Source organism: Dendronephthya gigantea, unplaced genomic scaffold (assembly GCF_004324835.1).
Source record: "Dendronephthya gigantea isolate DGI-Jeju-01 unplaced genomic scaffold, DenGig_1.0 000108F, whole genome shotgun sequence".
Taxonomy (NCBI): Eukaryota; Metazoa; Cnidaria; class Anthozoa; order Malacalcyonacea; family Nephtheidae; genus Dendronephthya; species Dendronephthya gigantea.
Window position 1 is genome coordinate 241,606 of NW_021163118.1, and position 72,089 is coordinate 313,694.

Here is a 72,089-nt window from a genome sequence, read left to right on the forward strand (position 1 = left end):
ATGGTTCACGGGGTTTTCTGATAGTAGTTTTTTTTCCAGATTTTGGACTGGTGGACAATCGCTACTCAGATACTGGCTTTATAAAGCAGCTTTGATGATGTATGTCTTGCACAATGCTATGATCGCGTTGCTTGGTTCAACCATAGCGGCATACAAGGTCCTGAGCGTAGAGTCAGATGTGGAAACTCGAAATCCTGGATCGAAAGCAGTTGTGGGTTTGATGTTTCTTGTAACAAATAACGGATTCCGTTATTTTTTCGCAGATTTTTTCCTTTCTAAAATATTTGGTGACGAATTGGATATAAGGCGGCAATACGATAGAAAAGAGTATGGGTGCTTAGAATGAAGATGATCATGAACAAAATTCTCATATCATATGATATCTACTTCAACACCTGCTAAGTAATATTTAAAACACTCAAACTCGCGTTTTATCATATCTATCTTCTTTTGATTTGCTAGGGAACAGAACGATAATGGAAGGGGGGGGGGGGTGTTCATTCATATATTCAGTTCTGCCCGACAGATTTCTTTAGTAAGTGCAATAGCATTCTAATGGAGTCCGAAAAGTTTTTAATTTTGAATAAACATGCACTCCCCCCCCCCGATTATCGTTACAATTTCAGTCCGCCACCCAACTAAATCATGGTAGTTCTAAACCAGCGTCTCTAACCTCGTAACCCCAAGACCACGCATGACCATGTTTTCGCTAACTTTTCGCGTTTCAAAGATTTTACAGAAGTTCTGCCTCAATACTTTAAAATATTATAACCATATCACAAGCATATTTGAGTAATGAGGGATAGTTAATGAGTTATTGATCACTGGTGGAGTATCAAAGTACTTGATTATACTCAGAATAATTATACCCACATTGATTTTTAGCATTTCAGATTCTTAGCAATATTTATAATGATATAAATTTTGTAATAAACAAAACACAATTGTTCAGGCCTCATGCAGTTTACATTCGATGTGAGTATGACAAAGTACTTTTGATTATATGTCAGCTTGTCAAGTATTAAATCTGGTATTAAGATAAATCCAATATATCTATTCATTATAGCCTCCTCCCCAGGCATCTCTTATGTATTAAAAATGCATATTTGGCTTGGGCTTGCTGTGTGAGGGATGGCATATAGTAGGCTTACATAATGCACCCAGCGAAGCGTGGAGCGCGAGGGTGTTGATGGGAAGATTGCGGTAAGACGGGGAGCGCCTGGCATATCTTGTTCGATTTCTTGCAAAAGTCGATTTCCTGTAAGTGATCTAAATTCACCGTCTCAATCATGACGCAAGATCCCTTTTGTCATTTCGCCTCCTTTGCCACAATTTCAGGTAATAATATGGATAGTATGTACTGGTTAAGGGAAAGTATATAAAACAGCTATTTCTCCATGTTATACACTTACACCTGAAATAGAAAATCAAAAATAGAAAATCTTAAATAAAATAGAAAATAAAGAATCAATCAGCGGAAGTCAATTACTGATGATTTTTATTGAGATTGGTTATTGGCTGACCATGTTTCTATTGACCTGTTTCAGCTCGGATATCACTTTGGCTCATTCACTAGTGTCATTTTCATTATTTAACCAACAAAGCAAATACCATAACCAACACAGTTTTTTTGTTAGACAGGTTCTCTTCCCCAACTCTGTTTTAATAATGCAATCAATGAAAAAAATTCATGTACATAATTGGATTTGAGTGGTGACTGTAGCAGTATGCACGCCAAGTATAGTATACTGTTAGCTTATAATCATCGAAGGGAATCACAGACTTTGATAGTTTATGCATATGGTCTAATGTATTGGGGTACATGAAGGATTGCCATATTTTTCAATTTTATATGAATTTTGGATTTTGCAGAGCATTTATAAAACTAAAATAATATTGGACTGTTGGGAGCTGGCTTTTTTGCCTGAATAATTGAAATAATGTTTTTCAAAGCATGACAACAATCCTTGCTGAGGATCATCAGTGATGACTTATTCTGGCACTGCCAGTATGTGTTCAGGTCCTATTATAATGAACCACTCAGTAATCCTTAACTGAATCAAGTTGGCGCATCCTTATTCATACCTATATATACTGTATAAGAAGTCTGAATATTGCAATTATCGTTCTCCCAAACTCCCACGCGTGTTTCTATTTAACAATTAGACAACGAGTCCGAGTTGTCTATGAGCGAATAGTCAACGAAGGCGAAGCCTGAGTTGACTATCCGCTCATAGGCAACGAAGGCGAGTTGTCTAATTGTTTTAGTATACACCCTGTACCTAGATATATTAATTTCGAGAAAATAATCGATACACCGCAAAATTACACCGAAAAATAATTTAATTAATGCAATTTTATACGGTCGCGCGAGCGAATTTTTCCCAAACGTGCACTATCACGAATAGACGATGGTTGAGTAGCCAATCAGAATGTAGGATTTGTAATAGACAATAGTCGGGTGTATACTAAAACTGTATAGAAACACGGAAAATGTTTTCTATTTCTTAAATATTAGAGATTTTCCAGACCAAAGTCACCAAATGGTAAACCCGTCAGCAGGACGGCGATTATATCTCTACCATTAATAATATGACGAATAGCGTGTTTTTTTCCTTTTCCAAATGTTATGTTTGTGAAAAATTGATCTAAATCTTGGTTAGTGAAAAGTTTATAGCTTCTTGAATCAAGGTTTCATGAATACATGCATTTGCCGGCGCTCGCCATGTTTTCTTAAATTTTTGCCTCATTCTATTCTATGCGACCAAGCCTCTTCGACCAAGATGTGTTTCTGTAATCTGAACAGAAATCGCGACATGTAATATGCAGATTTACATAGCCATGCATTTTGGATCTTTGTTGAGATATTATTTGATTACAGCTTTATAAGTTGTTAGCGCTCTCTTTGCAACCTCGCTTGCAACGTTCCGTGTAACTTCAGGTAAATTGAAGTTATCAGGGTTATATTTTGCCGGTATAAGTATGTATGTCGGTTCTGCTACGAGTATGTTTTAATATATATCATATTGAATTTTGGCGGAAGTAGAATGCTAATTATCTCCAAATTTTTCGGCACGCTACTGCATGATTGTAAATATTACACTTAGACTTAGTTGTGAACTTCCTTTATTGATTACATCACTCTTCCAGATTTCCGCAAAACGTGAATTTTTTCAAGCCGAAAAAATACCGGCTGGATCGCAGTTGCTAATTGTTCTGCATATTTTACATCCATATTTTATAACTGTTGTAATAAACAAGACATTGGTTAGGATTGTATTTCAATTTCTCGGGAGTTGGCCGCAAGAATGACTGGCAGTGATTCAGAATTGGTGAGTTCGTGGGGATTTCGAGTTGCAATCTGTCCTAAACCATAATTCTTATTTCAAATTGTTGGATTTTTGGTTAAGTTGTAGGCAAAAGTAATTTATCTAAGGATAAACAGAGGCTAACAACTCAATCATTTGCAGCGTCAATCCAACGGTAATTGACGGGGACCATATTCGTATATTCTGCTATGCCTGGCTAATTTCCTTTGAAAACAACTTTACTTTCAATAGAAATAAGCCTGGCATAACAGAATACATGAATATGGTGTCCCCCAAACGAACGTTTGATTAACGGCAATATTAAAGCCAGACTTCGTCTACATATCAGTTATAAGTGAGTGTGTGCCGTGTGGCTCACAGTTTATCCGTCAATAACACACGGACGAACTGGGAGACAAACTATCTTTCGCTTGCCAAATTCGTCAGGTTAGTATAAGTCGGGCCAATGCGTATAGACATGGCATGGGACAAATCATTAAGGTGCTGTTCACATTTTCCCAGTTACCCGAGATTTAACGAAGCGTATATAAGATGATTTTGAGGTATCTTTTTGAAACAGAACAAGCACATTATATTGTTAGCACTACTTCGAAATCACAACTATACTTTAGGGTCATCTTATTTACTCATTTCAATACGTCAAGTCATCGTACGCTTCGTTTAACCTCAGTTAAGGGGGCAATGTAAACAGCCCTATGGCTAACTTAATCTCCATTGCTTGTATATCTATAACAACGTCAGAATATAGCTAGTCGAGACAAGCAACAAGTCATTGGAATAGGTTTTCTTGTGTTGTTTTTTTAATATTTGTCTGATGATCATGAGCAGTTAAACAAACAGGTATATCCATTTCTAGTTTGTAGGAGAGCAAAAACTCTAGTAGCCCTATGCAACGGAATGCGGAAACGTAATCCCGTTGACATGTACAATTCCGGCGTAGCATGTTGTCTATAAAAACATATCACTTTCAATTGTTCATTCACCGCTGGTAAAACTATTAGTCTACAATATTTTAATACATTTTGCAGATATATATGCATTTACATACAAATACCTAAAGATGGCCTTCAAAATACACATATACCTAAGTACAAAGATGAAACATATATAGCCTTATAGCTATATATTTCGTCGAGATCAAGCTATATAGCCACAGACTTGCAGCATGCACTGTTTGCCGACGGCCGACCTCTAAATGGATAGAACAGCTGTTTAGAAACATTTTTGTAATCAAATCTTTTATCTTGGGTATTTCTGCAGTCTGCCAAATTTAAGAATATATCGCTTCAAATTCTTGCGATATCCTCTCAACGGACCTTTTTCACAACGACTAAAAACGCTCACATTCATTCGAACATTTCGATTCGCATTGTAGATGAATTGACGTGTATAATCATACCAAAAAAAATTGTTAAAGCTATTATTGTCTTTCGTGTTTCTGATATAAATTTTCCTGTAGGATCCGGATTTTTTCTGCAGTCACTTTGAAAAAATATTATCAGTCTCATCAGGCAGTTAAACCATACAATTATTGACAACTATTAATCCAGAGGTCGGAAAACAGTGGGCAACATCCGGGGCAACGGCAATCTTAGGTGTAGTACTTTAGCTATATTTATTCTATAGTAAAGATTAAAGCCATTATTGCATGCTGAAATTTTAAGCAAACAAGACGCCTGTTCTGGCGTTAACTCCGGCGTGCCGCGCACGTGCCAGTCTTCAATATAAAGCTTCTGCATGAACATAAACAATATAGCCTGTGCACAGACGCAACGCTCCCTCTCAAAATCGGGGAGCGAGCGTCTGTGCACAGGCTAAAACAATACAGTTCATATTCATTTAGATGCCTTGCGAACATAAATGTTGTTCGATCGCGAAATTCAGAAGCACATCGTACTTTAAAAAGTATAGAACTCAGAAGTTCAATTGTTCAATTATGTAAATAAACCACATGATACGTTCATTTTGTCTTACACTTTGCCTTTGGAATTCGTGCTTATATAGTTATATTAAATTTTCAATCCTGTGCAAACTGCGACGTGTCAACGCGCCCATACACTGCCACATCTTGTTAAACGGCGAAATAGCAGCGATATTATTAAAATAGGACCAGAATCTACATTTATTAAATAATTATATTCTTACCCCAATTCAGTCTAAACTTAATCGAACAGCATCAAAAGAACGGTTTATTTGTTCCTCTTGGAGGAATTGCCGTATCATGCGAGCGAAATCGAATCGCGCATCGGAAAATTAGCCAAAGCTGTGCACCACAGCTCTTAGGAGACAGGACTGGGACGTAGATAAATCCCATCACATACACATTTCAAATACTAACGTATTTCGCGCCATTGCAGACTTGCGACGACGAAAAATAAAAAAAAAATAAAAATAAAAAAAACAAAAACAAAACCGATGCGAATTTTCAACCCCGTCGCTGACACCGGAGTAATTAGTTTATATATGCAATCACCATGTCTTAGACTTCTGGTATTGAGTTGTGCGGTGGGTTTATTCGACATTAGGGACCTTATAAGCATTTAGGACGGGAACACGACGACGGCAGGTATCATTACAATGCTTCATTGAAAAGAAATGAGTTATTAAATACCTATGGAGTTTTAGACGTGATCTACGTAACTACGTTCTGTTTACAACGGCAAAACGTCGTTTATTACGTCCTATGCATAACGTCAGCATTTCAGAACCCAGCGAGCGCTAGCTAGAATTAGGCTCTAAAGAATTGTCGGAAACGTAAACAATGTTTTTAACGTTTTATGTGTCCATTGTTGTTCTTGAAATATGTTACATGAGCCCGCAAAATGTGCCGGCTGTACCAGGGAGAGCGCATGCAAAAACAATACCTGTATATATATATTATTATATATTTATATATATATATATATATATATATATATATATATATGTATATATATATATATATATTATAATATTATATATATTATATATTATAATATATATATTATATATATAAATATATGTATATTATATATATTATATATATATATATATATATATATATATATATATTATACACCCATTTGCAAAAACGTTGGCCGCAGATAGATAGATAGATAGATACTCGAAATCTAATTAGAATTGCATATGATTACATTTGCATGGGATTTCAATCATATTACACAACATATGCAATTCTAATTAGATTTCGGGTATCTATCTATCTATCTATCTGCGGACAACGTTTTTGCAAACGGGTGTATATATATATATATATATATAATTATATATATTATATATATATATATATATATATATATATATATATATATATATATATATATATATATATATATATATATGTATATATATATATATATATATATATATATATATATATATATATATATATATATATAAATACCCGTTTTTTACTTTTTCTTATTCAACTGCAAATCCAAGTCCACTATCAACAACACACTTTCTTGCGTGCGTTAGCATGCTATCAAACAACCTTTGAATCATGTGGCCATCGAAATGCGACCGATGACCTAACAATATTCTCGCGAAGTTCTCCGAAAGTTTTGAGGTTGTTGGTCATGAGGAGCTTCCCAATTCTGCTGCTTTAAATAGCCCCAGAGGACATAAATGCCTATTGATGATATATTAAGCTTAACTTTCGAAACATGTGAATTACGGCGGATTATGCATGTCACATGAAAAAACAGCTTTGAGAACTTCTTTGCAAATTTTAAGTAATATCTCTATTATTTTCTTTTTAATTTTTTCCACAGTAAAGAAAATATTTAAACAATTATTATCATAGCAGAAGTAAAATGTCACTGAAAGCTACATAGTATCAGTCTTTGCCTCAAACTCCTTTAGACTACAATCATTTTTTGCACGGCGCGTCTAAAACCGGTTCTGGTTTCCTACATAAATTTTCAGTGTTCAGGCTTATTTTTAGTGTACCAATACAAAGTCCCAGCACACATGCACTCTATACTGCTCTCCTTTGGAAAGTCAGTTTCGTAAAGTACATATGTATGAGACAATATATCCATGAAGTGGTATTAAACACAAAAGTTTCGTAGTTTCCAAATTGACATATCTCTTAAAGGTTGAGTTGGATTATAAGTTGCTAGAAAGATTACGTCGTATAACACAGCCTTTATCCCTGTATTTTCGTAATCTGGGTGAGACTGTTCACCCTTGATAAAATTGTTCAAACCCATGGGTTTGCTTCAGGTGTAAACAGTGCTTTAATTGTGTATTCATTATCTTTTCACAGGAACCAGTGCTTGTTCGTCGAAAGCCGTCGCCATTCAGATTCCCTCGGCTGTCCGCGATCACTTGTCCTCCACATTTCAATTGGTTATTTTTCCTCGTTCTCATAACTGGGCAACTAATTGGAATTATCCTATTCACCATTTGGGCTGTTGATTGTTTCTTTCGCGAGTTTCGTACAACTGGATTTTGCAACAATTTCCATCTGTTCTCGGCACCTGAATCGTTTCAATTTCTCTGGCTATTGTTTAGTTCTGCGAATTCCTTCTTCCTGATATACCATACTATTTACCGTTCACCAGCGTTTGCTGGTACCCGAAAAGTTGTTGGTCATTTGTATAAGAAAAAATATTTCTATAAGATCAATCTTGTGCTAACGGTTGTTGTCGTGTATGACATCTACGTGATGTCAAATGAGCCACAAACATGGAAGACCATGTCGTATATATTATTCATCACGGAGAAAGTTTTTACTGTTGCGCTGATGCTTTTTCTCAACTTCTTACCCAGGTAATGACACACACCATTTATGGGGTGGGGCCTTAAGCTAGGCAGTTTTCTGTTAAGTAATATAGCTTTCGTTTGAACAGAATATGAATACTAAAGATAGACGGGTGCGTGATAACCAATTCGACAGAAGATTCTGATAACAATATTTCTGACGATTTAATATAAAACAATGATACTACAGATATAAGCTCAGTGGCTTACGAGACACGATAATTGGTACATATTCATATATTCATGTTAACAGACCTAACAATTGATGTGAAAAGAAAATAATTATTCTTGCACAAAATTAATATATGAATATGTGCCTTCTCCCCCCAATTATCGCGTCTCGTATGCCACTGCACGTATAGACTAGTAAAAAACACGTACTCGTCGCTGACAAGGGCGTCAATCCATCCCAAAAAGTGGGGGGGGGGGCGGACTCCAAATTAGGAAGGTCAAGAGGTATGCTACCCGAATAGATTTCTTGTAATTTCGGATTTTTTAGCAAATAATTTTGCTAGTTCATGTACATCGACGTTGTCTAACTGTTCCTGGTGTACATGGCAGATAGAAATATGGTTAAGTCTACGCTGGGTCGTGGTGGTTCGGAGCCACGTTTTCAGTCGTCGCAATGCAGAAAAGCTGCGTTCACACTCACATGACGAAACTGGACACACTAGTAGAAGTTTCAGTAGAACCAGCACTTGGGGAAACAATAAGGCACTGCATGTTCCATACTCCGATAAGTAACCTTTGCCTCATGCAACGAACAAAATTTCATTAAACATGATAAAAATTTGGGGGATTATTAGATATTCGTCCCTCCAACTCCAAAAACTGGGGGGGACGCGTCCCCCCCCCAGGATTGACGCCCTTGGTCGCTGGGATAACACAGTCGAACTAAAAACGACCGTCCGTACATAAATGCGATTGGAATCAGGCTGTAGATCGATTGAAAAGGGACTATAAAACGATTGAGAATTGACTGGCCGGATATTGGTTCGAAATGCAATATAACAATTAAACAACTGACTGTAGCCCCAGAATATAACACCGAAAGCCAATTAAGGTGGTCTTATACACAAAAATCACCATTTATCGCTGCCCTTCATTAGCTTCATATCTAAAAGATACCTTGTTATGACGAGCTCTGTTTTCTGTGTTCTAGATCTCGTACAAAAACAACTCAGACACAGAGTTGGAATAGTTTTGGCAATGTGCGTAATTGTCTAACGCACATGCCGATATATTAATTTTTAATTAACAACAAATTAATTATTAATCGACAGATAATAAATTCAATCACTAAGCAATTCGCCCAGAAAAGGTGGGGCTAATTTAAACGCCACAAGCCGCCTTGGGTAAAGGGACAAACCCCACCCCGTCATGACAAGGTATCCACAGACAGACTTGTAAATCAGCAAAACAAATAATATATAAAACATGCACATAAGAAACACACATATAAGAATCGCGGTAAGGAAAAGGTACTGATCTCCAACCAGTTGTGCCCCTGCATTGACCGGCCGAGTATCTGCAACCCGGAGTCGCCAATATGGAAATAGTGACATGAGATAGAGAAGCGCGAGCTTTACCCCTGTATCAGCATTGCGCACGATTACCAATGAGTCACATTGTAGTTATCGTAGTAGCAACTAATGTGGGATATAACGAAATTAATACGAAGTGTGCAGCCAAGGTCAACTAAGAAGTGTGCAGCCAAGGTCAACCCCAGCCAGGCACGGTAACAAATGACTCATGTCGACATAGGATGCGACATAGGTCGCGAAGATAAGTTCGGACTACGAATGTACTTGCGGAATGCGTCAGATTTCCACCTACCCATTATTCTGATTTGGGCGTCAGAAAAACCGCATTCCGCAGGGAAAGTAGCTGCACCAATTCGGAAAGCTGAACCACTTGAGATAATTGAGGCACCCCTGGAGACCGTGGGCAACTCGTTATTTCACCAACCCGCAATAAGGCAAAAAAGGCTGTCGTACACATTGCCCTAAATAAAGTGCGTGATATTCACTAGATGCAACGAGAGAAGTCTGTTGCAAAATTGTGCGGAGGATAGAAATAGTGATTGGAAGGCGTGCATCAACACCGGAGCCAAGCTTACCATATCCTTTCAACATTTCGAGAACCCAAAATACCTTCGTAGGGTCATGCACGCCCGCTAAACGGTTACAATAACAGCATAATGGCGCTGCATAGCTGCATAATGGCGCTGAAACATGAATGCCATAAATAAACCCAAGTCTGAAGGCGATATGGGCAGGTTGACTGAAGCAGATTGAAAAACTGTAGATGAAAACTGATTGTAGAGTTTCCATGCCCTGCGATAGGTAGGGATTGACGATGGCTGCAAACTAGATTGAATTAACCGCGAGGTAATAGCGACCAAATTTGTGTGGTTGAAGGTGAGGCGGTATGACTGTCGGTGTTGGCCGAACGCCCACCGGAGCTAGCCGTTTGAACTTCGAAACCTGCAAGTGAGATAAGGAGTCAGCCAAAACATTTGTGAAAGAGAATATTAAATTGCAAACAAGCCAGCACCAGGCGGCGAACAAACACCATAACAGTCACATCACGAGCAGTAGCCTTGTTATCAGTGAAAAAAGTTATACGCTAGTTACGCATCTGGTCTCCCCATAGAAGAACGCTTAATACGATTGCATGGGTAAAATTCCAAAATCGTTATGTTAAAAGTTTTCCAATTGTTGGGCCAGGTACCGTAACACCACTCAAAACCAAAAAGCGCGCCGTAGCCGAGGCTAGCCGCGGAATCGGTGTACAGGTTAAGTCTAGCAGAGTCTGTCATTCCACATGTCATGGAGAAAAAACGATCGGCCATTAAAATTGGCTAAAAACGACTGCCAAATTTCGAGATCAGCCTTTGCCGATTTAGTTAGGCGAATGAAATAATGAGCACACCGTACACCCTTAGTTAAATCAATAAGACGTCGGAGAAAGGCCCGCCCAGGGACAACGACTGAACAAGCAAAATTGAGTAAACCGGTTAAAGATTGTATCTCGCGTAATGTGACCCTTTTGCGACAAAGAAAAGCCGATATCAATTGCTTGCATTTGTCAGTTTTATCCAAAGGTAAGCGGGCTTCCATGCGCAAAGTATCTAATTCAATGAGTAAATTCGTTGTGTGGGCCGATCGTTTTTTCTGGAGCGATTGGCACGCCTACGTGTTCACAGAGAGACAAAAAGCGAACAAGATCAATGCGACATTGGTGATAAGTAGGTGCGGCCATTAGATAATCATCGAGAATGTGGATTAGATGTGCGATTGACAAGTGTGTCTTAGCAACCCATTCGATAGCAGTTCTAAACATCTCGAAAGTGCGACATGACGACGCACGCCCCATAGGCATAACTCGATCATAATAATATTTGCCTTGCCGAAAAATACCCAAGAGATCGTAATCGGCAGGGCGTATAATACGAAATGCGCTTTTGATATCTGTCTTCGCAAGAAAACAGCCGCGCCCAAGCTGCTTGATCATAGAAACTGCATCATCGACACGAGCATAGTTCACAGAGGTATGCTCGGGAGCAATCCCATCGTTAACAGAAGCACCGTTCGGAAATGACAAATGGTGAATCAAACGGTACTCCCCTGGAGTTTTCTTAGGAACAACGCCTAACGGAGAGACTCGAAAATTGGAAAAAGGGGGATTGTCAAAGGGCCCAGCAATGCGATTCGCCGCTAGTTCTTTCGAAAGTTTAGCATTAACTATTTCCGGGTTCTGTAGGGCCGAAACGAGATTTGTTGCAAAAAACGATATACGAATTCCTTTAAAATGAAGGGGAAAACCAAATTGAAAACCATTATATAACATAGATGTCAATCGCACATCATATCCATATAGTAGAGGGAAGAGTTTATTAATTTGTACTGGTGTTGGCAGAACGGGACTTGGGCGCTGCAGGGGTTGACTGCGAATTTGAGCGTGAGAGACGAAAATTACATCGGAAGGCGGAGTGAACTATGCCACATTTAAAGCATTGATGTTTAAAATTACAGCCCGGACAATCGCCGCCCCGATGGAACTTGCGACAAAATCCCCTGGGAACAAAGAGGGCAGGAACTGACGCTGGCGAATTAGACCATTGATGACGTGTAGGTGGCTGTATTTTAGTGAAGCGTGAATGATTGAAATTTTGCGCCCTTATCCACAGTTCCCAGTGAGTGTCGCCCCACGGTGCATCGGCTGAGTTAGTTTGACGCAAGAGCGTAGTAAGAGATATACAGAAAAACATATACACACATATATAATCAAATATATGCATAATATACACATGATAAATGAACTACAACAGTGCCAGAGCTTTCAAAATAGCCCCGCGATAGCTCCTATACAAACAATATTGCCCTTTTGTGTTACAATGAACGCCGTCCGTGAATAAAAGAACACGCGGGCGGGATTGAAAAATTCTCGATGTTCCCATAGAAAAATACCCTGCTCCTCTGCAAGGACCACGGACAAGTACTGGCGCAAAAGAGCGGCCTTGGTGTTTAAAACACTATCAGATTCCCGCGTTATGGCGATGTTGCAGTCAATCACCTGGCACACCCCAATGACGCGAACGTGAAATTCGTCGCGAAGTAGGCGAGCGAGCTCTTCAAGCCTCCATCCTACTACCTCAGGAGCGTGTGTAGTCAGATCATTTGTGCCCAACTCGAGAATTATAATGTCAGGTTTGGCAGATCGGACATAGGAAAGATCAAATTGAATCACTTTTTCAACTGTACGGCCACCTGTACCCAGCATAGTGACATAACCCAATTCGGGAATATGGAAATTTTGGGATGCGCGGGAATCGAAATTAGCCTTTAAATCATCCCGTAAGCGACGGACAAAAGAATGACCCAAAATTAGAATATTGGGAAAGCCAAAAGACATTCTAAATTATTTCTAATAAGAATAAATATAGAGATAGTTACCTGTTCACAGAAGTGTCAAAAAATTGAAATTCTATCTGTAATGACCTTGTCGAAGCGAGGAGCAGAATGAATTGGCAGCACATTTTGCTCTTTATCTATACTGACCCTCATCTCCGCTCTTCCACGCGTTACCTATATGTCATCAGAATTCCAGGGAAATTACCCGCGCGTCAAACTGAAGTATTTAATCTGCTTAAATCTCAAGTGCAGGAAGCAATAAGTTCTTTATTGGTATGCCAATAATTCCTTTATTCTGCAGAATCTGTTCTTGAAATTTCAAGGGTGTCAACTTAAATGTCTCCCTAATATATCCTGAATATTTTTTTCTAAAACATATATATATATATATATATATATATATATATATATATATATATATATATATTTATATATATATATATATATATAATATAATATATAATAGATATATATATAGATAATATATAGATATAATATATATTTAATATATATATATATATATATATATATAATATAGTATGTATATATATATATATATATATATATATATAATATATATATATATATATAATATAATATAATATAATAATTATATAATATTATATATATATATATATATAATAATAATATAATATATAATATAATATATAATATATATAATATATATATGTAAGGTGTATTGTTCTTCTGCACAAGTATAACCAACCGGGCAAGCAGAAAATTCTACTTCACCGCGGTGGGAATCGAACCCGCGACCTTCGCATTTCTAGAACGATGCTCTACCGTCTGAGCTACCAGGCCAAGTTGGGAACGACTGTGATTTTACTTAAGTTGTTATTGACAATGCGGAGTTTCGTCCTTTTACATATCGTTATGCAGTTACTTCTGCAAATGTTGATATTTTTGTACTTTTGCTCTCAATTGAGCCATGTGTTCACTTGTGGATATATATGTAAGGTGTATTTGTTCTTCTGCACAAGTATAACCAACCGGGCAAGCAGAAAATTCTACTTCACCGCGGTGGGAATCGAACCCGCGACCTTCGCATTTCTAGAACGATGCTCTACCGTCTGAGCTACAAGGCCAAGTTGGGAACGACTGTGATTTTACTTAAGTTGTTATTGACAATGCGGAGTTTCGTCCTTTTACATGTCGTTATGCAGTTACTTCTGCAAATGTTGATATTTTTGTACTTTTGCTCTCAATTGAGCCATGTGTTCACTTGTGGATATATATGTAAGGTGTATTTGTTCTTCTGCACAAGTATAACCAACCGGGCAAGCAGAAAATTCTACTTCAACGCGGTGGGAATCGAACCCGCGACCTTCGCATTTCTAGAACGATGCTCTACCGACTGAGCTACAAGGCCAAGTTGGGAACGACTGTGATTTTACTTAAGTTGTTATTGACAATGCAGAGTTTCGTCCTTTTACATGTCGTTATGCAGTTACTTCTGCAAATGTTGATATTTTTGTACTTGATATATATATATATATATATATAATATATATATAAAACGTTGGCCGCAGATAGATAGATAGATAGATACTCGAAGTCTAATTAGAATTGCATATGATTACATTTGCATGGGATTTTAATCATATTACACAACATATGCAATTCTAATTAGATTTCGAGTATCTATCTATCTATCTATCTGAGGCCAACGTTTTTGCAAATGGGTGTATATATATATATAATATATATATATATATATTATAATATATATATATATATATATATATATATATATATAATATATATAAAATATATATAATATAAATATATATTAATAATTATAATATATATATAAATATATATATATATATATATATATATATATATACCCGTTTGCAAAGACGTTGGCCGCAGGTAGATATATAGATAGTTACCCGAAATCTAATTAGAATTCCATATGTTGTGTAATATGATTGAAATCCCATGCAAATGTATTCATATGCAATTCTAATTAGACTTCGAGTATCTATCTATCAATCTATCTGCGGCCAACGTTTTTGCAAATGGACATAAACAAAAAAAAAGCTGGTTAGCTTAACCCTGGGTTAAAGCAAATCTTTACATTTTTACATTAATTAAAGTTGAATATCTTTTTTCAAAAAGAGTTTTTAGACGTATAGAATTTTTTTTTTTAAGTTCTAAAACGAACAGTGGTTTAGAAACACATGAACCAAAAAAATGAATTAATATTTAACGCTAGGTTAGCGCTAACCTAGCTTTGAACAACTGGCCCCTGTATAATGAATCAAACCTCTTTTGTAAGATACGTTTAAAATGGCTTTTTTTGTTTTTTAGGTTTTGGACCGGTGGTCGACTTTCGACTCTCAAATACTGGCTGTATAAAGCAGCTTTGGCGGTATATTATGTCTTGCAAAATTTTGTGATGGCTCTGCTTGGCTCAACCATAGCTACATACAAGGTCTTAACCATAAAACCAAATGTGGATACACAAGATCCCGGACCTCGGTCCATTGTAGCTCTAATGTTGTTGGTAACTTACAATGGATACCGTTATTTCGTCGCTGAGTTCTTTTTTTCGAAAATCTTTGACGATGAGTTGGACATATTGGGTGGAAAGACCATTCAAGAGAGTATTGGTGCAAATGAGCAAAATGGGCAAGAATCATACACAGCATTACTTACTCATACTACCACCAATTTCTGATTTACGAAAAAACTGTAGGGCATCAATAGAATGGAGAATATTTTTAAAAAGTTTTAAACAGCTTGTTGTTGTAAATTTTAAATATTAATTGATTTCTTGAGCATTACAAATCAAAATAATCATAAAACAGCCTGCAATGTCTGCACTCTTCGAAAAGCATAACTCGAAAGTCAACAACATGCCATAATTATCTATGCATGGCATAATTTAACTAAACGCGGGAAACCCGCCCGCTTGCCTACATTAACAAATCCACGAAACTTGTAGTTGTAGCCTACTGGGGCCGGTTGTATAAAAACGTAGTTAACTTCAACTATGATTAGCGCTAATCACTGTACTTAAATACTTAACTATGATTAGTTAACTACACGACTTAACTGCGTTGCACAAAACGTAGTTTGTCGGATGATTAACTAATCACGTAGTTAACTTGCGTGAAGCTTGCGTGGGGTTGTTAAACAGAGAAATAGCATGAAGTATCGCGAAATTATTGACCGCCATTATTGATTTTGAACAAGACTGTGGACTCATATTTACAAAAAATTACAGAATTTTGAAATTTTTGATTTAAAATATTGTAAAAAATGCAATAAAACAAGGAAAAAGTTCAATTTAATTCAACGAAAATGGCGCTCTTCATATAAAAAAGGTCCCTTTGAGTCAAAATACTGGTTTCAATTGAAAATGGAGATAGCTAATCTTTGCTAGGATCGTATTTTGGCATGGACACGTCTCCCGAAGCAAGAATATACTCCGCTGCTGCCCAAATGACGCTATTTTTAACTACGATTTGGAAAGTTAACGATGCCCTTGAGGATAGCTAACTTTAACTAGATTTTAACTACAGTTAACGCTAACTACGGTTTTATACAACTGGCTTAACTACGTGATTAAAGGTAACTACGTTTTAACTACAGTTAATTGGGTGGTTAAAAAGTAGTTAATCCGTAGTTAAGAGTTTTATACAACCGGCCCCAGTTGAATAGAGTTTGGGTTTTGGTCGAGGGTCGAATATAGGGAGATGGATTTTATCATCCCAGAACCACAATTCACAATACTTTTTGTTATTCTTCCTCCAGTTCTTCCTATTGCAGTTTAAATGAGTGAAGAGTTTATGTTATTTGGCAGAGAAAAAAAATGTATAGTGATACTGAAATTTCCGAAAGTGTGCAAATGGCCGGAAACAAAGTAAAGGAAGTCAAAAAATTTCGAGTGTCTTGAAGTTACCCTGATGAATAGATTTCGGGTAAAATCAGTAAACACCTTTGTGGATTGAAACGGATGAATCATTTGCTTCACGTTACGCCAGATTTTTATTGTATTATTAGTCTCATTCTAGCCTTATACCCTCAATCCAGTATTTGATCATGCTATTTGGAGTGGCGTGATTAAATTGCAAATTTGGAAAACAAAACTACAGCACAAAATTTATTTTTTATCGTTCCTGCTTTCCCGCTTGCTCATTTACCTTGTATGAGTTAAGATTGAAACCAGTCTTTAAAATCGTAGGATTTATCGCGATTTTTTATACGTTTTTAAAACGAAAAAACAATTTTGATGACCATGAACAAAATATTTTAAATCCGATAGAGATATTTAGATACAAATAAAAGCGACGTAGATTTTATTTCGATTGCGTGTTAATTATAATAATTTCATTTTTCATTTAATAGAAAAAAACTGTTGACAGAAACTATAAAAGGCAAAATATACGACGTTTTTGGTTTATTTTCCCTTTGAATAATTTTTTACATGTGATGCCGACTGAAAAGCAACACAACTCTTCAAATTTTCACACATGACATGGATAGTAAAATACTCATAACCAAGATATATTATCATTTTATTTCAAATTCCATTTATTATCCCTTTTCCCACAATATTATGCTATAAATGTAGCCACAATGTGAGCAGCAGCGTTTTTCAAAATATACATTAACATTATGGCAAAGCCGAAGGCGAAAATTAAACCCGAAGTTCGCAAGTGTTTTTCCTTTTACGATGGTGAATGGAATCCTTTTCTATTCACGTGTTTCTAGCTAACCCTTATTATACAGCTATTGCACAGTAGTAGTTAGAAATAGTGTTTTGTAGTGAGACAAAATATACAGAACTTCAGATGCCTTCGAATTCAACTTTTTAATAAAATTAGTTTTCTTCGTCCTTCACGTCGGCATGTAAGCCATGCATCGTCTGTACTTTACCGACAACAAACATTAACAAAAACAGTTCATTCAGTTACGTTTAACCGTTAATATCGTATTATGCCTGTATTCTAAAACTCAGCAAACTCATTGAGTGGGAGATCTTAATCTTCTCATGCATAACGTTTCATGAAATGGTGCATGGTATTTCAAGCCGAATACGGTCTTGATTTTCTGTAATTTACTTTATATTTTCCCATCTATTCAGAAAAAAACTTTCTCATTGATCGGCATTAACAAAATGTCACACTCAATTAGTGTGAGCTTTTTGAATACAGACGTTTCTGTTGTATAAAGATAAAATACACAGTGATATTTGTGAGTAAGTTTGAATTAATGAAACCATTTCAGGTGTGAAAATAATATAATCTGACGGTACCTTTCCAAAAAAATTTTGTCACAAAAACATATATTTTGCACCAAATACTTATCGCCAAATTTTGTACAAATAAGAGGAAGAAAAATGAGATAAATTTTCAAAACTTGAAGCGAAAAGGTTAGGAAATAACCTGAGTTCGCGTCGGTCTTCCCCAGACGAAAGCAGCCAAAAATATTAATGAAAACACCACAAAAATGTCTGAATTGAAAGGCAAAACTCCCTAACCTGAAAACTATGATAACACCGTGAAACCAAGATTAAAGGTATCAAACTATTTAATAAAAAGGCGAAAACCGGGATGTAACTCGGCGAATAGCCTTGAAATTACTGCATAAAAAATATCAATATAGTTTTTTGCATAGCCCTCGTTTCCATGTTGCACGAAGGTGCGGTTACTAAGTTTTGCAATTGGTCTATTATCATTTGGAATTTTAAAATTAATAAAATCGACCTTGAGAGAGAATGATTAAAATAGGGTTGGCATGAAAATAATAAGCTTTAATAATAATTTTAATAAGCAGTGAACACATCTTGGTTAACATAATATTATAATTATTGGCAAACTTCAAAGTTAACTTTTTCATCATATGTTACTAATGTCACAATTTAATAATTCCATTGCAATGTTAATAATTTGTCAAAAAACTAATACCCAACCGATATAGGATTAATGAACAATTTGAATTATTTTTGTCTTATTTCCGACCAAATATGAAGATGAAAATTAATATCCGCGGAAATGAAAGAGCGGACAAAAAAAAATTAAAATTGGATAGTTCGGTTGCTATATTGAGATGTATCTAAAATGCGTAAAACTGATAAGACCTTGCTAAATTACGTGCGAAAATTTTTACCAAACAGTCCCCCACCCGAAGGAAAAATTGATACAGTAGCGTCGCTAAATCTGTGGTGGAGGTGAACGATGACTACTTTCAACCTAAATATATTTCGGACCTGAATTTTGGAATTCAAAACAGCACATTTGGGTCACTTTTCATAGCGCTTTCCTATACATTTGTGCTTTTGTGCCACAAAATGAACTAAAATATGCAAGACTTCCAATGCTACACTTTCTTACGCTTTTTAGATCTAGACCATTACGCAACCAAACGTAACCGATTTTACAATTTTTTTGTATAATAACTTTAAAGAAAATATATTCAATAATGCAAATTGTACATTATCCGCTTGTTGTTGAATATCCCAAAAATCCATATAAATTAAACAACTTCCCTTCATTTATATTAAGATTAATAGCTGGCTAGACATCATCCTACAAATAAAAAAAAATAGTTTTGTTACTCTTCAAGTATGTTAAGAGACTCTATATTAATATTTTCCACTTGGTAAGTTAGGTGTTCGCAGCGTTTCATTGGTCGAGAGCGATCACGTGAGAGTGACGAAATTTTGATGCAGAGGGAGACAACACGTTATTTTCCATTAGAAAAAAGAACCTTAATCACTTGCGGCGCGCCAGGACATGCGACCTTTGGACTGTTAACTGTTTCTCCCTTTTGAAATTGTGTATTTATGAATAGATATTTCGCTGTTTACTTGTTGTTTGGTGTTTCTTAGACAAGTGGCGTATAATAAAAACCTATTTACCGACACCTTAGAAAACACTATATTTTGTGGACCGTCGACTGTCGATATCGACGATAATCGAGGGATATCGACGGGTCTAGGGTCTGGGTAAATAAGTGTTAAATGTGAGTAGGAATAGAAAAATTTCCAATCTAACGAATATAATTTATTTAGTTTGCCGGCCAGACTCGTGTGGCGAAGATAGATGAAATATTTCAAAGACGACCCAAACTCAGAAAGACGACGCAAAGCATCATTTACATGTTTTTCACTTTTTTATTTGCTGAATGAATTAACTGCACTTACCGGAGTGAAATGTCTTTCTAAACACTGACGGGTCTGAGTGGTTTGGTGTCCTTGTCATGTTGCTCACCATCATTTTCTGGATTTATTGTAGTTTCCGTAGTCCCATTACCGGACGGGTCGTTTTCGTCATCGGCTGTAAGAATCACTAGCGGAATTGCCTGTGAATCGGTATCATCTTCGTTCGCTAAGGTTTCCATATCCGGCTTATCGGGAACGCTCAGGAGTTTCCCGTCATTGCCAGAGACGTCTCCATGATGGCGATGGTGCTTATATTTGTGTTTGTGTTTATGCTTATTTTTGCGTTTAGAATTTTTGCGTTCGCGGGGTTGGTCACTTCGATCTGCATTTTGTTGGTTACTTTCCATGGATTTCCAAATTGTGCAATTCTTGACCTCTTCAGTGATGTTTATGCCACTGTCATTATATACCAACTTTGCAACCGGTTCTCCTTCATTTTTCTTGGAAATATTGTAAAGACAGAAAGGTAATTACAATTTTCATCATGTTTGGAATAACTTCATTAAGAATTGCGAGAAAGCACACAAGTTAGAATGTGTTGATATGTGTGCAAAAGCATATAATTGTAACCTAAGTGTGTATTTTATTATGCCTGAATTACAGTTTGCAAGCCCTTTATTTTGTAACAAAAGAATTTTCAAATTTATCGTGAACATAAAACGTGCATGACTAACTGATGGCCCAAAAATCCAACATAATAGGTGTTTCCAACTCATCCGTCTACCCTATTGCAATAATTATAGCACATGCAACCAGCTGAATCAGCGCCAATGCGAGTGAATGTTTTAAAACCAAATATCATCGCTTTTTTCTCACCATCTCATCTTCATCCATTTCATCAGCTTCTTCTATTTTCTTCTTCATTGACTCCGGCATGACATCATCGAGCACCTCCAATTCGTGTTTTGTAAATATTTTCCCCATCACTTTACGCACTGCTACAAGAGCTAACACCTATACAAAATCAATTCCGTACTCAGTACTTTAAATAGATTGCATGGGTTGATTTCGTATCAATTTTTAGCAGTGAGTACCGCCTGTCTCCAATTTTTTGACCCGACTCTGAATTCATTTTAAAAATGTGCTCTAAGGAAAGCCAGAAACAAATTTATGCCCAAGAACATCAATTGTATTACTATTATATATATACCAACTGTAAAAGGCAATTTTTGTAAAAACCCCAGCCAAAGTTAATACAATAATGATTAACGCAAAAATGTTTATTAATATTTTCTTTGAAATAACACCGGTGCATGGACTGGCTCGATAAATCCAAACTCTCTGTCTGGACAAACTACCTTCGAAAATACTCCATTTTGATTTCTGGTCAAATTATTCGATTAGAATATAACCCACCATTAACGGGAAAGAGATTGCAGCAGGTGTTGCCTTAATAACCCATAAAACCACCAAACATGTGCATTGAATTCCAGTGAAAATGTGAATCCGACTGATGCGAACTTTTCGTAGATACACTCTGTCTGGTTGATGTTTCAATGGCATAAATAGGATCTTTATTCTCTCGAATAACTAAAAAGGTGGCAAAAATGGATTGATATTTATAATGGTTGGATATACGTTAAAATACAATTGGTTATTAAAGTCTTTATAGGTTTTTTTCTTCAATGTTTGCAATTTTATTCAGATTGTAATATAACAATATTTGGCCTACGGTGAAATTTTTTTTTGGTTCCATTCCGTTCTTAATATTTACAATTTTTTATCCCATAAATTGCACAGTGTGTGCATAGTTACCTGGACACCTCTAAGAGCCGAAACTCCCATGTAAATGAATAATCCGTACAACACCGGCAATGGGATGTACTAGAAAATAAGGAGTAATGTTAGTTAATTCCAACGCATTATTAACAACGATTAAATACCAGCCGATCCCTTCGTTGCTTTGCAGACTAAAAGATTAGAGAAAGTTAGAAGAGAAAAAAAGTAATACTACCAAAGGAAATCTAACGACTTTATTTATATACTGTAGTTAAATGGTAAGAAATGTGATTTATAACTTTTCGTTGAAAACATTAGGTAGTAGTTGCTATAATTTTCGACAATTCGATTTTACATATATAATCACATTTAATTTATAAAAGGCCACCTTGCCTGGCCCTTCTGTCTCTGGAATCTGCGCAAAATATTAATCGTAAAACTCCGTCTTTATTACAGTGCAAAAATGCACAAAACCTTCACTCTGTCTTTACGAGAATAGAATAAATAAATCTTATTATGAAATGCTTACCAATATAATATTAAAAATGTTTAAATTGCTTTTACCTTTAAGAATTTTCCCAAAAATACAGTGTTGCCAACCATGATAAACACAAATATTCCAGTTAGACGTTGTTCTCTAACAAACAATTATTCGTTAATCATCATTTTCATTCAATAAAACAGGAGATGTTAATTTAATTTAATATAATTTTCTGCATTTATAATTATTAATTAATTGACAAAATATGTCGTTAAAATGAAGTATATACAGGTACAGTGGGTTTTTATAGCTATTTAACCATTGACAGAGTAAAAAAGGAAACAGAGTAAAAAAAGGAAATTGATTAATACAACAGTGTGTCTAAAAAACAAACTTGCACTTTCAAAAATTCTGTAATGCACCATATATAATTGAGTTTAATGATTTAGTTGTTTTTTTTCAAGAGAAAAAGAGTTATGAATGCCATAATATACCTATAGAAAAAGATAACCAGATAACCTTGCAAAACTAGGGCACCGGGTTGACGTCTAGGTAATCGTGATGACAAATACTAACCTGACTCCAAAAAACTTTGGTCTTTCTCCAGGAGCTGTGCACGTGGACTCAACAAACAAACTCCGGACATGAGACAGGGACTCGACAGTGGCAGCAACGACCCACGGTAGACCAAGAATGGAGCTAACCCCAATTCCAATAGCTACGATTGCGAGATCCAAATGATATCCAGCACCTTTCTAGAAAGAAAAGCAAAAAAAACAAATCGCAGAATGTCGAAAATCTGGCAGAGTTTTACGGCTTGCACAGTTTTGCAAAACATGTACACTATAAAGTTACTTAAGAAATTTTACAGCAATGTTTTTGTTAGGTGTTGATAGGAATTGATTAAGCCAACATGATTATCAAAGGAAGAAATCGTTCAGAGTGACATTCAAGCACACCAAAGAGATTCGAGGGCAGAGAGGGCGGAGAGGGGGCATGTTTTCGTGAGGGCACTTCTGTAACGGCGCCATGTCAGATAATGGTTGCAAAATTTTGTTTGTTGAGCTTCGTATTATCGTGTTTTCGATTTCAAAATTAGTTTTTTTCACCAGAAGCTTGATGGTTCTACTTCCACTCGAGATCTAGAAAGTAATTCTTCAAATGAAAGGGTATCTTTGCTCTCTCCGCCCTTGTTGTAAAGGCAAGAGAAGCACCTAACTCTGCTGCCCCACCTCCTTTTTCCTGTTCACTGGGGAAATACCTTCAATTTATGCTCCCTTTTATTCACAATTACTGCAGTGATCTGTTGATCCATGAATACTAATATTGTTGTCAGCAGCGCTGGAATGGATGCTGCAATCAGAGTCCACCATGGATTCTTACCAAGAGGTGTGATAAGCCAGCCACGCGCTTCAGGGTTTGTTGGACGGAACTCGGTGGGAATATTTAATTTTGGTGTGCCGACTTTTAGTGCAACGTCGACGCCAACCATTACAATGACGGAGATGATTACAGCGAAGTCAGACACCACTTTGCGTACCTGAAAAAGAAATTCCACTTAAATCATGGAATTTTAAAGTACATTAAAAATGTACCAGGAAATTGGACATGCGTGGTGCGCATGTAGCGCGCAAAAGACTTCGCAGCGACTATATAGTGATTAATACTATATTTGCATAGTTACGTCAATAAGTAAATTAGCCTGTAAGTACACCAGGTAAGTATTTAACACAGTTTTCGGTCGGTTAACAGTATAATTTCATTAATATGCACATTATCTATTACTCACCTTGGTTGGAAAAAATCGTGAAGTTTTAAAGCTTTTCAATTTGATCACCAAGAAAAATGTTCCCAAAGTAAGAATTGTTGACAGAAGGAATACAGCACCACCGCAGCCATCTCCATAAATGACCTCTTTGTTCTCGAGATCGCAGTCATAAATCGTTTTGTTTGTGGAATAGTACTCCGTTGTTGATATGTTTGTTATATTATTGTATGTCGTGCTCTTTCTCATACATTCACAGGATTGGATAACCACCTGGTCATTTGGGACCGGGTACTTTTTGGCTAATTTGTAAAGTTTATTTCCTCCTTCGTAGATAAAGATCAAGCCGATGAGAGTGGCAAACGATTCTTCAGTAAATCGAGTGAAATATCGAACCAGCGCACTGCAGTCAGTGACCACGAGGAGTACACAGAAGAAAGAGGTCCACAAACCAATCCACATTCGAAATGGCATGTAATCCAATTCAGCATTCTCACAAAAGCTGTAGAGAATTCCCTCAAACACCAACATTGGGCCCGTGGCGCTAAGTATGATGAGAGGTTGACCAGAGAAAAGCGAAAACAAAAGGCCACCAATGGAAACGGCCAACAGTTGTTCCATAGCACCCTATAAAAAGATTTTATATTTAAATGTTCAATTTCGAGTATAAACCTAGCAGTGCAAAGTAATGTTCCGGTGCATAGATGCCTTTTAAAACCGACACATAATTCAGGAATGCGAAAATTAATTGCTTTTCGCGCAAGATAACTTGCACGCCACAATTTCGAAAAGCGTGATAGGCAAATGAGAGTCTGGAAGGGCTTGTTCATATGAGACGGGCCAGGCCCGGTTTAGCCGGGCTGGCTCACTTTTGCTGGGCTGTTTGGTCGCGGTTTTCATATTAGCCCATTAAAGGCGATATCTCGCTTCATTTAGGTCGGATCTCGCCCGAGCCGGGCTTCGGTTCCATATGAATGCAATTTCACAAATATGTAAAATAATATGTGAAAAAATATTCGAAGCGAACAATTTGTTCTTATTTCGTTACGTTAATTGTTTCTTTCGTCGTAAATCATTTAACCTGTACTGGAGGAATTTCTTACCATATATGACTTTGTTCTCGACTCCATCGCCCCTCCAAATGTGACAATTGGTGCCAAAAGAGCGAAGTAAATAAACAAAGCACTTGCTAGACACTGGCTGTTTAACGCGTCAACGTAATCTGATTTGTAGCATTTGACTCTTCTTTTAATATCCATAATCAAGCCACCTCCAAACCTGGAGACAGAAAGGAAATTAGCTTTGCGTAATTTAAAGAGGACGACAAGGGCACCAAAAATAGTATGTAATTATACAATCCAATACAATATAGTTGAGGAAAGTGTTTTGCTTCACTTTCCATTGCTCGTGTGTTAAATTTCACGCTAGCTAGAGTAATACAGAACAGATTTGTAGCGGTCATAGTTATTAAAAAGCAACCGTGATACATTGTATTTCATTGCATGTATTTCTCCTACGTAACATGGAAATGTCCGAAATTAATTTATCTATATTGTTACCAAAAGCTGTGGAATTAGGAGCCAGGGCCGGTTGTATCAAGTCCGTTTAGTTTAAACGGTGGATAAGTCAAAATTAAATAACACTCATACAACTCCCTTGAATGAGTCAACTTGAATGTTATGCACTGAGTATGTAGTTGTAAACAGTATCTTGTAGTTCGGTTGTTGACTAAAACGATATACTTGCTTCTTTTTTGAGCTTTAACCATGCACCGTTTAAGGCAAACGGGCGAAATACAACTGGTCCTTGATTGCAAAGCGCGAAGTAAAGCTTATTCTTCGTCCGCCGAAGTACATTTACCTTCCAGTTCTAACCAGTTCATTATCATTATCATTTCCTTCGTCATCTCCACCACCATTGTTTCCACTTCCTTTTACACCAACACCATTTTCCTTGCTTTGTTTGTCGCCATCACCTGTATATTGTTGTGCTCGGCGGTTTTCTTGTGAGGGAACTGTTGCCGGAGGTTCTATGCGGATAGATGGATCCCATTCCCCGGGTGGCAACACGGTAACCTACGGAAAGTAACACGTTCTCGAAGATAAATGACAATTCTTTTCACGATCTAAATATGGGCACACATAAATCTGGCAGATTTAATAAAATATTTCTACTTGTGTGCATTTCAAAATGCCCGATTTGACTACAAAGATAATAAAGACAACTCGTTCACGACAATTACGATACAGTGACAACCAGGCTAAAGCGGATGGGGCAAATATTCATATATTCGTTCAGCTTTATTAGTTCCATTTGAAATTGATTGATTTTACCGTCTGCTAACATGAATATACGAATATTGCCCCCCCTGCCTGCCCCCCCCCCTGCCGACCTTCGCCGTAATTTACGTTGTAATTTACCTGTTGAAGGAATTCGTCAATACCAGCGGCGAGGTCTTCGCGACACGCGGCTTTAAAAGCAACATCATGAAATACCTGCGTTTAAAAAATGAATGTTGCCTTAAAGATCTGCGCAAATAAAGAAAAATGCGTGGTGTGTGTGTGGATAAAAACAATGTTTTTCCTAATAATTTCGCGGTTTTCTTCTAAAATTACAAAAAAAAATATTTGCGTTCCAAATCGTTGTTCTGTTTGATTTTTGTGTCACGTTTCTTTATTCCCCAAGTACGGTTGTATACGAGACATGATATTTTTATTACCATTAAATTAACAAAATCAGCTAATATTGTCATTTCTCCTCTCGACCAACATTTGCTAGAAAGATATCTTAAGATAAATACTTAAAACAAAATTGCGCAATAAAAGGATTTTGTTAATATAAACCAGATTTTGTTTACAATGTTGTTACGCCTTACATAATTCCGCGTGCAGCATTGAAGAATTTGATCATCTATACCGACTGAATTGGTTTCTTACCTCATCAGCCATGAGTGTAGCAAGAGCTCTTCCTACTTCATGGTAACGTCCTGGCTGTCCAGATGGTCCAAGCATGAAGAATAAGAATCGCGTTGGTAAAGGAACCTCCATCATATCGCCAAGAATTACGGCATCTTCCAGACGAACAAATGCATTCATTGGTTTACTAAGAAGGTCTGTTTCTCCCACGAGAACCATAGAACCCTCGGCTCCTGGAGGGATCTTTTTCATGAAATTTGTATCATACTGGACGAAAGACAAAAGACAACAACTATTTTATACTGCTTCATTATTTCCAAGAAAAAGAACTCAAGCGATAAAAAAACAATAAATTTTCGAAATTCTGCGAGTTTTACGTGTGTGTTTAAATACTGAAGTACCTTTGCATATTCTTGATCAGGTTCATTTGTATTAGTCTCTTCAGGTTCAGCATCATTTTGACCAACTAATGACGCCGCAGTGGGCACTTTTGAGACTTTAGAATGAGATTTGTCCATATCTTGTAGACGAGTTCCTGTGGATGATTTGGTAACATTTTTCCCCCCGTTACCGTCACTGCCACCTGGAATATAGATCACAATTACAAAATCACGTTTTCTTCTCTGAAGTCTCTAGACATTGCACAGGCAAATGTTGGAAAACGTAAGTTAAATGCATGGTTCTATGAAGAATAACAAATAATGACAGCAAAAAGTTCTTATGTAATTAATATTGGTCAGGACTGTGTTGCATTGCAATAAAATGTCAGCTATAAAATTTCTTTACTTTACCTTTGTCGAAATTACTCGCGGCAACACTTGCTTTTCTGTTTCCCCTCAAAGACGGAAGACTAGCTCTCCTTTTTTGCGTACTTTTTCTTCTTTCATACAAATGCTTGTGTTTTTTCAACAAAATGTCCCTAACCCGAGGTCGTAAAGCAAAATCAAGTTGCCTTGTAGCAATCAAATCGTCCAGAACAATATCTAAGAAAAAAATATCACACCTTTGAAATTTGTACGTTAATATACGTATCTCTATAGTGGAATTAACAAGGTTGGCTATAGAAGTTTCTTATTTTAGAGAGAGCCGGATTTTCTTCCTAAACCTTGTTCGTTAAGCCAACTTCAAACAGTATTGTCCTGCTAGTTATTTAAACAAATATTCAATAATATAATTAGTATTATACATTTCATCTTTATTGTCGGGCCTGATTGGTCAGAAAGCGCAGGTTAATTCTCAATATTATGTATTTATCATTAAACATTTTTGGACTCCCTTGTGTCCAGACCTTGGCGCGCCAAAAATAAATTGTTTATCCTTGGTACTCACCTGCGATCTGAGACATTGTGTTTGCATTTAAGTCAAGCAATACAGACCCATTAAGAACGCAGCTTCGCAGTTCAAATAAACTATACAGAGATAAAGTGGCCACGTGAGGTTTACTCCATCGATTGCCACCTTCTTCAACGTCTTCTTCAAATTTCAGCCATCTTGCTGTCTCCTTCCACTCTTCTTCTCCAGTTGCATCACAACACAATTCATCCATTTCCGAAAATATCTGACGTTCAACATCGTTATCGTCACTTCCCAGAATAAATCGGACCCTGTCAGCTGGACCTTGATAACCTTGAATGGATAAGACATAGTAATGAGATATATGGCATTTGGAAAATCTTTTTGCTTGAAATGGTTCCGCAAACACCTAACATTGTCGGTGAAAATGTCTTTTGGTAAACCCAGTAAGAAACTAAGATTCACTCTTGCTCTCAATTTTTATGGCCCGTTTATTGAGCCAATTTTATGTACGAATTTTACCTTTGGATAGATTTGAGTTAAAAATAAGATATATACGGATGTTCAAAATAAGGACACTTATTAAATTAGAACATTCATAACTTTTTCCCTCGTTCACTTTATCCTCGTTCACTTTATCACACCCTCCTCAATATTCCCTGCTATAGCTAATAATTGGCAAATTGTCCGCTAATATCGCTTTGTTTCCACATATTTTCAACACCTTCACTGGTCATTCTCAGGCATGTCCTGTGGCGGCCGATGCTTGTTCACCGTAATGCGCCATGAATGTTTAAAAATAAATCTTGACGATACACTTGTTTGACTTCGCTTTATTAAGTTCTCGTAAGATTCTTTGGCACTTTAATTATTTGCTTAACTTACTTCGCTTTACTTAAGTTCCCTTACGAGTATGTTACAGAGTCTGTCTTAAGATTATTGGTTGTCTCTTTTATATGCTTTACAGTAGGCGTTATGAATATATTAGGCACTCAACACGATAATTTGCATTAATGCACACGCAGTTACACTCCCCCCACAGAAATCCTTTGATTTCTTCTAAGTTAGTCATTGGCTACCAAAAGCACAAGTTTATGAATTGGTCTCTTTAACATTGAAGGGACTCTAAGCCTTTTTCCTTTATCATCCAAGCTTGTATCACCAACAACAAGTTCAACACTTCTGACCAAACCAGTTTCATCAGGATAAGTAGTGATAATCTTTCCGAGCTTCCAATTATTACGAATCTCACTTTCATCTGTCAGTAGGACTATGTCTCCAATCTTAAGATTTCTGCGAGGCTTGTTCCACTTTGTTCTTTTTTGTAATGAATGAAGAAACTCCTTTCTCCATCTTGCCCAAAATTCGTTCATAAAATGCTGAATTCTTCTCCATCTCTTCTTTGAATATAATTCTTTGTTCTGGAAAACTCCTGGCGGTGGTAAAACAACTTGCGTCTTCATAGTCAGTAGGTGGTTCGGCGTAAGGGGAGAAAGGGAATCAGGATCGTTCAAAGTGTTGACAGTTAAAGGTCTGGAGTTCACAACACATTCAACTTCACATATCAGTGTGCGAAAAGATTCATCATCTAAGCAAGTGCTGTTCCTTCGCATTAGGGCATTTAGGACATTCCTGACAGTTCTAATTTGGCGCTCCCAAACCCCACCAAAATGACTTGCCTTTGGAACATTCATTCTAAATTCGACCCAATCACAATTTGACTTCAACAGTTCAGCACCGATTTTCTTATCATCCATCACCTTTAACGCTTCTTGTAGTTCTCGTTGGGCACCAATAAAATTTGAGCCTCGGTCACTTCTTAGTTGACGAACGGGACCTCGTCTACATATGAAACGTCTTAATGCTTGAATAAATGAGTCTGTGTCCATCGTATTCGAGACTTCAAGGTGTACTGCTCGAGAAGCCATACATGTGAACAATGCGACGTATCTTTTCAGCTCTTTACGACGATCTTTAATATACCAAGGTCCACAATAGTCAACAGCGGCATATGTGAATGGTGCAGCTTGTTCAAATCTATCTGTTGGTAGGTCAGCCATCAATTGCTCTTGAGCAGCTCCTCTTAATTTTCGACATGTCACACATTTACTTATCATGTAGGCCACTGCAGATGATCCTCCAATGATCCAGATACCATTGCTTCGTATCTCATTCAACGTTAGACCACGTCCTTGATGAGCAACTCTTTCATGATAATAGCGAATTACCAATTCCGTCACGTGAGTTTTTCGAGGTAGAATGATTGGAAATTTGACGTTGTTGGGAATATCAGCATGCTTGATCCGACCTCCAACTCGCAAAACACCATGAGAATCACAAAATGGATTAAGACGATACAACTGACTTGTCTTTTTCACGGAATGTTTAGATGGCATCTCAAACCTTTCATCCCTTTCTTTCCTGATCGTCAACGTCTTGATATCTTCTTGAAAATGCATCATTTGAACTGACTTGTAGATTTCTATGTCCGCCTTGCGTAGGGTTTCAACTGTAAGCTTTGGTTGACAATTATCAGATATAGTTTCTTTGCTCGTTGATTGGCCTGACTTGGCTTTCTTCAACAGCTTTTCCCTGTAGGTAAGACAAACTGCGACGGCTGATCTTGCACGTTGCCAACTCGAGAAAACTTCAATTGCCTGTGCAAGGCACCACGTTCTATTGACATTTAGGGAGAAACAAGATTGTTTAACTTCAGGATCTTCTAATGAAATGTCTTCAACCGTTGTATGTTCAAGCCACTGATCCTCAGGTTGCCACAGAAACTTGGGTCCTGTAATCCATCTTGGGTTCTTCAATAATTGCGAGGCTGTCATTCCTCTGGATCCGTCATCTGCTGGGTTAGAACTTGACTCTACATATTTCCACTGTCCTTTAGTAGTCTTACTACGGATTTGTGAAATGCGATTAGCGACAAATACGTGGAATCTTTTGGAGTCATTACCAATGTAGCCAAGAGCTATTTGACTATCCGTCCAAAACGTTTCGCTTTGTATATCATATTCAAGCTCATTCTTCATCGTTTCGTTGACCTTTACAGAAACCAATGCAGCTGTTAATTCCAAACGAGGTATGGATATGCTCTTTAGTGGGCAGACTCTTGCCTTTCCCATAACTAGCGAACAATGAATTTTCCCTTCGGCGTTCTGAAGGCGAATATACGAACATTGACCATAACCAACGTTGCTTGCATCAGAAAAGTTGTGGAGTTCGGCAGACTTAACTTCTCCAAAATCAATCGGCTTAAAACATCTAGGAATTGATAATTCTTTAAGGCAGGACAGCTCGTTTCTCCACTTTATCCATTTTATCTTTAAATCTTCTGGAATATCGTCGTCCCAATCAATTTGATCACGACAGAGATCTTGAAGTATTCTTTTTCCAAGAAGAATTATCGGTGCCACGAATCCCAGTGGGTCGTAAACTGAACAGACAGTCGCCAAGATTCCTCTTCTTGTTAACGGACGATCTTGTAAAATAATTCTGAATTCAAAGTTGTCAGTTTCTATGCACCATTGCACGCCCAGTGTTCTTTCAATTGGTAATACAGCTAAGTCAAGATTCTTCACTGCATCCGCACGGTCTGACTCGGGAATTTGCTGAAGAATTTCTCTTTTGTTACTGATGAATTTGCACAGATTGAACCCACCTCGACTGCACATCTCTTTGGCTTGCTTCACCAGGTTAACTGCTTCGGACACGGAGGCGACTGACTTCAGCCCGTCATCGACGTAGAAGTTTCTTCTCAAGAATTCCGCTGCATCCTTTCCAATTTCTTGTTCATTGTCGTCAGCAGTTCGTTTAAGGGCATAGTTCGAGCATCCTGGAGACGAGGCTGCCCCAAACAGATGCACTGTCATCCGATACGTTTGAGGTTCTTGATTTGTGTCTGGGTTGTCTCCAGGCCACCAAAGAAAACGGAGGAAATCGCGATACTCTTTCGAGACCTTTACTTGATAAAACATAGCTTCTATATCAGTTGTGAAAGCAACACTTTCTTGGCGAAATCTTGTTAATACTCCAATCAGTTTATTCGTTAAATCTGGACCTTGGAGTAGATACTGGTTGAGCGATTCTCCTTTGTATTGAGAGGAACAGTCAAATACAACTCGTATCTTCTTAGGTTTCTTGGGATGGTAAACCCCGTGGTGTGGGATGTACCAACATTTTCCTGGTTCTGTTGTTTCTTCATTCGATGGAACTTGCTCTGCATATCCTTTCTTTATCATTTCTTTCATGAATGTGACGTAATCTTCTTTGTACGTAGTATCATTCTTGAATCTTGACTTCAATTGTTGTAGGCGAAACACAGCTAAATTTCGGTTGTTTGGTAATTTGATATCATCATTCTTGAACGGCAGTGGGATCTCATAATGTCCATCTTCTCTAAGGTGGATTCCATCAGAAACCTTTCGCAGGAAATTCTGGTCATCAATTGAGGAATACGTTGGCGAAATGTTAATATTCTCGTTGAAATCGAGTTCGAACATCTTGTTGATCGTTGATGGGTCGATAATTTCTTTTACACGATTTTCTGGAGCGAAAACAATGTTTAGTTGTTTCTCTGAGGCAATCTCCCTGGTCACAATGCGATTACATGACATTTGATAACTTTCAAAGTCTAAGTCGTTTTCATTCAACTTCGAAACAGGACCGATAAACCCCCAACCAAGAAGAGTTTTAATTGCATAAGGATCGTTCTCGTTTCCTGGTATGACTTCCTGTGGCTTGATCGCCTTTGGACAATTTGATCCAATCAGTAGACCAATGTCCACGTTTTCTTGATAACGTGGTAATTGTGTTGTTAGCCTTTCTAAATGCTGCCATCTTTCAGCCATTTCAGGTCGAGGTATCTCGTCTCTTTTTGATGGAATATCATCTCTACAGTAAACGGATTTCGGTAACTCGATTTGGGTGGTTTTTCCTAGGTCTTCTATGATAAGCCCAGCTATCTTCTTTGTTGCTATCATTTCCGTTCCATGCATTGTGTTTAAGTTTAGATGAACATCTATACCATTAAGTCCGAGTTTCTTTGAAGTATCACTTTTTAATGAATGTCCCATTACTAGCAGGATCTAATAAAGCGTATACCATTATTTGATGATGGGGATCTTTCTTGTGATGCAACCAAACTGGTACAATCATTGAACTGATTCTGCTTTCGTTGTTATCTTGATTGGATTTCACAGCATTTCGTACGCTTACACAGTTGTTAATTGTAGAACCAGTGGATTTGGGGTCCTTATTGGGCAATTCTGAGGAAGTTTGCGTTGAGCACTCTTTCTTGTTGCCACTCTTCGTTGCATCATGTAACAATGTAGGATGTTTTAGTTGGCAAACATCACACTTCTTTCTAGTGAGACATCTTCTAGACACATGACCAACACGAAGGCATCCGAAACACAATTCTTTCTTCCGAATGAAATCCATTCTTTCACTTAACTTCATTTCTTGAAACTTCTGACAATTCTCCAAAACATGATTCTTTGCACACAAAGTACACTTGTGCACATCAGGTGGACTTCTTTCTTTGTCAGTAAGCGATAGGGGATTGACGATGGTTGAAAAATTACTGGACTGTTCATTCCTTTTCCATTTACGAATGTCTTGCTCTTTACCTTCGTTCTTCCTATCACCTCTCTTTTCTTCTTTAATGGCATAAGGAGAAAACACAGGATTTGTAGCAAAAGTTGCTTCGTCTTTCACAAATTCTACGAAATCGTGGAATTTGACTGCGTCTTTTTCAGTTAAGATTTCATTCGCTCGACGGCACCATCTTGCAATTGCGAAATTTGGTAATTTTGAGCAAATCTTCTTTATGACATCTTCGCTATTTAACACTTCCATGTGTTTAAGTGTCTTCATAGCTTCTTCCGCTTGTACAAGAAAATCTGAAAATTTCAATAGACCAACACCATCTCCTGAGTCCTTTATGGTAGCCCAATTCAATAACCTTTCTTTGTAGGCATAAGCAACGCGATATGGATGACCAAATCTTTCTTTCAGAACAGTTCGTGCTTTCGTGTAGGCTTCTGGAGAGTTCAATGTGACTAAGCCTTTGATAACTTCTCTTGCTTCCCCACTTGTGAACTGATTCAAATAATAAAGTCTTTGCTTCGGATCCTCGACTTTGCTTTCAATGAGGGATTCGAAGGAATTAATGAAATAAGGATAATCAAAATAATTACCAGAAAACATTGGTGGTTGTTGTTTAGGTAAGGAATTCAATACTTGTTGCTTAGCCAATTCAACTAATAAAGGTCCAACACTATCAGGTTGATCTGGTTTCACATCATTAGATTGTGATTCATAAACATTTGTTTCTTTCTCAGGAATGACTTGACGTTCTTCGCCCTTTAAGACTGGAGGAACAGTATATGTAGAAACGAATTCTTGAGCGTTTGCATTCAATTCGAACGTCGCTGGAACATGCCGAGGAATTGCTTCATCAGGCATGGCTGACTGAAGAATATTTTCATTAGGCATAGCTAGCCACGAGTAGTCAGAAACATCAGGAATATCTTCGTCGTCCGATGTAGCTTCATCACCAATCAAATCTTGCTTATGAGTATGCACTCTTGTTCCCAGTACCTCGAATCTACGCTGTTCTTGTGGGGGATGGGTTTTTTGGGTTGTTATGCTTTTTCCTTGCCCACGATATTGATCGAAAGCTTGCATTTCATTAGTGCGAGATATGTCCCGTTTTTCACATTCTCTTCAATTCTTAAGAGCTTCTTCTTCTGCTTTGGCTTTAGCGATTTCCTTTAATGTTTTTTGTTTTTTATATTCTGCTTCTTTATCAATAAAGTCCATTTCAACTAGCAATGAAGCTGCTTTCGCGGCGGCTTTTGCTCTTCTTGATCGAACTGATGATGTTGATTTTCCCGACAAACGCGATAACGTGCTTGACTGTGAACTTCTCTGTGTACTTCTCTCTTCTACGGCCTTTATTCTTTCGTTAACTCGTGTTCGAGATAGAAAATGTTCGCGATCACGTATATCTAGCCATCGGTACGCTTCGGTGATTTCTTGCAACGATTCTAGATTTGAATAGTAATTATCGTGTGCTTCGTTTAACCTTTCTCGCAATTTATCTAGTTCGTCTCGTTGTCTTTCTAGAATCGAAACATCGACTGTATCGAAAGGCTGATCGAGCAAACGATTTACGTAAGTGATTTTTCTTCGAAGGTTTGCTCCAGCCAACGTTCTTAGTTGCAGTAAATCCTTTAAATCAGTCACACGTCTAGGGTCCAAAGTTCTACTTCGTCTTTGACGTCTTTCATCAACGATTTCACTCTGCGCTCTATCTTCATCTTGATCCTTTACTTCAGCGCTGAAAGTCTTCAATCTTGTTATTGCTGGCATCGAATTTGATCTTTCCATAGTTGATCTCAATCAGCTCTGGTTTCGTCTTTGTATGTAGAGAATCTTACTGTGGCGGCCGATGCTTGTTCACCGTAATGCGCCATGAATGTTTAAAAATAAATCTTGACGATACACTTGTTTGACTTCGCTTTATTAAGTTCTCGTAAGATTCTTTGGCACTTTAATTATTTGCTTAACTTACTTCGCTTTACTTAAGTTCCCTTACGAGTATGTTACAGAGTCTGTCTTAAGATTATTGGTTGTCTCTTTTATATGCTTTACAGTAGGCGTTATGAATATATTAGGCACTCAACACGATAATTTGCATTAATGCACACGCAGTTACATGTCCTGAATACCATTTTGTACGTAATATCGATTATCATCCACTTAATAATTTTCTCTCCTTGACACAATCTGATTTTATATTTTTTGCTTCGCCTTGTTGTGTTGTACTTTTGTGCATAACTTATAGTATCTTTTATCTAGGTTGCTTATAAGGCTGGTTTTCATTTAATCGTTACGACCGCTACTGAAAAAAATTCGTAACGATCGTAACGATCGTGATAGCTAAGATTGAACTTTCAGTCGTAATGACTGAAGCGATCGTAACGATTAAATGGAAACCAGCCTTCAGGGGATGCAGTATATTTGATCTGTCTTACCAATTGTCCCATTTGCCGTTTTGTCTTTTGAGTCGTTTTTTCCTGATTTCTTGCGATACTGGCTTCGCCGTGACCTCGTCGGTTTGAATGGTATATGAACACCAAGGTATACTTGCCGATGATCTAAAACGAATTGAGGGTGAGAGAATATCAGTAAAATAATTTAGCACCAAAGTGCGGAATCATTTTCTGCCAATTTCTTCCATTGCGTGTTTACCGACATTTAATATAGCTAAACTCCTTATAATACCAGTCTTCTTCCAATCCAAACCCTAAAGCAATGCAGCTGGCTTCGAGATTTGCATTTAGATTGAGATTGCATTTAGCTGCAATATGAAATTCAGTAGATAAATATGAAGAGGATGGGTTGCAAATTCCCTTAGCTTTTGTTTTGTTTTTGTTTTGTTTTTTTTGCATACATACAATTTTTACACTATATACAATTTTTACACTATATACAATTTTTACACTATATACAATTTTTACACTATATACAATTTTTACACTATAGGGTGTCTGAAAAAAACGACATCCATAACAATGTAATTGTTAGAATTTGAATTTTTTTATGCATGCATATGATGCAGTAAAATTTGCTTGTTCGCAAAAATTATATTTATTAACAATATTTACAATTTACAAATATGGGTAGCAATATTTAAATGAGCATCTCAAGCAGAAAGCATTAAGCATTTTATAAGTTGCATTAAATCCCCACGGGCTAAAATTCGTGATCACGGCATTCAAATTTTAACAATAAGTGTTTGTAGTAGTTTTTGTGTTTTTTAGACACCCTGCATGTATATACATGCATATCTGATTTGTTTTTTATATACATATTTAAAATATTTACACATCCAGGTAGTTCAAATTAGGTCATTTATGGCATCCTAGCTGAACCACACTTTAGCGAGAGTGAGTGTAATAAAATGAGAATACACAGCATCAAATGCACGTAAAGGAAGAACTGATACTCGCGTTTTTATATTAATCACAATAACAACGGCAAGACACGTAGGCGGAGAAGTATACATATAAAATATTGCTTTTCAACTTGCAGGCGGCAGTGCATATCGTTAAATATGCAAGGCGGTGAATGAATACACTTTATACAAACTGTATATATGACTTAAAAATTAGAGGATCAAATTGCCGCGGAAGGAAACTCTCTAAATTAAAGTGTTTATAATAATCATGAGACTCAATTAACAAAGGTTTTTTATGCTTGTCAAATTTCTTTTGGGCAATTATCATAGTATACGAGTGAATATTAGCTTTTATATGTACCTCGTCTACACGTCGTAGACAACTCGTATATGAGACAGTCAATACACAATGAGCCGGAGCTGATCTATAGTTCTAGCTGTTATCTAGTTCTATAGCTTTTACAAGTTTTATTTATTGGTTGTTCATATGCAAACAGTTTGATTATTTGTACTGGTCGTAGCCGTGGCTTGTTTCATTCGTATAAAATAAATGCCTCTTGTAATTATTTCGTCACATTGTCATCTATAGCGTTGCTCGTGTTGAACAAAATCGTTGAAGGGTTATTATAAGGATTTTGAAAAGCCGATATAGCGAGAATGCTGCACAATGCAAAACGTTTAATCGAATATATATTTATGCAACTTGAACCATGATCTTACTCTAAGAGGCAATACACATGCATAAATTACATTTCCCTAATATTCGACAGAGTTGGAGATATAACTAAAAAGTCAAATAACAAACCTCTTCAATTGCAACAACTCTCCAAAATATCTCACGGTTATAGTCGGGTTGCAGGCAGAAGGTTGATTTCCGAGGATTTGAAACACAATTATAACAGTAGACCTTTTAGTCTGGAGATTTACAGGCAAACGGATGCGTTTTGTTTGATAAAAATTAGCCGACAAAAAATAAATATGTATTGTTCAGATTGAATATAGTAATAGTAAATCATGGAGAAGCTTCTATCTCAAAAATATATATTACGGAAATTAGTTATTTTTTATATACATAATTTATATCTTTAAACTCGCAATTTATGCTCAGAAAATTGAGAAAGACACCCGGGATAACACTTTATTATTGCATAATAATATGCAGACAGTCTACTTATATCACAATAGCCAATAATACGTGGACTTATACCGTAGCTATATACTCGAGCTCGGATATAACTTTGTGTGATCAAGCTGGACATAAATGTAGCGCAAAGCGGTATATTAGGCTATGTATTGCAATTTCACTCTGTCTGATCATGATTTTGCAATAAAATAAAAATATTAGTCACAATCTTGAGAACGAGTTTTGCTTTTTTTTATAGCATTTCTATATCCATGTTGGGTTTTTATACTACGTGTTTTTTTACAATTGTCAGTAATCCTCGTTGTTTGCGCCGTTTGTTTGGTGGATGAGTTTCCACCCCAGGTGTAATTTTCGATTAAGTTTTTCCTTCGATTTGCTTTTCAAGTGAGAAAAGTTATCGCAATTACACAATTCCGTGAATAGACAACCAATTATTTTAAAGAATAACTGAAAATCTTTGAAAGCTGTTTGTAAGAAATACAGCCTCATTCTTTTATGAAATTACATTTAGTGCACATTGTAGATTTTCGCTGCAGCGGAAGGCTTAGCACCCAATATAAAAAGTGTAGTATTCTTATAGTCGAGAAAATAATGTTGGCTACCACAGAATTTTTTATATAACTAATATCATGCCCACCAATCAATTCAAATTCGTTATTATACTATACAGACAATTGTCGATAGGCAGAAATCGCAGATATAGCATATATACATATTGCCGTAACAAGTTTGCACATCTATTTATGCAAATATCATTCTTTCGTAGCCCTGTTGTGCATTCTTAAATTTCACATAAATCACTCATGCATTAATTGCGCACCATGCATGCATGCATATTTACAATTTGCTGGGCTTGTTTATGGTAATCATAGCATATTTGCGTTCCTAATGTAATATTTTCTGGTTTGTGTTTACGTCAGCTCTCCATTTTTAGTTTAACTTTTTTATAACCTTAAAACCTTTTTTAAGGTACTCAGCGTGAGAAATAACTTTTCAATGGAAAAGCAGGAAAATAATTGGTTTTGAGACCAGCAATTTTAGGCAAAACTATTGCAAGCGATTAAAAAATAGCCATATTTTTAACGTTTTAGTGCTTTGCATAATACACTTAACTATAAAATTCACTAAACTTTATTTTCACACTCTCCTAGCAGTATATTATTGATGATTAGGATGCGTAAGTGACAACAAGTAGATATATAAGCAGTGAAATTTAAGTGCGTGTATTGAACATCATTCGACCTCGCGACTTGGTTTGCACAAATCACCTAATAACATTATATTATAATTAACATCGTAATAATAATTTCTGTCAAATATTGTTATGCAAGGGATCCCTCATATCAAGTTAGAGGCTTAGAACACGTTTTAAAAAATATATCCTCATGCAGGCACGATAAACTAAAAAATGCATTTATCTCACCCTGTGAACTTAATGCAACCAGTGGCGTAGCCAGCCTGACGATTTAGTCATGCTATGCAAATTTTATGTTATTATCATTATTCATTTCTTTAGAAATTCATTGTTTTCACAGTCAATGAACACCAAAATATTAGCATAGCATGACTAAATTGTCGGGCTGGCTACGCCACTGAATGCAGCGGCGAAAAATCGTGTTAACCGGCAATGGTGCTAAAAAGCAAAGCATACCCCTAGGCTTAACAATTAAGGCACTGCCTGCCAATGGAAGAACACTATATATACCAATATTGACATGATCGAGGAGTTAGGGAAATGACAATATAAAACCTTTCGCTAGCTCCTATATTAATAATTATTGCACAATGATCCTTCATGTTGGTCACATGCATAGTTTGGCCTCAAGAGATATTCATTTTCTCAAAATATTTCAACCATCCGAATTGTCAAGCTGTTAATATACATCATATTCTTCACCCGATCATAAGCTGGACTCAAGCTGGACAATTAAGTCTATCGTTCACTTTTATATGGTTGCTTTGGATACGTTTGGTACATATGTATAGTTGATGAAAATATATAATCAAACACTGCATGAGGTTATTACATATGAATAAGGCCTAAGCATTATGTTCAAGACCGAGATTTGAGACCATAAGGCTCAGAATGCAAATTAAACATTGTCCCCACTTGAACAAAACGATTTAAGGAGATATTTTGTGGTATAGTCGCATCGTCTACCATGTAAAAATAATAATACCGATGTATTCTATCATAGTTAATCTGTTTCTCAATAATGAATATAAAACTACCTTTTATTTCGCTCTCATTCACTTGAATGGTGTATTGTCCGACTGGGTCAGGAGCTTCTCGTTCTTCTCCGAGTCTTTGAAGCAGCGAACTGGCTCGTGACTATAAAGACGAATACATGCACAGTAATTTATACATGCAAGTGCAATCATCAGACATTTTCAAATCAGCAACTTTGGCCTTCCCTTACCCTTCTTTCCGGCAGCGAGAGCTGGTTTGTCTGCTTGTTGACATTGTCATCTTTGCCTTCTTGAACAGTCTCTGTAGCGGACATCTTTATTCAATGTCTGTTAACAGCCGTGTAACCACTCTGCTCGCTTCCTTCAAAACGCAAAATCCTTTTATCATGCAGCCGTTTTTCGATATTATTAATGTAAGTTCAATATCTGTAGTCAGGGAGCTAAATTGGAAAGCACTTACCATCTCGAGGAGCAATTCCATTTTACTTTAATCTTGTACGTTTAAGGGCTACTAGGTATATTTTGAATGTTGCCCAAGTTAAAATTTCTTAAAGAGCTCAGTCAAAGCATTTCTTGCCTTATTTTAACAATTATTAACGTGCTGATAACATACAATATATAATTGCACTAAAAATAATTTGCATTTTAATGTCTAAAAGTCTGCAAAAAAGCATACGGGTTTGAAATATCTTAAATAGTCTATATCAGTGATTTAAAATATTGCAAAGGGACTGAGGACTATACGTACAGATACGTACAGTCACTCTAAACTGCTATAAAGTCATTCCAAAAAACGAGAAATCATAATATTAAAATGTCGTATAATTATGTGGTGTTTGAATATCTCATAATTATGTGCATGATGTAGCTTCATTCAAAGGACGTAATTTTCTTTGTCGTATCGTCGAAAAATGCATTTCGACATGGCCATAGCCAGCAGACCCCTGAAGAAATGTTGACATGAAACTATCAATTATCAATAAGCGTGGATTTTTCTAAAGTCTGCACGTTCTTTTATTTCCTTTAACTTCAAAAACCTAAAGCGGAATTGGTTTGTGTCGGGTCCATAAAATTATTATCATTGTTCATACTTTTGGGTGACAATTATAACTCCTTGAAAATGAGAGTTTTCCACGACTTAAATACGACTTAATTAAGAGTGCATCAAGGGATAGATTTGGGAGGGCACTTTTGAGGGAAAACTCAATTACCTCCCGGATGTAAAAGTATACAGTATTTATTGGCAGAAAGAAAATGTCATCATCACGAACAGGGCTGTCGCTAGAAGCTTAAGTGGGGGTATAGTGCATATTTGTATATACTCATGTTCAAATAATCGCTAGCGCTATTAAAAAAAATCAGTTGGGAAAAAAAATGGTGCATGAATAAACACCCCACATGCAATTAGGCTTCTAGTGAAGGCCGCCTGATAACCGATCAAACATATAGTGCGAAGCGAACTAACTGGACTAAACTAGTTTACACTACACTCAATTTATTGGCACGGTACGGCTAAAATGGGTACGGCTACCTAATTTTATTAGTGCTCATGCAGGCTAACAATACAAAGGCCAGGCAGGGATGAAATAGGCACGGGGATCCATGCATTTTAGCCGTGCCGTGCCAATAAATCGAGTGTAGTGTCACTAGTGTGGACGGGGCTAAATAAAGGCTTTATAGTTTTGTTTCACTGTACATGTATATTCCACCAATCAAAATAACTTTTCAGAGCTTGTCACGGTCATAAATTGCCTTATTTACCCCCTGGCAAAATTCCACCTGCAATTGCCTAATAAACGTTAACTGATCCAGGCTATTAAACATAATACAAGTATTTATCAAGCACTGTTAATTTTGAAGTGTTAAAATAGCACCACCGTAGGTGCCAAATCAACACCATGCAGTGGTGTTAAATAGAAAGTGCTATTTTGGCACCAACTTCGGTGCTAATTTAACACCACAAAATCTGGGAATACGCTAAAAGTGCCAATATGACACCATATTACCAGCACCATTGCAAGGTGCCAAAATAATACCTATTTTGCCGACGGAAAGTGTTAAAATAACGCCATATAGGGAGTTAAATTTGGGGTGTCAAAATAACACCAAATGGCGGATTGGCCGAGAAAGAGCACGTTTGATTTTATTTAAGTTATTGGAAAATAAATTTGTATTTTCGAATGAGATGATTTTTGAACAAAGAATTCCCGTGCGTTTTCGCACAACTATTCATCTAAAAGACGACATGGAAATTCGGCTTGTTGCTATGAATACGTCAGATAGCTAGCACAAGTTTTTTGTTTCGCGATAACTATGTACAAATTACTGAAACGTTTTATTTATTTATAATGTATGTTAAATCAATAATAAAACTCTGTTCGCTTGCATTTGTGTCGGCGCGGTTTCTTGACGTTGATGCCTTTGTTATTATCACTAAGTCACAACGTGTATAACGGTATACAACGTTAATTTACCGCACGTGATGACGTAATACAGTACATAAAAGACCGTATTCCATGTTATCACGTCATTTGTTGGGCAAGACGATTTCTCTTATTAATATTAGCCAATCAGAGACTGTGAATTATTTTTACAAACATTTGGGTTAGACGAAGGGAAAGGCTTCCTAATCCATACGTCACGGTTGGATGCTATGTTGCTTCGACATTTGCCTAGCTTTTGCATTTTTGCATTTTCTATCGGATTTCGTAGCCCGTCCTGATTCAATATGTGTTTCCCATAATTTGGGATAATAAGCAGTTGCTTGGCTTTCGTATTCGATTTTTTGAGAAGATAAGGATATAGTTGTATAGATTATTTTGTGGGTCTTGAAGTGCCTACAGACTGAGGTCCCTTTAATCGTCACAAATTGTGTTAAGGATGGAAATCCGTAATTGGAATTCACTCACAAAGGAAACAAACTGCAAATGGAGTTTAACACACAGATTTTACTTTGTTCTTCCTGAAGGATTTCACAGACGATTTAAATTGGCATTGCTTTAAAGGATTTGGTCACTTGGATACACAGTACAGCAGTAATGGACTGAGTGTTGGCATTCATATATACCGTTATAGTGCATGGATACTGCTAAACATTTTGTTTCAGACAGGTTACTGGTTGAAATGGTCATATTAGGGCTTAGAAAATGCTTAGAATCTCAAAACGAGTCTATAATTTTTCATTGCATTTGAAAATAGGATAGTTTTGATGTGTTACTAAGACGTTTTCTTAATATTCTACGCAGAGACCGTGTGTCAACTCTGTTACATCTGTACCGGTCCCGGCCAGATTTCAGAAATAGGATATATTAAGCGAATATAGCCATTGCTTACTGTACAGCAATGAATATTTGCGGCAATCATAATTAATTATCATTACTAATGATGAGTGTATTATATTACAGACTAATAGTATAAGCTTTCTAAACTGCTCACGATCCGCATTCCATAATGTCCTATTGATAGGTTTCCCAATTAATGAATGTTATCCAAGCTCAAATGTTTCAATGCTTGTGTTGCACTTAAATGAACAAACGATATACGAACTAGCACATTTTGCTACAAAGCAGATATATTCAGCGAACTAATCGTTTGCAATCGAGTGCAATGCCTTGAATTGAACCCTCATTGAAATCTACGACGTCACATGAAACCCAAGAATAATATCACTGACGACAATTGGATATAGTGTTAGTTAGCTGATCATGAAATAAAATTTCACAGTAGTTGGCTTCCTAAAATGGTTATAATAAGATATGGCAACGGCAAAATCATTAGGAGATTTGATTTTGTAAGAGGAAAAGTCTGGAGAGCAGTAAAATATAAAATATGCGTGCCATATATTATTTTGATCAATATAATTATATGTTGCAAGAGGCGAAAGCTCTAGAAGAAATGTCATCACCGTTGTTATGGTAAAAAAGTTGTTCGATTATGTCCGACATTATATCATTGCACCAATTATACTAGAGGGCTCGTTCATCTTAAGTATTTAAACCATTTCTAGCTGTTATTTGAGTCGGAATTATGAATCCTCCGGAGAGCGGTGTTCACATATTTATTATGCAATATACACAAAGTGGGCCAGCATCCTGATCGACATAGGAGTCTACAGAGACCAGCGAAACAACAATGCTATTGCGATAACATGTAATGTAATAATAACGACTGTAATGTAATAACAACGTAAGGATTGTAATGTAATGTAATGTATAGTCATCTTAACAATATCATGCGCTTGTTTTGTTTCGAAATGACTTCTTTTAATAAAATCATCTCACGCCTCATTGAATCTCGGGTAAAGCCTCTTATAGACGAGCAAGTTTTTATAAGAATCGATTATGAACAAGTGTTCAAAAAATGTCAAAGATGGGCTTACAGGCGAACAATGAAAACTTGTTACATAAAAACTTGTCGTCAAGTATACTTGATTTTGAATAAGTGCATCTAATTGTAACAGAAAAAAATTTCGCTGGCTTGGAGTCAACAAAGAAAACTTGTCAAAATAATGTGAGCACCTGTATGAGTGGCCAGCGGGCTATTGTATTTTGCAGTGGTAGCTAGCATTAGCGCTGTATCCTTGACTGATTTGGCGATAAAACACTGCTCAGGTCAAGTTTAAAGGGAGTTTATAGTTTATGGAATATTAATTCGGTATCATAATAATTTATAGAGATAGAAACAAGAAAAGGACTGCACTGATGAAGTTATTTTCGTTTAATCTCAGCTAAGCGGGATAACACACATATAAACAGCCACGTTATCTTGACGTAGGCAGGCATTGGCTTACCAGCATGGGTACATTGCATCGTGAATCGCCTCATGCATCCGGTGTAGTGGCATATCAAAATGTCATCAAGGCTCCGCGCACTAGTAACAGTAATTCAATTTCCTGTCCATGCAAAATAATTATTAATTTAGGAACAATATCATGCGGTCTAGCCTGAGTTAATCTAAAACGTGTAATTAGCCCATGTGCTAAGGGCCGAACTGTTATTTTAAATGTGAAACGAGCTTCCAACCAATGATACTTTTTAATAAAATACTTGAATTGCTCAACGACCTACTACAAATATTATTGCGCAGGTGTAGAGAAGTTGTTACCATGTATATAAAATTTACCATTTAAGAACTTACGTTGATTACAGATGAATAAACGATAAAGAAGATATTAGAAGAGAATTTAGGCTTCGCGCGTGAATCGGCAAAGGACAAGGTCACACTTTCTTGGCCAAATTTTCGTTGGACATTTATGTTGCATACAGTACTGTCCAGAAATAACCTAACACTGCAGTTGCGGTTGAGCTGCGGTTAGGTTCCGGTTCACTTGCGGTCGACGGAAAGAAACCGCAGACGACCGCAAGGGAACAAATTGAATTCGCAGTGGCCGTTCGCATCCAAACGAAATGTTATGAACGGCTGAGAAGGCCAACACAATAACCAAATAAAAAAAATCTTAAGAAATGTCTGTCAGACCGAGTTAGACCGAGGCTTTACCTCCATCATACCGCGGTTGGACCTCGGTCTGACGTCAGTTCAACCGTAATCAGACCGAAGTTTGACCAAGGTTAACCGCGGTTTTGGTTAGGTTATTTCCCGTGGAGTTTAAAAAGAAATTGAGCCCATTTTCTATTAGTGCCATTTAGCCCAAAATTTTTCTTCGCCAGGCGTTTTCCCTCAAGTATAACATAAAGTTTACACTCTCCAGTAAATCGCTTCGTGAGATTTAAAGACGGAGTGTTTTGAGGGTATATGGATTATACTGGTATTAAAATTTCAGTTTTTTATAAAAGTCTTTGCAGAACTGCATGTTCATTACCTATTCTGCGGATGCTTTAAAGTACTCTTCATTATACAAGCCCTCTTATAGAACATGTACTGCCAGAAATTTTTAAATACTCAAGCAAATTTGCTCGACGAGTCAATGCGAGACAGAGTTTAATTAAATAATCTTTTATCAGAACCTATGCATTCTATTCAAACTGGACTGGAAACTATATACCTAATAAAGTGAAATCCTTAAATTTATACATAAATATATATGCATGGACTTAAAATTAATAAATTATATCTTATTAAAAAACCACACAAACACAATAATAAGATTATTGATTCCCATAAAGTAGAAGAAGATACGAGCAAGTTCTTCGCTTGGGAAAGCAATAAGAGCAAAATAACTAAAAATACCAACGGAAAGAGATAATTTTGTCATAAATGAGACGGAAAAGGACAAAAGCAGGAGTATGTTGAAGAAGAAAGAAAATAACGCCGTACATCTTTTCCCGTATACGACGGCGAATGTTTTAGTATTGGTTGCTTTGTCTGATGAATAATCCATGATTGTTGTGAAAGCATGAAATGCAATGAAAGCTATTTCAAGAACGCACTTGCGAAGGGTCAGCTCATGCATTGTCTTATTGTAACTAAATCCAGCGACAAACAAACAGAATACAATAACGCCAATAGTGATTGAATCTAAAGGTGGTCTTTCCTTCAGTCGAACAGGTGGCATTGAGTAGGCATATGACAGAATTAACGAAACACTAATTCCGAGTATGTTTAGAACATCCTTTGTAAATAGTGCAGTTACTAGGATTATGCATGAAAAAATATGAGCCATTCTCAACACAAATGAATGATATTTTGGGGCGAGCACGATTCCTTCTATTTCTCCCTTCGCGTGCTTGCGTGGATTGATTCTGTCTGTTTCAAAGTCAAATACGTCATTGATGCCATATGCTACGAGATTGGCTGGAAAGGAAAGAACTATCAACTGACACCACGTCAACCACGTCAAACGAGTTGCTTGAGAAGCTACAAATCCGTGAAAGAAAACCAAAGGTCCAAAAAGCCATCCAATTGGTCTGCTAACCCTTAACAAAAGAGTTATTTTTTCATATCTATCTTCCATAATATTAGGACTGGCAAAAAAGGAACTCCTGTTATTTATGCTGTCGATCTGAAAAAAAATAAGGACATAATGATTTCAAGATCGCTTTAAGGAAGAGAACAGTTGTAGGAAATCTTGCCAAGGTAACCCCGACCAGTATGGTGAATATGGGCAGTCGAGAGGCCCGTCGGAAGCAATCAGTTACGATTGGGAGCCTGGAGCTGAAAATGCGAATTAGCGATTAGGTCTCAAGGGATTCATGATCAGGAAGGGAAGGAGCACGTTAAGCCTCATTTCTAACACGCAATGCCTTCGACCACACGCATAAAGACAACGACCGCACTGAATCGCAAAAACCTCGGTATATTAATTTTTGTTTAACGAATAATAACATCATATTTTTATTCAGATTATACTTTCTGTACGTAGAATGTCGAAAAATCTAGACGTTCAACTTTGGAGGGATTCTTTTGCATGGCATGCGCAATGCAATTTGACACTCAATAAGCAGTATAATCCCTACATGGTTTCCGTTTAATCGCGTAAAGGGGGCGGATGTCATAAAATATTTCTATGTCTGCATGTATGTGCAGCAGTGATCTCTACCAAGACTGGAACGATAACTTTGCCGCCATTTTGAAGCGAAATTGAAGGCCGTAATTAATAAAGGTTGCCGCTAGGTTCTGTTTCTTTGAAACAATATTATACATGTAGTTGTAGAGTCTGAAATATTTGTGATGGTTTTTACATTTTAGCAAAGTTTCATATGGAAAATTTCAGTTTGCAATAACAATTATTATAACTTTGCATGCAAATGATGTGCATAATTAACTTTTTTTTTCTCAATTCCTGACAAAACATCATAAGACAGGAAGTAGGAATTCAGTAAGTAGAACTAGAAAGGGACGCAGGTTTACGATGTTGCATTTCCAAATTCAGCTTCCTACCTCGAAACAATGTTTCCATAATGAATGAACTAAATAGCTTGCCATAATCATGCAATTAGGTATTAGGAGTAAAATCTATGTATTGCACGTATCTATTTCACAAACTGATATTTGTGACAAATATATTCACCCAATTTGCCCCAATGTGTTCGCTACAACGGATTAATTTTAAGAAAATTTAGCAATCCCGCCAAACGTAAACAGTGTAAGTAATACTGGGCCCGTCTCGTTAAGGTTTGCATGTTGTTGTGGAAGTATGTAAGAGAGCACGCTTGTTCCGAATATAGTATATATCGATATAATCGGTATTTTAACGTCATACACACTAATATTTGCAATCGACTTATATAGAAACCCATACTAAGTTAAAATGAAAACTGAACTTTCTCTAGAACAAATAGCCTACCTTGTTGGTTTGCAGATCCCTAACGTTCGCAATAATCTTGACACAGAATTATATTTTCGATGACGTTAATACAGCGTAATTAACATTTTTTGTCTCAATTACTTGCAATACTTTTTAAGTATGAAACGGAAAAGAGCAATTTATTGCGTAAAGGCCGTAAAAAGATCTTTGTGTTTTTCTTTAGAAGTCGTCTTCCTCAAAACAAAGATCATGTTAATAATTGTGCATGGACTCAGTTGTATACGAAATGAATTTTGTGAAGATGCTACCCGGAGTTATAAGCTGAAGAATTAGCTTGACCACGCTGGGAATCGAACATCATATACTATGCATGTGTGGATGAAATGAGGTATTTCACCCCTCACTGTGCATGGTTAATCCCTTCTCCCCTCTAGGCTTATTCTTCATCTTAGACATGTCAATAAAAATATTCCTGAGACCAAGTTTCGTATGGAAGATTGAAAAACGTTTGTCACGAATTTGGTTTTAAATTATTTTGATATGAAGTCCGGCTACCATCACGTTGACATATCCCCGGTGCAACCAGAGTTTTTAGGGTTTGGTTGGCCTTTACGGCCATCAGTAATTCGTTGTTTTTTTTTCACCGTTTGTGAAACACAGATCCCAAATTAGTCAGTAAAATAGGTCACACCGCAGAGGGTATTAAAGCAATGACGTAATGACATATGATGGAACCAGACAGTTCAGGCATTTTAATTTAAACCAAACTAAACATTACTTAATTATTATTACAGATTATTATATTACGGCCATCAGTAATTCGTTGTTTTTTTTCACCGTTTGTAAAACACAAATCCCAAATTAGTGAGTAAAGTAGGTCACACCGCAGAGGGCATTAGCAATGACGTAATGACAATTGATATGGAACCAGACAGTTCAGGCATTTTAATTTAAACCAGACTAAACATTACTTAATTATTACTACAGATTGATACACCCAATTCCTTTTTTCACTAAATTATTTGTCTCTTTAATCATATAACCAATTACGTTCAGCACCTCGTGATAATCATATCGCTCCTTATCTAGAACGAACTATATCGAGTCTATAAAGCATTCACCTTTCGTACCATACAGCTCATTTTCAATCGCAATGGGGATCATTTGTAGCTCATTGCTTGGCTTTTCCTTTTCATCATCTAAATTGCCTTCAGCCTTCTTTGAGTAAATATCTCCTGTTGTACCGCTCTCTGCCATTTTAAAGGTGTCGTAATGCTCCTCTATACCGGATTGACTTGGAGTTGAATCTCTATTCTTGCTGTAGTTCACATGCGCGTTTTTCTTACTGGTTTGGTGTACTTTGTACTCTCTCTTCGTGAATGGTAATTTAAATTTGAAGCCTCTTACTTTTTCTTCACTCTTTGGTTTTCGAGTAACCCCAGATACATCGTTATCCACCTCGGAACCTGACTTCAAGGTGTTAATGTCTGAATCGTGTGCATAGCCAAAATTATTAAATGTTCTCAATTCCTCTTCGCCATCAATTTTACCATTGTCTGAACATCCATTTTTACATGAATCATCCCTGTTATTCTGACCTTTTTTTAGGGATTTTTCTCTTCGATACCACAGCAGAAGAAGTACTAAAATAACATAAGAGTATATTCCATGGCGATAACAGTGCAAAATTCAATAATTATACAGAATGAAAGCATACATGTTTCGTTCATCATAAATCATGATAAAAATGGAAGGAGTGATTTTGATATCATATGCATAAAAGTGTACTTCAAATATAGACGTATTTACCGAAAAGGAGCGTTAAACCTGCGATACAACCAAAAGTAATTCCAATAGTTACGACGTGACCTAGTCCTTCGTCATCGTCCTCTTTCCTAATTTCCGCAGGCTCTGTAACAACGTAATGTTGTTTTTTTGAGAGCGTGTTGGTTTCTTGGAATGCAGTGGATTTCTCTTCATTTGTTCTAGTAGGTTTTGTAACTGTGGATTAAATTTAAACAGTAGAATTAAATTGCAGTTTTTCATCGTTTTTAAATTTTTTACAGCGTTGTTTATTAATAAAACAGACGTTTATAGAACATTGGCGTAGCCAGTCCCCACAATTTAGTCTTGGTATATGTGCTAATATTTTCGTGTTCATTGACTGCGAAAACAATGAATTTCTAAAGAAATGAATAACGATAATAACGTAAAATTGACATAGCAAGACTAAATCGTCAGGCTGGCTACGCAAATGATATAGAAGCCCCGGGCAGAAAGAAAATTGTATTGCTAATAAAATTATTGTATAGCTCGTAAATGGTAAATATTTGAATATACTATTGCATATTTTACAATAATTATTCGTTTGGAGCGTTTGTTTGCGCAATATTCGTTTTGGTAAAAATTTAACAACGAGTTATTGTGATGTCAGTTTTTTTCTATTTTAAGTAGCTTTTGGTATTTCCTTTTGTAATTTCATAATTTTAACAATAGAATTAGTGTATTTTAGTAATAACATTTGCGCAAAATGACTAAATCATTTCTTACCTGATTTGCAATCACTCCGATCAATTTTCCCACGGCCTTCTGTGAAGGTTGCCGTTGGACAGGGCAAACACTCGAATTGTCCAGCTAATGGTTGGAAAGTATTCTCAGGACAAAGGAGACATTCAGCTACGCCGCCATTCCCAACATTTCCAAAATAGCCTTTTGGACAAATCGCTTGAGAAGGAAAACGTCTATTTATAAATAAACCTATGACATTGTTGAAAAATTTATTCTGGCATGCCCATGGCAATCTTACAAAAGTCGTAGGATGACTTTTCTTGAACCCCTGTTCGGACACTATGTACCTTCGCCGGCTCTGCGGCTTTTACTCGTCTGACGTCAACATTTTCAAATAACTTTTTACATACTTATTTCGTGGCAAAAACATACATACATACATACAATGCAATGCCTATAAGCCATCTTTTCCTTTTCGCTGCTAATCAAATTCATGGCCAGAAATTTGAGACATTAACACTGAGCATGCTCAATCCTCCCTAAACAAACATGGCGGAATTGCTATTAAATTTATAAGAGTGATGACAACTTTTTAAATTCAAAAGAGTTTAGTTTCTTGCACAAAATTTGCCGCCCTTAATATTACACGAACAAATCAAGAGAAATTTAATAATGTAAATTTCCAGCTAAATACATACCTCTAAGTACGTACACTTCATCGCCAACTTTGTGTTCATTTGGATCACAGTAAATGTATATCAATAGCCCGTTTCGCGTCAAAAGTGACAGTTTAATCCGGCCTTTCCTCACATATTTCACATTGTACCAAGTTTGCCGCCCTTCGTCCGTAAACAACATGTTATTCCGTAAATATTTTTGTTTTCTTCAGAGAAATCAGACCCATTTAACCCCGTACAAATTAGAGTTGAAAACCAGGGAAATTTGCGCAAATATATGATTGTTTTGCATAATTATGTTGCGCGCAAAGGCTGAAAAACATGCCAAAACATCTGTCTTCTTCTTTGAAGATATAAAGTAGACGCCATTTTATTAGATAAAATATTGATAATAAGGGTTAAACGGGATCAAACAGTGTTTCTACAGGGTGGTCTCTCTGCTTATACCACCATATATGTATGTATGTACCTTGGTGAACGTTGCTGTCTTGTATTATTGTCGTTTGAACGCGGGAAATGATATGCGCTTCAAACCTTTTCTATGCAAATCGAAATGTAAATCAAATCAATGTCTGATCTTCTGAAGAATATATTTGATTTGAGTTCGTTCAAGCAGAAGATCTCTTTGTCTTCCGACCTTTGCAAGAGCTTTACCAACAAATCTGCAGTGAATGACAATGATATCGCCCTCACTATCGCTATTCCTCACAAACATTTAAGACGATTTCATGATCTACTCGGAAAGGATGCATTGCAGGCATTATAATACGGAATTTTTACAAGGACACACATTGTCTTTAGGTTCAATAATCACTTAATCTTAGAAATTACAACGTGAAATTACAACGTAAGCATATAAAAAAGAGCATAGCCATGCAAAGCAAACTTTATAATAGAAACAATAATTATTTTAAATAGTCAAATTAAAATTATATTAGACATTTTTGTCCATGAGGCATGATTTTTAACTACACACTTTTCCATTTACAAGGACACATTCGCCTTTCACAAGGACACAAATGTGTCAAAAACACGCGTATTATAATGCCTGATGCATTGATAGCAGGGTATTCGCTTGTTGCAGTGCTGAATTTTTTTATATCATCACATGGAATACATGAGCTACACGAAAACGAACGAATCAACGGTATCCTAAGGAGAAGTTTTGGGGAAGTAAACAGCAAATGTCGTGCGCTAAATGGCCGTCCAAGGAAAGAATATTTGCTTAACGTTAAGCAAATATCAATATATCAGGGTGAAATTGTCAAGGTGACTCAGCTTCAGGATCAAGTTAAGAGAACAAATGAGAAAGTCGAGATACAGTCCAAGGAAAATAAAAGTCTGAAAGACAGATGTGAGAAACTGTGGTCTGAAATAAAAGTGCTAAACTATAGCAGTAAGTCAAGTGGTATAGCCCTGAACAATAAGCAGAAGGAATATGATAGAGTGTTGGAGCAAAACATGGATCTGAGGGATTATCTTGATGAGATTGGAGTTCAACTACATTTAAAAAATACAGCCGGGAAAGAAGTGCAAGATGTCGGCAGAAGGCAACAACATCGAAAACTTACGGAACTGAAGGTCAACGTGGAAAAGAGCTTGTGGTTTACCAAAACCTTTGGTCTAACATTACAATCTGCAACTTTCTCTGACAAGTCTGGGTCAACTCACTCTTTAGCATATAACTAAGAAGAGTTTCAACGACATTTCTGAAGAGGACCAGAATAAAATCAAGCAAGTCTTGCTTGTTGTTGATCAGTTTTGTATAGGTGAGTCTATTTTTCTCTATATGGTGAGATGTACTCAGGTGAATATATATTGCTTGTATGTTACTCTGAGTGTATTACCACACCGGGCAAGCACGAAAAATGTGCCTGACCACAGTGGGTTTCGAACCTACGACCTTTGGAATACTATAGCCCAGAGTAACATACAAACATTATATACTGTATTCACCTGAGTACATCGCACCATCATAGAAAAATTGTCATATACAAGATTACAATGGTATAGAAGGAACTAGATCCTGTTCCGAAATATCACTTCCTCGAACCGCTGTGACCGCGTAGCTCAGTTGGTAGAGCATTGGGCTAGTATTCCAAAGGTCGTAGGTTCGAAACCCACCGTGGTCAAGCACATTTTTTGTGCTTGCCCGGTGTGGTAATACACTCAGAGTAACATACAAGCATTATAGATGAGGCTACTTATCACGAGCTGAGCATGACACCAGCTGGAGAACAATTGCCAAGATCTTATCTAATCAAGCAATGTAAGGAGTCGCCTAATAAACTGACGCATATAGAACGAACATCTGGTGTTGCTGAATGTGCACAACTTAACTTCAAAGATGTGCTATGTAGAGAAATCCAGAACCATGTAAGTATATATTAAGCACACAGAGTGCCCTGGCTTCCTAGAAAATCCCAACTGCCATAATTTTTCCCCCACGGCAAGCCAGGCCCGTTTTGCCAATTGCTAGTGTTAATACGTTTATTCTCTTAAACAGTATATGTAGTTCTTGCATATACTTTTGCTATTACATGTCTGAACTAAATATGGCCCACAGTGTTCACCTGCCAGGAGGATGTTATTCTTAGGAAATTTCCTCCACTTTAAGGAATATCACCCCCCCCCCCTTTTATGAAGACAAATAAAGATACTGGCCCTAGAGAGGTGACCGAAGGTCAGTGGCATAGCCAGACCAACATCCCTGGGGTGACAATGGAAATTGTTCGAGTTTATAGACTCGGTGAAAACAATCAATTTCTAAAAAATGATAATGGTAATGTATATAGTGATTTCAAATTTGTATTGCCACCCTGAGCAGCAATATAAAACCAATTGAAAGAGATTTTCCATCTAATAACTCAAAATAACTTTGAGGCGTTTAAATTTTGTGCACAAGCCAATTTCAATCTGTTGAGAAAAACACTGTCTCGACTCTGAAAATTGAACTTTAGGATTTTGGAGCTATTTTAGAAAATTGAGATCAATTTAAAAAATGTCTACTTTTTTATGCACCCTGTAGTACCAAAATAAATGCAGTTTTAATTTATGATAGACCCTTTCAAAAAATTATATATTCTACAAATGCTTAATATTTGACTAAGGATGCATTGACTTTCATGAATGTTTGACAAGGCTCCCTCACAGGCCAAGAAATCATCTTCAATGTACTGTACATAATTACTAAAAAAGTCTATTAGTGTTCAGTACTTTGATAGCTAGTTTACTGTACAGCTGTATTTTCAGTTACAAGTATATATACAACATTTGATATTTGCAGATGAACAAGTGTGTGCTTGAAGGGAAAGATATACCAACAAAATACAAAATCAAATTGAGTGGTGACGGTGCCAAAATGTCCAGGATCACAGGGTTCATAATACTTTCATTCTCGATACTGAATGAAGGTGAAGCTGTACTATCTTCCAAAGGTGAGAGTTTAACCCATTAAGTGGCAATGCACCCCAGTGCACCCTACTTATTTTTTTACTTGTCCAACAGCAGACGATTTTACTCGTCAGTGGGGAGCTATGCGGCTTAATGGGCTAATTCATCTTATTTTATTATGTGGCTTGTTGTGATATCTGGTTATTATAAAGCAACCAATTATACTTCCCTTGATCATTCCAGAAAATCACACGGTTGCAGTTATCAAGGGGAAAGAATCCTACGATATTTTGAAGGAATCCTGTGCAAGGATTTTTGATGATGTGAACAAGATTGTTGACATGGGCTTTGTGGATATTAATGAGAAACATGTACCTGTAGAGATGTTTCTCGGTTCAGATTACAAGGTACTTTGAGCAAACGCACGGAGGCATTGTTTTTTACGTTATTATTTTGTTAACAAACTTTCTTTTTTTGTACACACAGTTCCTGTTGCTGTTGCTCGGCATGAAGGGAGCAACATCTGATTATGCTTGTATTTGGTGCAAGATTTTGAAGCTATTAAGCTATGTATATATACTAAATGTAGGAGTAGCTGTACTAGGACTACAGTCAATTCCTGGCAACCAGAAACCTGTGCCCCCCCCGCCCCATATAAAATGTTAATTATTCATGCATGTGTTCTCCTTTACCTAACAGATATGATATGGCAAAGCCTGAAAATTTTTATTGGGACTGAAGAGAACATTCGACGGACTTTGGATGACATCAGAGCGTGCTGCTTGAAACATGAATATTCCTGTGAAAGGCCTCCTCTTCTCAATATTCCTGTAGAGAACATTATCCTGGATGAGCTCCATTTGATGTTGCGAATTACAGGTACGATTTAAACTGTTTAAAATTATGGTATAGCATGCAATTTAATTACATGGGAGATGAACCGGGAACAAAAAAATTATCCATGCAGCAAGTTTTGTGCATAGGAAGCACAATGTCAATGAAATTTGCCCCCGCAACATATCCCCTTGTGTACCGAAGCTTAAATTCAAGCATCTAGCAGAATGTTTTACCATAGTTAATGGAGCGAGATGGTTTGGAAACTCATAATTGGAATAACAATATAACTCATTATCTGTGTTAGTCAAACTTTTTTTATAAATCTGGTCCTTCACCGTCACGTGTGTGTTGTATTTTTGCCCAACTAACCAATGGCGATGTATTAAGAAAGTTAATTACCTATCCGTGACTCGAACAATAGGCGGTAAATTGAAAATTGTTATTGCTGGATTTGGTAAGAATACAATACACATGTGATGGTGAAGGACCAGATTTATGAATAAAGTTTGACTAACATGGATAATGAATTATATTGATATTCTAATGATTTTCCAAACCACCATGCTCCATTCACTACGGTTTTACTATTCATCTTCACAGACAAGCTTTTAGATAATTTGGTGAAAGAAGCTTTGCAGAGGGATTACAAAGAAAATCTTAACAAAGCACCACGTGATAGGCAGTCACTAAATCTTCAAAACCTAGTTGATACTATTCGAAGTTGTGGAGTCTCATTTTCCGTGTGGGAAAAACTTGATGCTGATGGTAGAGGGAGTGGAGTTTACGACTTCACCAGCCTAATGGGAACCGATCGGAAAATTCTATTGGAAAAATTACCCATGAAGTTAGATGGTGTTATCGGTAATTCAACCAGCTCTGTCGTTATTAAGATTTGGAAGGTAGCTATCAATACTAAATGTTTTTTTTTTTATTTTAGTTCTTGTCATTTAACTATTGGGTGAAATTGTCATAATGACCAATCAACTAAAATCTTGGACAAAACTGTTCAAACATCCCACTCCAATTTCAATGTTGCAACAGATGTTGTTTTGAGATTTCCTGTGGCTACATTGAATGCGGGGGGGGGGGGGGTTATAGCTACTTTTGTCCAAGATTGTATTTTGCCATAAGTTTAGTCTTCAGGGGAGGTATATTACCCAGCATTAGAGCAAGAGTAGGAAAAATTTGTACAGCACATTGGAGTGCATTGCATCTCATTCTGCATCAACGAGCAGGAGCACTTTTTGACATATAACACACGACGCGTAACGGAGTGTGAATAAAGCACAAACTACAAGTTTTGTAAATGGCTTAAAAGCATCTGAGTTAGATCAGGGCACTGCCGAAATTGTTCTCAAAAACAAATTTCTACTCGCTGAGAAATTAAACATTGCATTTTAAGCAGTTCTTTATCACATATAAAGACACTGGTGAAACATGCATTTCTTTTGAAATTTCTTCCTGAATTATTAATTAGTTTTTAATGTATATTATTCAATAGGATTTTAACCATCTCTACAAGGATTATATACAGAGGCAGAATTTGACAGATGCAGATGTCGATATTTATTTTGCTAAGGTAGCTATATCAGGTCTAGTTAGATAGGTAGGCATTAGTAGGTTGGCAGGTACAGTGCGTGTATGCATTGGTGAGTAGTTACCTTCAATTTACATTTTTAACCAATAATCTTCAGAGCATTGACAAGTCAAGTCAAAGAAAAAATAGGCAGGGCGAACTGGGGCACATTGAGGCTTAATGGGTTGGGTTTACCCATTCAGCCCCAGAGCTTCCCCATTGACAAGTAAACTCATCTAGCATTTGTAAAAAAATAAGTAGAGCACACTGGGGTGCATTGAAGGTTAAGGGTTAAAGTAGTTAAAACTTTCGTTATTTAGAGCATCCTTCAACTTTAATTAATATCCAGCAATCTAATATTCATTTTTAATAATAGCCAGGCACAAGCTTGGATTACACTGTTCTTATCCTTGACTGGAAAGCTATGGCAAAACAAACATCACGCCTTACATGCATGCGATGGTTTATCATGCACCAAAATTCATGAGGATTCATCAAGGCATTCGACATTTTTCTGGACAAGGTACAGTAAATGTATTGTCTGTACATATTATAAGTGATTATATTATCATCTTAAGCTGTGTTTCCCACAAAAAAATGTGACTATAGTTTTGTTATCAATAGGTGTCGAAAAACTTAACGACGATTGTAGAAGAGTTCAGTTAGAAAAGTCTAATAAATGGGATGCCGCGAAAGATGTCCTGTTGGCTGAGGAAAGATTAAGGCTTTTGAGCAATGTACGAAGGACACCAAGACCGTATAAGAAAAAAGCAGAGGAGTACTGGTCGACAACAATCCGGGAAAGTCGAAGCAAACGTGCACAAATTTGTAATCAAACTGCCCAGGCAGAAGATGTCGAAGACCAATCTGCTCTTACTGCCACAGAGCTTCAAATCCGTTTAAAAGATTTGGGCATCACGACAAGAGTTAGAAACGTCACAAGACTACAAGACATGTATCATATAGCTTTGCAGTTCAAATCAATGTAATATGAGCATGGTAGCACACTATTCTAAAGTATTTTGAAATCCAACAACAGCATAACCATATAAAGGATATTTGTGTATTTGGATATTGTTTATATTACAAGCTGTTTAAAGGCCGTGACGGTGTTACACGACACAATTTTTGCAATGCAATTCTACTTTTGAAAGATGTAAATTAGTGAAGAGTTTCAAAATGCATGTATAATGCATCAGTCAATTCCAACTGCGATCATACCCCCCCCCTGGCGAACCCCTGGGAATTTGACTTTTAAAAAAAATTGGTCAAATTCCCCCACTGTGCGGGCGAAAACGATCGTCAAATTCCCCTGGGCGTGGGCATGATCAAATGCCCCTCTGTTTGGCTTGGCCAAAGATACCCAAAACTGTGAAAATGTAATGAATACCGAAAGAATATAACTGTGTCCACCTCAAAGTGGTAATAAACTATTAAAATTAACGACAAGTATGTGTAAAGATGCTCTACATGATAACAAATTTGTTTGCGTGAAACCGCTAGCCAATTTTGTAGGACCGCGGACCGAGTCAAATGCCTGACGGGGCAGGCTCAGGTTCGCATCAAATTCCCGCCAGCGCGGGTTTAAACTCTGGTCAAGGCCCGGGGGGGATGAGCGCAGTTGGAATTGACTGATACATAAGAAAACATCAAGTGGAGTGTAATAAACACATATTTACAGCTCTCAAAAGTAGAATTGCATTGCAAGTTGCAAAAAAATTGCACTGTTTAACACAGCTTTAAGCAAGAGGCATTTTTGCTGTCTCTTGCAATTTATTAAACTAGGAGTTTGTCCAAGTCAAACAACATAACTATTTTAAGCAAAGTAAATAACTTAAGTTTATCTATGTAATAAAGATCTATATGTTATTTATGCTGCAAGCAGCTTTTGCAAAAGAAATTGAAATTTTTTCGAGTGGTATTTTTGGTGCCACTTGTAATTTATTATTCTTGGCAACAAAGTTAGAGTTTGCCCATGTTAGGACTGGTTTCACCTTGATGGGAAAGTCCACTTTAATGCCTTCACCATGTTGATTCATACTATAATACCAATTATCCAACAAGCCAGGCAAACGGCAAAAATCCTCCTTTTCATATAACATATGACCCTTGTGCTGCGATGGTATACCTTTGCCAAACATGACATATCTCCACACATCCAACTCCATGCTCGCATAAACAGCTGCAAAAGACTTAGATTTTAAACTTGAGGAAACTGCATGAGTGAAATCTCGGCAGGCTCTTTCCAATCTTTCCTGATTCGGTTTTAAGGGTTGCTCATAACTCCTAGATTCAAGAAACAAAGGTGTAAGTTACACCATCTAGATATTATTTAACAGCTCTTACTACCAAAAAATAAACACACAAACTCTCACACAAAAAAAAACTATATGGGATAGATAATTACCTCAAAAGAGCTGGAGTTAAATGGTCCGATGGTTCCCAGGAGCAACTGTGAAAGGGCCACCCATTCCATTTTATAAGATATTCACAGTAGCCCTAAAAGAATGCAACACGTTATGACTAAGTTTTCAAATGCTGAAAGGAAAAAAAATCATCTATGATATGTAATATTAATATAAGTTAATATAAACCATCGATAGTATTATTAAAATATGAAGAAAAGTTTATAGCGCAGTCAAGGGCGCAAATAGTTTAATAATTGTGGGTACCATATTTGTGTACTATTCATGGTCACAAAACGTGAAAACAGCACTCTCAAAAGGAAATATGAATGATGCGGAACTATTATCAAACTGTTTGCGCTCCTGAAATATGTAGTTAAACTCTCAAGATAAAACATCAGGTAAAAGTAATTTAAATAATAAGCTTACATGAGATCGTTTTCTTCTCTCAATGATCCTTTCGACTGAGTAATACTTTTCCTTTCTTTTCTTTGGAAGAGTGTTGTATAAAACAACGGACGAACGTGAATTTAACTGCTTGTAATCGACAGGTTTAAAACGCATTCTCTCACTCGTGGTCGCCATTTTTTATTTTCTCTTGCTAACTGCCGCTGCAAAAATGCCGGCGGGCGCATCGTATTTTCACACAGAAAACCGCTGCTATGCAGGCGCATGTCTCAAATTTCTGGCCATGCTGCCATCTTTGTTGAGTTACTACGTGTGTTTGAAGAATTACAGACCTGTAGCCCACCTTCAATTACTCTGTACTGGTCAAAATAATACGTTTGTCCTTGATACATGATTGAAAAGCTGTACCGCACCATGTAATCATCTTGATAACTTATTATGAAGGTAGAATTGGCACATTTGGTTGAGCAAGTCTCGATGCTTGAGAGAACATCAATATTGCGTTTGTTCCGTGTGTGCTTCGTTGCTAATGATGTGAAGTTTTCCTTTTTCCGTGATTCTCTCGCGTTTTGCGGTTGCAAAAATCTCTGCTGTAATATAGGAATATTTTTGTCGAAATTCTCGTGCCATTTCCTCTGACTTGAATTACTGAGATTGCTTGGACATTTCATCTTGAGAAAAGACACGCTTGGTTTCTTCCGTGATCTATTTCTGCTCTTTATTTTACTCACAAATTCTACGAAATAAATAATAGCAAAGATTCATAGCGGATCCCGCAATAAGACGGATTTCCACTGTAGCGTTTTTTGTACGGTAAACACACGTAAAGTTAACGCTTGACGTCTATATATAACGCTTGTATTAAAAATGCTCACTCACACTCATTCAGTGCGACATACAAATCGTGTTTGCTGTCAATGCGAGAGTCCTTTCTTAATCAGGTAAAACATTGAAAATAAAGCTCTTATTCCAATAGAAATACCGTCCTGAAATCGTTACTTGTCATACTGGACGTAATTGCGATATTTCCCTCGTTGATATTTTCATGAATCAGAAACAGGCATAAGTCGTTGTAATAATTTTACACCAATAAAAACATATGCCAAATTATCAACAGAATGCAACCCTCTGTATCTATTTAGTCGTTGATTTTAACAATATAATATAAGTTGTAATTGCGTGATTTTAACTGATTCTTACTTCCATGTATACCTACATAAATATTCGTAGGGAGCCTATACAAATTTATTTTGACTAAAGGCAAATTTTAAAGTTTGAAACCTTGTAGGACTGAACCAAATTCGCCACTGCAGCGAATTTTCTCTTTTATAAACTGCGAAGAATATTAATTTTTTGGGTTTTTACCTCTTCTACTCATCTTCACAAAATCAGGTTTTTTCACCGTCTTGTCGATTTCAACTCGTTCAATGTTTTTTGTCAAACCAGGGATCCATCTGTTTCGTTCGCTTTGAGCTTTGCGTTTTGAGGGTCTGCTCTTTAATTCCTCATCCAATTTCATTGGTCTCTGCTCTATCTTTCGCGTTTTCAATCCTAGACCATCACCACCACGTGTTTTATTTGTTGTCTTTATTGATCTACACTCAAAACCTTATTTTTTTCTAATTTTCTAATAGAGACTAAATACTATATCTACTAGAAATACATGCATGCAGCAACCCCTCGCCATTTCAAACGAAGCAAAATATTTCCTGAGCTAGCCAGACCTAACCTCCAATATTATGAAATGTCCTAAATGTAAAGCCGCGATAGCTGATGTTTCAAATTTTTCGGGAAAAAACACAGTCGTAAAGGTGAAGTGAAATCACCCGTTTTCCTGCTGCTTTCCGTTGCATTAAGTTATAAACTTTCACAGTTTAAGTGAGAGTTAATACTCCATTATAGCTAAACCGTCAAAACATCAAAACAGCACAAATAATATAAATAACCAAGCAGTGAACGTCGAATGTTGTTTTTCGATTATTAAATTCGTGCAGTGATTGCAGTCGACTCTATATATAAACGTTTAAAGTGATATTTGTTATTTTAAAACTCCAAAATACACTTTTAAGAACTCTTTTTGAAGTTAAAACGATGATGTAAGGCCTTAAATAGTCGGTCACGTCTTCACAAAACGGAGCAAAACGACATACTGTACCAAGGTCATTAAATGTATTCGTACAGCAAACGCGAAAGAAACCTCGAAATAAACAAAATAGACTCCTACCATTTCAAGGATTATAAACCAGTTGTTCCTTTTCACCGCTAATTCTTCCAGTTCTGATAATATTTTAAACTCTTCCCACTGTTTTATCTGTTATTTGATTCCACATTTCATATTGTGTTTTCGAAACATTATTTTAAAAAAATAGTTTGCAAAATGACAGTTAAATTGCTGACGTTTTTCACTGAAACACGAACGTTTCGTCTTAGCCAATCAGCAAGTTGCTAATTACCAGTCGTCACTCGTTCAAATTTTGCGCGTGCGCACAACGTCCCGGGTGTAATTCCTAATCTCCGGGCGGAATTAGTACCCTCGCACGGTGCTCCGCACCGGCTCGGGGATAAACTAGTTTATCTATATAGAATAAATGAAAATATATTTGTATTCTACTTTAAATTTCATGGCTTTTACCCAGTCTGACGAGACGGTTGAATGTTGTTTAAACAGGTGATATATCCTTTTTCATGAAATTTTCTGGCTATTTTGGTTGACTTTAAGTGACCGCCCATGCATATATGCATGTATATATACCTTATAATATCGGAGATGGACAGTTTTGAACTTTTTGCAACCTTAGAAAGTTCACTTTTTTAGTTTCTCGTCTGAGTAATGTTTAAGAGCACTCAAAGAGTCAGTGTTAAGATTAAGGGGAAAAAACTGGACTAAAATTGTAAACGAAGAGTCGGTATAAGGACACTTGTCGCTTTAATTCATATTCAAATTACGTTGATCACGAGTGAGTTTTAAAAATAACAGGTGTACATGTTATTTCCAAGTAAATAAAACCATGATAGCAATTTGGCGTCGCAATTTGAAGTCAATTCCCACCATTTTTGTTTTTATGTTAGCTTTCGCTGAGTTTAGTTTAAAATCAATATAATTTATTTGCTGAGACTAGGGCTGGTTAGCTGGGGCCTGTTTGCACGCTAGGCTCGAGGGTATAACAGGACATTAGGTCCCAAAATCCGGGAGTCTGCCGGATGATAATTATATAAGCTGCACGTTCCTTTGATTGAAGATATTGAATCCAAAATAAGACGTTCTTTCACAAAGTATACTTTCCTGATTATTATTTTCATGAATGCAACTTGAACTATCCTAAAACACGATATGACCTTCGAGATTAAAAAGGAATCCAGCTGATGGCTGTAGTGTTTGACAGCTTCCAGACTTCAGTCTTCACAAGAACGATGTAGACGACAATAGTTATAACGACAGGAACACCCCAGCCAAAGAGACTGTACTTAAAGAAGGTTTCCAACTTGTTTACATCAGATCTCACCAAAGTATTGCGGCAAAAGGTTTTTCTCAAGTGATAGATATTAACAACAGCATTTATATGAGTATGTTATATGTAATAAACTTATTTCTGATTTCAAGCCTGGCACATGGGAAATCCAATTTCGCGGGATAGACTCGAGGAAGTAACAGGACTTTAGGTCCCAAAATCTGGGACTCTATTAATGAAAATTATGCTGATTCAAGTTCCTTTGACTGAAGATTTTGAACCCTAAAAAAAGCAAGAGAGAAAATTAAATTTTAGATAGGGAAGGAACTGTTTCATATATTATTAAATAGTTTTACAGTTTTTTCACAATGAAAGAATATACTTCAATGCCTTTTAAATACTCCTTCTTCCATGTGATCTGTAGTCGCAAGCATTGTTAGGTCATAGACAAATGATAACCATTGTTTGTTACCACTAACTTCAAATTAGTTGATGTTTCACAAAAACGCTATCCTTCGCTGAGTTCGTATTCCCTTGGCTCTTCCTGTTTAACACTATACCACCATCATGCCGTGTGCAGTCAATATGGCGAACAAATGCATTCGCTGTAGATAGCCATTTATTCATACCTAATATCACCTGCATGTAGCAAAAACAAGTATGTAAAACAATTAAACTATGATGATACTGTATATTGAACGAAAGTAATGCACGCAAAATATGATTGTAAATCAGCAATACAAGCTATATCTTGTATGGCTTCGCATGATTGGTTCGGTGATAAATGAACACATCGTATTTGCTTGCATTTAGTAAAGAAATATTTACTGTAAAATTTAAATGTGCTAGAATATGTCAGCATGAAGTAATTGTGGTATTCTGTATCATTGTACATCGATTAAAATTGTAAACGAATGCATTCATTGTAGTATAAGCCTTTATTGCGTTGTATATGGTGGTAAATGAAATATTTGCCTGCAGTTGTAGTATTGTAATATTTACGATAAAGTTTAACTGTGCTGGAATATGGGTGCATAGACACTAAAAGCATTGTCATATAAGTACGCTAGCAACAATTTAATTCACGTATTCTCATTATTGTATATCGATAAAAATTGTATACGAATGCATGTGAAATAATTGTAGCATAAGTAGAATAAAATAAATTAAAAAACAACCCAAAACCTTGTGTGTTTCTATTTGGTCCGTGGGAAGGAAGGTTTAAGAAGACTGTTCATATTTTCATAGCAAACTAACATCCATATTGTTTGTGCATGGTTTCATGATCAGATAAACATTGACAAAAGCTACAATGCCACAAGAGTTAGGTTAGGTGGTAACGTATATATAAACCACGTGAGTTGTGACCAGCATTGTGAAATGGTTTATTCCAACTAGAAAGGTCGCTTGTAGTGTATTAATTAACAGTTCTAAACCAAGAATCATGCATGCTTCATTTAATCTGATATTCTGTAACATCTCGTTACGTTTATATTAACATGCAAATTTTGTTAACTTGTGCTTTAGATTATAACTCTAAATATACACACTTGTTTTACTTCAACCTATGTATCCCGTTATCGCGACTATATATTAGCTTGCTTTGCCAGCAGACCGACAATGCTTAAAATTTACGAGTAAGGAACGAGTGAAATTTTTACCAAGAGGCCAAGCGAAATATCACGCGCAATTAATAAGAACAACATTTTGATTAAATTTCCATTCCATGACATGCAATAGAAGTGAAATAGTCTAAATCTATCTTTTTTTGTTTGTATACAAACTAGTCCTAATGATCGCTGTTGTATATAAAGAAACTCTATAATTATGATTAAACTGGAATCTTGACACATTATTATAAATATTATCATCCAATTATTATTACATGAAAAGATTTCTTGCAGGAATTATCATTTAAGTATTTCTTTGAAGTTGAATTATTTTCGATTTTTTATGCTTCCTTTCTGGCTCGCTAAAATATTTCTTCCTAAGCAGCTGGTAATTTTTTCGTGTGAAGACAAACGCAATTCCAACATAAACACCAGTAAGCCACGCTACCGTCAGTAATGCTATCATTAGGTCAGAATTAAACACTAAATCTTCAAATACAAGAGGAGTCCAGCTGATGGCTGTAGTGCTTGACAGCTTAAATAACATCACAAAGCTTCGGCGTTTCTTAACAATGTTTGATCTCTGTACAGTGCTGTTGCTTCTTCGGAGTTTTTTGCGAATTCCATAATTGGTAAAGATGAACATTGCAATGATGTACAACAAAAGACCACCTGGAACACCATAATTCTCAACAACAACCAGTAAATTAGGAATTTTACTATCCTTAATACAAGAAACTGATCTCTGGGTTATATTCTGATGAAACCTCAAGACTTCAGTCTTCACAAGAACAATGTAGACAATAGTTATAGCGACAGGAAAACCCCAGCCAAAGAGACTGTACTTAAAGAAGGTTTTCAACTTGTTTACATCAGATCTCACCAAAGTATTGCGGTAAAAGGTTTTTCTCAAGTGATAGATATTAACAACAGCATTCATGAGTATGTTATATCTAATAAACTTATTTATTATTTCCAGCCTGGCACATGGGAAATCCAATTCTTTACCAACACGTAAATACAGTGACAAATACACTACGTAATTAATCAATGCCAAGAAAAATGAGAAACTTAAACTCATCAAATTCAAACCAGGAAGAGTTCGCAACTCTGGAAGCATCCCATAAACTATCAACAACAATAACAAACAAATAATAGAGAGAGCCAAGGCACAAAATGGTGCTATGAAAGACAGTCGAATATCTGATATATTACGTTCTATTAGTTTTTTATCACATGATATGAATTTACCCTTCAGTACGTCATACGCCATAGGGCTTCTTCTCAACATTACATCTCTCATTAGAATGGGAAATTTTTGCCTCAATTTCTTCACCCTTTTCTGCAGCTTTTCCATTTCCAACACAGATATATTTCCTGGACTGTTGCTCTTCGTGATATTCTGCCATTCTAGATTCGTAATAAAAGACAAATTTCCTGCTGTGTACGTCTTAATGAATTCCTGCGACTTCACGTTTTTCATTAAAAACAAATACCCTCGCTTCGTCTTCGTGTTAATAGATTCATCACAAATTTTTAAATATTTGAAGTGTTTTGCCCAGTAATTACGCATTTTCCAAATATTCCGTACGTAGTCATTAGTGGAGTTACAAATCCTTATGTTATTATTCAGAACTGGATGCTCAGTATCATCATACACCTTGTCCTTATAATGTAATGAAAAGTTTTTATTCGGCCAAATCTTGTATTCATCATCGTACCTCTCTATTGTTTCCTGTAACTTCATGTTTTTCATTAAAAAGAAATCCCCTCGCATCGTCTTTGTGATCATGGATTTATAACAAATTTCAAAATATTTGAAGTGCTTTACCCAGTAATTACGCATTTTCCAAATATCCCGTACGTATTCATCAGCGGAGTTACAAATCTTTATGGTATCATTCAGAACTCGATATTCAGTATAATCATACACCTTGTTCTTATAGAGTAATGAAAAGTTATTCCAAACTTTATATTCATCATCGTATTTTATATTGATGATTGCATCGTTGCATGTTGATAGATCGACCTTGGTAAACTGTGTTGATGCAGGTATGAATCTTCTTTTGCACATACCTGGTCTACCTTCTATCACCCCATAGTCATTTCTTGCCGAGTATTGCGCATTTGCAGCCCAGTAGAGTTTAAACTGCTTGTTCACAACGTAATACATCGACGTTAAGGTCTTATTACAACCTTTAAAGGACCTTTTACCCTTTACCCAGTAATTACGGGTGTTCCAAATATCCCGTACGTAGTCATCAGTGGAGTTACAAATCTTTATGGTATCATTCAGAACTAGATACAAAGTATAATAATACACCTTGTTCTTATAGAGTATTGAAAAGTCATACCAAACTTTGTATTCATCATCGTAATTTATATTGATTATTGAATCGTTGCATGTTAATAGATCTTCCTTGGTAAACTCTGATGATTTTGGTCGTAACTTTTCTTTGCATATATATGGTGTACCGTATTCCACTCCATAGTCATTTCTAGTGAAATTCTGACGAGCTGGCGCCCAGAAAACATGAAAATGCTTGTTCACAACATAAAAGTATAATTCTATAATCCCAGTAAAGGTGGGATTTTTGCAATTTTTAGTGTACACGCTTTTTTTCACCCACTTATTACGCATTTTCCAAATATTTCGTACGTAGTCATCAGTGGAGTTACAAATTTTTATAGTACCATTCAGAACTCGATATTCAGTATAATCATACACCTTGTTCTTATAGAGTATTGAAAAGTTATTCCAAACTTTGTAGTCATCATCGTATTTTATGTTGATGATTGAATCGTTGCATGTTAATAGATCTTCCTTGGTAAACTCTCTTGATATTGGTCCTAACTTTTCTTTGCATATACAAGTTTTACCGTTGGTAACTCCATAGTCATTTCTTGAGAAATATTGACCAGCGGGTGCCCTATAGACATGGAACTGCTTGCTCACAACATAAGATTTGATGTAAAAGCATTTATTGCATCCTTTAGAAGACATTTGTCTTTTCACCCAGTTATTACGCATTTTCCAAACATTCCGTACGTAATCATCAGTGGAGTTACAAATTTTTATAGTACCATTCAGAACTCGATATTCAGTATAATCATACACCTTGTTCTTATAGAGTATTGAAAAGTTATTCCAAACTTTGTATTTATCATCGTATTTTATATTGATGATTGAATCCTTGCATGTTAATAGATCTTCCTTATTAAACTCTGTTGATTTTGGTCGTAACGTTTTTTTGCATGTGTAAGGTCTACCGTATTTCACTCCATAGTCATTTCTTGTGAGATATTGACCAGCGAGTGGCCAATAGACATTGAACTGCTTGGTCACAACATAATATCGGACGTAAGAGCATTTTCTGTAATCTTTAAAAGTTATTTTCCTCTTTACCCAGTTATTACGCATTTTCCAAACATTCCGTACGTATTCATCAGTGGAGTTACAAATACTTATGGTATCACTCAGAACTCGATACTCTGTATAATCATACATCTTGTTCTTATAGAGCAATGAAAAGTTATTCCAAACCTTGTATTGTCCCCCGTACTTTACTTCAACCAAATAATCCTTACAGGTTAGACTGAGCTTTGCCGAACAAATTGCAAAATATCCCCGAATTATCCCATAGTTCCCCCTTGTGAAACTTTGCCGGGTAAGTTTGAGGGAAACAGTTAAATTTTTGTATATTTTGTAATCTCGGCTTGGAAAACCATCTACCGAAACATTGCAATGCCTGGAAGCCATCTTTTCCTTTTCCCTTCTAATCAGATTCCGCCATTTTTGTTGGATAAGAGTGTTTGAAGAATTACAGACCTGTAGTCCACCGTCATTTGCTCTGTACTGGTCAAAATCATACGTTTGTCCTTGATACATGATTGAAAAGTTGTTCCACACGCTGTAATCATCTTGATAACTTACTGTGAAGGTAGAATTAGCACATTCGGTTAAACCAGTCTTGGTGCTTGAGAAAACATCAATATCGCGTTTGTCCCGTGTGTGTTTCTTTGCGAGTGAAAGGAAGTTTGCTTTTTTTCCTGTTTCTTTCACGTTTTGCGGTTGCAGAAATTTCTGGTGTCGTAACGAAGGAATATTTTTGTCGAAATTCTTGTGCCATTTCGTCTGACTTGAATCAGAGACATTGCGTGGACACTTCATCTTGAGAAACGACACGTTTTGTTTCTTCCGTGATTTTTTCCTTGTCTGTATTTTCATCAAAATTTCTACGAAATAAATAAAAAGAATCATATATTAGCGGATGCCGCAATTATCACGTAAAAAATTAGCGCTTAACGGTAAACGTTTTTTGCACGCGCGTACACGCAGGTAGCTAAAGCTTTAAACCTTCAAAGTTGTTGTGTAATTAAATTTATGTTCATTGTGATTTTTTTGAGCATAAAATTAATAAATTTAACAACAACTTAGCCTTAGAAGGTTTTAAGCTTTTACGTATGTGTACGCGTAGCTACGTGCAAAAAACGCAACAGTGGAAAGCGCAGCCCTTATGTATAACAAATAGGTCAACAAATGTGTATACAAAAATTGATTTTATCACTAAAATCGAGTCTTTTGCCTGCATGGGGCCGGTTGTATCAAGCTCTTTTAAATGGTGAATATTATGCACTAAATATGTAGTTGTAAACAGTATTCAACACTCAGCATTCATGAGTATGTTATATGTAATAAACATATTTGTTATATCCAGTCTGGCACATGGGAAATCGAATTCTTTACCAACACGTAAATACAGTGACAAATACACTGCGTAATTAATCAATGCCAAAAGAAATGAGAAACTTAAACTCATCAAATTCAAAATATGTAGTTATAAACAGAATCTTTGTATTAAGGGTTAAAAACATTTAGTTCGCTTGTTGAATAAAACGATAGACTTGCTTTCTATATTTTGAACTTATAACCACGTTTAAGCTAAACGGGCTTGATACAACTGGCCCCTGGGGAATGCAGGTTCTATTAAGCCCGTTTAGTTTAAACGGTGGATAAGTCAAAATTAAATAACACTCTTATATCTCTCTTGAATGAGTCAACTTGAATATTATGCACTGAATAATGTAGTTGTAAACAGTATCTTTGTATTAAGGTCGAAAAATTGCTTGTTGAATAAAACAGCAGACTTGCTTTCTCTTTTGAACCTTATCCACCGTTTAAGCAAATATGACCTATACAAGGATTTAGACTTTTACGTGCGTGTACGTTTTTGTGCGTATGAAGAGGAACGCGCAGTAGGCAGCCGGCGGTCTATATAACACCTGCATGCACATACTAGAATATGCAGAAAACTAATTCTTTCGATTTATTCGCCTACATGACTTTTTCAAATATGACATATATGTAAGGATTTAGACTTCTGTGCGCGCACGTGCGCGTTGTTATTTGAATTGCATTCGACGGGACCACATTGCGACGTTTAACCTAGGCATTAAGGTCGACACAGCTATGCGGTATGCAACGCGAGGTGAAATTTCAGTTTTCATGCAGGAGCACATAAATTAATTTTTATTCTCTAGCAACAAAATATGGAGTCTATGGACGCCAGAGCAGCCAAAATGTATTGTTTATAGTAATATACAAGAATATTTTGATAGTTTAAAATTTATTTGCTTTTGGAAATTCAAAAACTTTTAAAATTCGCGCCGCGTTGCCAAATCGCGTCCTGTCTGTGTGGGCCTTTAAGGGTGTATACTCGCACGTACACGCACGTAAAAGCCTAAAACTTTCTAAGTTGTAGTATTGTTAAATTTATGCCAGAAAAACACACCAAATCTTCAACAGAATCCAACCCTATTCATCTATTCAATCGTTGATTTGATATGTATATCATTTGAATGATTTTAAACTCTTTCGTGCGCGAATTCAAAAAAATGCAACAGTGGAAAACAGCCATGATTGAGGTTTTAGAACGTAGGCGTAAGTCGTTATAATTATATAATTTTACACCAGAAAAAGAACATATGAACCAAATTGTGAAATTATCAACAGAACCCAACCTTATATGCATTTATTTATTGGTTTTGTAATAGCTATATAAATATACGTACAAATAACACGACAGTGCATATGCAACCAGTCAAAATAGATTGCTGCAGCATGTTTCGAAATATAACGATGAATAATAATTTCCATGCAAAGGGTATTTCAGAATTTCAAGGAACCTGGGGATTGATTTGAAAGGCCTTTTAAAATGTAAATAATTATATGATCTAGCTGTTAGAATTTATTTTCAACATGCAAAGGCGAATTTTTAAAAGTTTGAAACCTTGGAAGACTGAACTAAATACGCCACTGCAGAGAATTTTCCTTT

General features: G+C 36.5%; 3 protein-coding genes, 1 non-coding gene and 1 pseudogene across 4 annotated transcripts; 3 read left to right on the forward strand and 2 right to left on the reverse strand.

Moving 5' to 3' along the window:
- The first annotated feature begins 3,145 nt into the window (after positions 1-3,145).
- LOC114534892 lies at positions 3,146-15,733 on the forward strand. Its single transcript, XM_028556368.1, has 3 exons — positions 3,146-3,332; positions 7,600-8,105; positions 15,347-15,733. Exons 1-3 carry the CDS (start codon positions 3,309-3,311, stop codon positions 15,714-15,716), a joined length of 900 nt encoding a protein of 299 aa, XP_028412169.1. The 5' UTR covers positions 3,146-3,308; the 3' UTR covers positions 15,717-15,733.
- Positions 15,734-18,951: 3,218 nt separating this feature from the next.
- LOC114534846 (sodium bicarbonate cotransporter 3-like) lies at positions 18,952-41,273 on the reverse strand. Its single transcript, XM_028556318.1, has 20 exons — positions 41,149-41,273; positions 40,919-41,049; positions 40,731-40,830; positions 36,429-36,551; positions 28,417-28,713; positions 27,879-28,070; positions 27,489-27,670; positions 27,109-27,354; positions 26,593-26,667; positions 26,033-26,247; positions 25,276-25,450; positions 24,197-24,799; positions 23,669-23,947; positions 22,984-23,162; positions 22,491-22,563; positions 21,963-22,031; positions 21,564-21,737; positions 21,024-21,161; positions 20,190-20,647; positions 18,952-19,572 (listed from the first exon to the last, which is right to left on the reverse strand). Exons 2-19 carry the CDS (start codon positions 41,000-41,002, stop codon positions 20,207-20,209), a joined length of 3,645 nt encoding a protein of 1,214 aa, XP_028412119.1. The 5' UTR covers positions 41,003-41,049; positions 41,149-41,273; the 3' UTR covers positions 18,952-19,572; positions 20,190-20,206.
- An 8,458-nt stretch (positions 41,274-49,731) lies between these two features.
- LOC114534863 lies at positions 49,732-52,257 on the reverse strand. The gene is made up of 4 exons (XM_028556342.1): positions 52,098-52,257; positions 51,442-51,615; positions 50,701-50,892; positions 49,732-50,534 (listed from the first exon to the last, which is right to left on the reverse strand). The coding sequence occupies exons 1-4, from the start codon at positions 52,255-52,257 to the stop codon at positions 49,987-49,989; spliced, it is 1,074 nt and encodes a 357-aa protein (XP_028412143.1). The 3' UTR covers positions 49,732-49,986.
- Positions 52,258-54,135: 1,878 nt separating this feature from the next.
- On the forward strand, positions 54,136-54,208 carry Trnat-agu. Its single transcript has one exon. It is a non-coding gene; the product is annotated as a tRNA-Thr (tRNA).
- Positions 54,209-55,437: 1,229 nt separating this feature from the next.
- LOC114534864 lies at positions 55,438-58,871 on the forward strand (annotated as a pseudogene).
- The last annotated feature ends 13,218 nt before the right edge of the window (positions 58,872-72,089 follow it).

Bases quoted from the DNA above. Each gene is read 5' to 3' on its own strand.
- LOC114534892 (XM_028556368.1), top strand. From the start codon at position 3,309: ATGACTGGCAGTGATTCAGAATTG. The intron at 3,333-7,599 runs GTGAGTTCGTGG...ATCTTTTCACAG, and splicing joins CTGGCAGTGATTCAGAATTG to GAACCAGTGCTTGTTCGTCG. The intron at 8,106-15,346 runs GTAATGACACAC...TTTGTTTTTTAG, and splicing joins TTTCTCAACTTCTTACCCAG to GTTTTGGACCGGTGGTCGAC.
- LOC114534846 (XM_028556318.1), bottom strand. From the start codon at position 41,002: ATGTCCGCTACAGAGACTGTTCAAGAAGGCAAAGATGACAATGTCAAC. The intron at 28,714-36,428 runs GTAAGACAGATC...TATCCATTCAAG, and splicing joins AACGGCAAATGGGACAATTG to GTTATCAAGGTCCAGCTGAC. The intron at 27,355-27,488 runs GTACTTCAGTAT...TCTTTCGTCCAG, and splicing joins CTGATCAAGAATATGCAAAG to TATGATACAAATTTCATGAA.
- LOC114534863 (XM_028556342.1), bottom strand. From the start codon at position 52,257: ATGTTGTTTACGGACGAAGGGCGGCAAACTTGGTACAATGTGAAATAT. The intron at 51,616-52,097 runs GTATGTATTTAG...TTCCTTCTCAAG, and splicing joins TGAAGTGTACGTACTTAGAG to CGATTTGTCCAAAAGGCTAT. The intron at 50,893-51,441 runs GTAAGAAATGAT...TTTAATCCACAG, and splicing joins TCGGAGTGATTGCAAATCAG to TTACAAAACCTACTAGAACA.